General features: G+C 46.1%; 5 protein-coding genes and 2 pseudogenes across 8 annotated transcripts; 2 read left to right on the top strand and 5 right to left on the bottom strand.

Annotated features, from left to right (window-relative positions):
• The first annotated feature begins 4,233 nt into the window (after positions 1–4,233).
• LOC117834511 (uncharacterized) lies at positions 4,234–5,681 on the top strand (annotated as a pseudogene).
• A 5,792-nt stretch (positions 5,682–11,473) lies between these two features.
• On the top strand, positions 11,474–13,326 carry LOC117834510 (uncharacterized). Its single transcript, XM_034714069.2, has one exon. The coding sequence runs from the start codon at positions 11,633–11,635 to the stop codon at positions 13,016–13,018; it is 1,386 nt and encodes a 461-aa protein (XP_034569960.1). The 5' UTR covers positions 11,474–11,632; the 3' UTR covers positions 13,019–13,326.
• A 299-nt stretch (positions 13,327–13,625) lies between these two features.
• On the bottom strand, positions 13,626–33,766 carry LOC117866603 (uncharacterized). 4 transcript variants are annotated; one of them, XM_034750850.2, is made up of 11 exons: positions 33,617–33,766; positions 31,948–32,102; positions 31,585–31,846; positions 31,083–31,305; positions 30,866–30,986; positions 29,528–29,728; positions 18,223–18,275; positions 15,940–16,544; positions 15,228–15,835; positions 14,943–15,134; positions 13,626–14,855 (listed from the first exon to the last, which is right to left on the bottom strand). In XM_034750850.2, exons 2-11 carry the CDS (start codon positions 32,098–32,100, stop codon positions 13,974–13,976), a joined length of 3,300 nt encoding a protein of 1,099 aa, XP_034606741.1. In that variant the 5' UTR covers positions 32,101–32,102; positions 33,617–33,766; the 3' UTR covers positions 13,626–13,973. The 4 variants fall into 4 exon arrangements, with proteins under 4 accessions (XP_034606741.1, XP_034606744.1, XP_034606745.1 ...); XM_034750853.2 differs by lacking the exon at positions 31,948–32,102 and having other exon boundaries at positions 33,617–33,714; XM_034750854.2 differs by lacking the exon at positions 33,617–33,766 and having other exon boundaries at positions 31,917–32,056.
• Positions 33,767–37,986: 4,220 nt separating this feature from the next.
• LOC117866958 (hexose carrier protein HEX6-like) lies at positions 37,987–40,560 on the bottom strand (annotated as a pseudogene).
• Positions 40,561–41,608: 1,048 nt separating this feature from the next.
• Positions 41,609–43,531, bottom strand: LOC117866695 (hexose carrier protein HEX6). The gene has a single exon (XM_034750966.2). The coding sequence runs from the start codon at positions 43,277–43,279 to the stop codon at positions 41,723–41,725; it is 1,557 nt and encodes a 518-aa protein (XP_034606857.1). The 5' UTR covers positions 43,280–43,531; the 3' UTR covers positions 41,609–41,722.
• A 5,244-nt stretch (positions 43,532–48,775) lies between these two features.
• Positions 48,776–49,988, bottom strand: LOC117834509 (uncharacterized). The gene is made up of 3 exons (XM_034714068.1): positions 49,955–49,988; positions 49,290–49,803; positions 48,776–49,211 (listed from the first exon to the last, which is right to left on the bottom strand). Exons 1-3 carry the CDS (start codon positions 49,986–49,988, stop codon positions 48,776–48,778), a joined length of 984 nt encoding a protein of 327 aa, XP_034569959.1.
• Positions 49,989–51,813: 1,825 nt separating this feature from the next.
• LOC117833659 (uncharacterized) lies at positions 51,814–53,447 on the bottom strand. The gene has a single exon (XM_034713243.2). It carries the CDS (start codon positions 53,277–53,279, stop codon positions 51,936–51,938), a length of 1,344 nt encoding a protein of 447 aa, XP_034569134.1. The 5' UTR covers positions 53,280–53,447; the 3' UTR covers positions 51,814–51,935.
• Between the last annotated feature and the right edge of the window lie 17,825 nt (positions 53,448–71,272).

Below are 71,272 nucleotides of genomic sequence, written 5' to 3'. Positions count from 1 at the left end.
AACTTATGCATATATATCAATTTATCAATATTCAATTGATATTGTATATAAATATTCAAATTATATTAGACAAACATATCCATCAACACTTATGGTCATCCAGTCCCTAAAAATGGATCAATATCCATTTAGACCCTGGGATGATAAACTTAGTGCCAACAAAGTGCTTGTGTATTATACAAATTGCAATAGGCGTGATACTGCATTTGTAGATACCTTGCTATATCATAAATTAGTGCAACTCCAATAACACCATACTAGTAGGAGTGAAAAAAGGATATCCATAGATATCTAAATGGTACTTTATTATTTCGAGACATGACAAAGTAGGATATCAAGATACTAGTTAACTGATCCCCATATTGCCGGATCATAGATTGATATTGATAATAAAGTTTTCATGTTAGTCACTAAAATGGATTCTAATAAAAAAAATTAACTGTCATTCTGAAGCATCACATGTATACGTATGACTTCGGTGAATGATAAAATATGATTCCATCAAATCACTAAACATTATCCATAAATGATAATGCAACTTTTATTGCTTGGATGAAACCATATTACATATGAGCAATATCATTAATGGATTGCCCAAAATGTTTATCCTCATTTTTTACAAAGTGAGGGAATAAACATCTTGCAAAATATACTCACTAATGTATTTATCCACCACTACATCGGAGAATGGTGTTCATGGTAAGTGGTAAATGGCAACTTTAAATTTTGCAAGGCTCATGGGGAGACTCTCCTAAAATTCTAATCTATCCAAACATCCTATTCTACTCTTTTACCTATATGAGCTTTTCCTCACAATGGTTTCTCATCAAAGGTTTTAATGAGGCAATATCAATACAAGAATATATGTCATATCACCTATATTTCCCACTGGGATTTTTAAAGGTGGTATTCAAGGCATATTATATGTCATATCTTTTGTTTTCTCTACAAGAGTTTTTAAGGAGGTATAAAAGACATACAATTTCCTCTCATATTTTTCCATTAGATTTTGAGGACGGATATTCGAATATGATCCTCAGATCATGATATTATTGATCTCCAAACTTATGAGTTTTCTTTCAAAGGATTTTCTCATATGAGTTTACAATGAGATAATAATCTAAATATGCCATATCATTTTTCTCCTTATATTTTTTCACTGGGTTTTAAAGGAGTTTTAATGGCATATGGACATACAAGTCGATTTCTCCTCAATATTTTTCCCATAGGATTTTTGGAGGAGTTTTCCCATATGATAATCAAATTGAACAAGGATTACATGAAGCTTACAAGGAGCTAATTGATCAAGGGGGAGTGTTGTGAAATATTTTAATTAGTGATCGATTAATATTAGATAATTGTAGAGGACCTTTAATGAAAGGGTGTGGACCTTTTATGAAGGGACCATGGCCTGTTCGGCTGGACTTATAAGCCGGCTGAAAAGCTGAAACGGCTGATTTGTTGTGAGAAAATACTGTTTGGTGGCTGATAAGCTAAAGCGAACAGGCCAACTAAGGGACATGATGCCCTTTGAGCATGCCCTTTCCCCTTGTATAAATATGTAACCAGACTATTCATTTAATCAGTGAAGAAAATCCTCAGGTTCATTCTCTTAGTCTCTCTTTCTACTCTTAATAGGTTTAGCCTTCAAAACTTGTCCCACAAAGAGTATCCAACAACTTTGAGACATTCCAACAAAGAATGTGATAATACCTTCTGGTCAAGTTAATGAATCGATCATTTACTCCCACCATCAATGCTCGAGCCAGACTTGTTAAATAAGGAAGGCTAATAGGTTCAACAATTACTGCAAGCGTGCATGCATAATTAATTCTAGTCGGTAATCTATCCGATTAAGAAGAGTTATTAAGGGTACTTTGAACTTTTAGCGTTGCTAATATCTTGTCTTAAATTTCCTAAACGAACGGTCTTTGTGGGACGAAAGGAGTATGATTTTGAACTAAAAATAGAAAGGGTTGAGTTGGATTGTGAAGGAAGCATGAGGGCCATGATCCATTACCATCCCTACTTATAGCCAGTAATTATTTAGTTGATTTGGTTAGTTCGGTTGCCAAGGATTAATAAGGCCGGTTGACTATGCCGTCTTCCACCATAGCCTCCATGTCAGATACGTCTCAGTGTCCAGCCCTGTATTTAGGACTGTCCAAACCTTCTGGTGGACCCATAGATGTATGTACGACAGTTCGGGAGTTGATGGCGGCCCAATAAAGGGCCCCCACATGCTGACGTCGATAGTCTCGAAGTTTTGGGAGTTTATTATTGGGAATCTGCTGTGGGATGGTATGATTTTAAAGAAATAAATTTTTAGTAGAGTCCCTAATAGGTAGTTTTGGAGAAAAAAATTTAGAGACTCTTAGAGTTGCTCTTGTTGCGTTTGGAGTGGACGAACTTTGCATGATGGAGAAGTAACCAATGCGTGTTGATTTTCCCTCTCATGAGTGTGGCAACGTGTGATACCACGGAAAGGTCATCACAGGTTCTTGCCTCTAACGTATGAACTCCAAATAGATTTCACGCTGCTTTTCGGTCTATAAATTTTCCTATGGCCGAGCGTGAAATCTGCCAGCAAAATTGCATGAAAAATAGCAAGCATTTTTGCAAAGTAAGGTTACACAATACACACTTGACATGGTGGTGGAAACTGAAGAGCAAAGATCATTTGATCAGCTTCAATAGCTTGTGCAAAGCCAGGGCTCTGGCATCGTGAGTGCTCTGTCGTCGCGTCGATCAAATCACCACAAATATGGGAGCTTCTACAATTCCTATCCTTTCAACCTAGCTAGTAACATGAGCCAGCCACACACAAAATAAACCATGCGCCCTCTGTATCGCTTTCAAATTTCGTTTATGTCCTAAAATTTCATTCAATGTTAGTATGTGTTTCCATTTCATACAAAGAATTGTGTTCCAAACGGCCCAGTGCTCGCCATATGGTTGTATTTCCAAAAAAAATAATTTTCATCTCAAATCCACACGGCCCAGTAGAACTTACGGCCAACAAGGGACACACTCTGATCCCTTGAGGCGAGGAGCCCGGCGGCCGGCTCGATGGCACCAAGAAACCTCTGGCCGCCATGGATATCGGCATAGGAAGCTCAGGTGAGAGGCATCCACCTAAACCTTTTGCATCTCTCATGGGCATCCGCCATAAGTGTAATCGGTCATCGTCGTGCTGGCAAGCAGTTGGACGAAATGCCTCCATGCTCATCGAGAAATTTCGATATTTGGTACTCCACGCACGCTTCACTGGATTTGACATCCAAATCCAATCCGCATGCCTTTCAATATTTGACACTCCGCACGCGAATTGTTTCGATTCATGGGTTTCTCTCTTCCCTTTTCCCCATTTCCATCTTTTCTTTTATTTTCTCTTCTCAACCCTAGTGAATGGACAATAATGCCCCTGTTCTCAACGCTTTGCATGAAAATAAACGTAACTGCAGAAGTACGCTTCCACTGCTTCTTCTTCCCCCGGTTTCTTCTTCCGCAGCTTCACGAACTCACCCATGGAGCTCCGTCGCAGTGTGCACGCCGGACGCAGCCTCCGCCCGCCTGCGCTGCACGCCACAGGGCTGCCTCCATCTACCGCCTTCCCTGCCCGCGCCACGGACGCCTCCGGCCGCCGCTTGCGCCGTGCGCCACCTTCGCTTGCTGCCTGCGCCCGTGCGTCACCTCCGCTTGCTGCCTGCTCCCGCATGCCACCGGCGCAGGATCGCAAGGAGCGGCGGGGCGGCCGGAATGCGGCAAGGGTGCATGGATCTTTAGCGGCCTGACGGGGCTCGCACGGGGATGCGGCGGCGCAGCCTGCCTGCAGCTTTGGAGGGTGGAGCAGGGGGCACGCATGCCGCGTCGCATACGGCAGCGACCAGCAAGCTGCAGGGCGAGCAGGAACCGAGTTCATGGCACGTTGGGCTGTACGGCTTGTACATGCTTCTGTTGCTTTGGCCTACGGCCACGGGGAGATGTCCGAGCCGGCGGCGGCGGCGTGTTCTTTCACCGACAGAGACAAACCAGAGACGCACGGGATTGAAACCAATAAAGGTAGGGGCATTATTGTCCATTTACTAGGGCTGAAAAGAGAAATGAAAATGAAAAGATGAAATTTGAGGAAAAACCCTGAATCGAAACAATTCGCTTGTGGAGTGTCAAATATTGAAAGGTCTGCGAATTGGATATCAAATCCAGTGAAGCGTGCGTATTGAGTGTCAAATATCGAAATTTCTCTTGCTCGTCGGATCAAGAAGCACCGCGGCGCCGGTCCGTGGCGGTGATGGGTTCCGGCTGCGACAGATCCGGTGAGTTGCCTATCTCCTGTATCCTATTGCGTGTGATGTTTGCTGAGGAGCCTGACGCCCTGCCGGCCGGTGGCTCGTGCAGGTGTCATGTTCGACGGAATGCCGCAAACGAGATCAAGATCGGAGTTCGACGCGGGGGTGTCGCTGTGGGCGGGCCTCCAGCCGGACATCCTGGGCGTCGTGCTCCTCTTCCTCCCCTGCCTTGCCGACCGTGCCAGGGTGCGGTCGGTATGTCGCCACTGGCGAGCCGGCGCGCACGGCCACGTCCTGCCACCGCCGCTGCCCATACTGGTGCTTCCTGGGTTCAAGTTCTCGAGCCTATCAGACAGGGGGGAGTTGATGCCCGTGCGGCGTGTCCCGGTGCCTAAGGAGATGGCAGCTGATGATCTCCGTTGTGTAGGCTCTTTTGATGGATGGCTTTTGGGTGTGACTCCCAGCAAGAAACGCAGCGATGAGTATTATAGAGATGCAGATGGTGATGGCTTCCTGGTGAATATTTTCTCTCGCAAGGTTATTCGCCTACCGCAGCTATCCAGTATGCATTAAAATTCTTTTTGCTTAAGAAAGACCCTCCCATCATCAATGGCTGTTGTTCGGTCCATTTTGGCGCCAATGATATATACAGACTGTCACTCTGCCAAGTGGTACTATCTGCTTCACCTGATTCAGGATCGAAGTACATTGTGGCTGCTTCCTCTAACCACAATGGTACATGAGTGGTTGCTCTCTGGCAGCCTGGGATGATGTTATGGCATGTTTGCTCTGGAGTTGACATTGATAGCCCAAAAGATCTGGCTTTCTACAATTCTACCAGGGGAAGCTGTATGTGCTCCTGTGGCACAGGACACACCTCTTCACTTGCGAACTAGAAGAGGATGATCGTGGGTTCATGGTGTCTCGTATTGAGCTTGCCTGACTGAGTTGCCTCAGGATCATGATCATCCCTACCAGGGAGGTGGTGCTATAAGTTGCAATATGGTTGTGTGGCGTGGAGAGCTGTTATTAATCATCAGACACTACACTGAAGATTTCGGTACCAGACGAGTTCTTAGAGTTGAAGTGTTTGCACTGGATGTCAACACAAACCCTTATGGACTCACTGAGATTCACAGCTTTAGTGGTGACTGTATATTTGTTGGCTCAGCTGGTGGTTGCAAGTCCTTTCCTGCCAGTTTGCATGATGGAGTTGAAGGTGACCTTATCTACTTTGTTCCTGATGATTGGAAGCCTCATGATACATTTCTGTACAGCATGAGAGATGGTACAATGAGGCCCTTTGCTGCCGAATTACTAGCTTGCTACTTTGACGTGCCAGAGGAGAACCTCGATTTCCCAGTGTGGTTATTGCCTTTGCAACGATGGTGAAGAGCAAATGTCATCTAACTGGGTGTTTGGTGCTGCTGCTTGCTCTATGTTTAGGACAATTGTGTGTGTTACCTGTTGTGTTCATATCGCAACTCTCGAATTATCTGTATTGTTACAATGTTTAGGACAATGGTGTGTATTATCTGCTAGTTTATATCGCAACTCCCGAATTATCTTGTATTATCTGCTATGTTTAGGACGGCAATATACGTGCACCTTTTACTAGTGTAAGGACTTACGATTATATGAAGTTTGTCTGCAATATCCTGTTGTTGGTTGTGGCACGCTTCCTTTTTTTTCGAGAGTTTTACCTGTGTGCCATTATGAAAGTTGGATCTAACCTCTATACCCTAAAAAGTTCGTCGACACCTGTATGCCCAAGTGCAACTTGGTTTGTCCCTCCATGCCATTCCGTCCCTATTTTCTGCTAATGGTGGTTAACTGCGCTGAGAATGGACTCAAATGCCCTTAGGCAAAGGAGGTCTATTGAACTTAGTTGTTTGCCTCGGTGCCACTCAGAGGTCTGTTATTTTGGCGCCAAAGGAGGCAGTGGTGTTGGCGCCAAACCCTCTGTGCTCCTCTATATATACATCTTGAGCCATATCTGTTGGATCTCGTCCTCTCCTCTGCTCTCTCCTTCATTCTCACTCTCATCCACTCCTAGCGCACCCCATGTCTGAAGCTTCGAGCAGCTATGGGGGGAGGGTCAAGCGGGTCCTTTGCCCGAACTGTCACGTGCTCGCCAACCGATTCATCTCCACGACAACAAAGAACCCAAACCGTGCATTTCACAAGTGCCCCTATTTTGCAGTTTGTGTTCTCTGCTCATTCTTGGTTGCCCTTTTTTTTGTTTTCCAAGTGCTAATGCTTCAGTTTCTTTGGCTTACAGTTTGGTGGTTGTCAATACTACCAGTGGGAGGATGAAATGATGGACAGTGGCATGCAGTCACCTACAGCGCCAGATCCCCTACAGGCAGTTTCCCTGCAAGCAGTGGCACCACCTGATCCACTGTCCATGTACCAGCATGGTTCCAATGGTGCTGGAGTGGTAGGCAATGCAGTAGTGGAAAATAGGGGAGACAATAGGGTTATGCAACAGCTTAGGTGGCTAGAAAAGATGGTATATGTATGCATTTTCCTTGCTTTGTATGCTATTATGAAGAAGTAGGGTTATGCAGCAGCTTGTGTTTGTATGAATTGACAAGATGTATGGATGGATGCATGAATGAATGAATGAATCAGCTAAGGTTTTATCACATTTCATCATGTCTTCAACATTAATGACACAAAAGATAGTACATGACATCCAGGTTTAATCACATTTCAGGCAAGGTTCAAATAGTACATGACATGCTATCACTGAGTAATAGTATCAGTTCCATCCACCAAAATATCCAGTTTTCATCACATCCAAAGTTCTGGACATGGCATCACAGAGCAAAATAAACAAAGAAGGGCTGGATGGGGTACCTTTCACTGCAGGTGCAGTTTCTTCTTGCTCCTTGTATTAGAAGAAGGGCTGGATGGGGTAGCTTGGCTGGCTGCTGCAACTTGAAGCCTCTTTGGTGTCAGCTTCTTCTTAACTGTTGTCTTCTTCCTTAGTGTAGCAGCCTTGATAAGGAGAGTGTCCACTGGGTCAGTCTGTACTGTGCCAACTGAGGTCTCATGATAAGGAGCTAGGAAAACAGTCTGCAATGGTATTGGGTCATTGGAACCAGTTCCAGACCTTGTGACAAATATGACAGGTTAGATGATAACAAATGGTGCATGAAAATAACAAGAGAATTGCTCATAAGCTCACCTGGTTGATGTACTTGTAGTTGTAGCTGAAGAAGAAGAAGGTCGCTTCCTACTTCTTTTCTTGGCACCAGAAGAAGAAGGTGGCTTCCTACTCCTTTTCTTAGCTGCTGCTATGTCTACAGCCTCAATTATTGGGAATTGCATCACTGATAGAGTAGCAACCACAATGCTTGTCTCTGTGTTACAGCTTGCTACTTTTTTCAGTCTCTTCTTTGGGAGACCCCTGCATAGGACAACTCAATATAAGTTTCAAAACAATGTGAATGTACACTGATTTCAGTTAAGTTATTGTACCTTTGAGCCTCCATTGCAGCTATGTCTTCAGGATTGCCATTCTTGCAAGTATACCAATGGTGCCTTTTTTCATGGCATATTGGGCACTCATGTTTCCTTGAGCTTCCCTTCTGACTGCTGCTGCCACCTTCAAGTGCTGATTTCATCCTATTCTTTCTTCTTCCTCCAGCTGTTGCCCTAAGTAATGGAGTGTGCATGAAGAAGCCATGGGTGCTGTTGGGCCATATACTCTTGTCAGGAATGCAAGGGATGGAACCTTCATATGCAATTTTGAATTTGTCGACAGAATAGTAATCATGCACATAGTCTTCTAGTTTAGCACCAGGGATTGAAGTGATGTAGGCAATAGCATGTTTGCAAGGGATTCCTAACCCTTGCCAAACCCTACAGGTGCAGGTTCTCTCAGGTAAATTGACCACAAATCTATATACACTGCCACCCTTAGCACAAATCTCTGCCACACCATCAAGGGAATCAGTGATGACTTCAATGTCAATATTGTAACTGTCTTCCCTCAGTTTCTTCTCAATGTGAGGCAAAATCTTCCCTGTGAATTTTATGGCAACTCTCTTCCTATGATTCCATTTAATCAAGAGCTTCTGTGTTATAGTGTCCAGTAAATCATCAATATTCTTCCCCTTTCCAGGCTTTATCCAATTGTTGAATGATTCAGCTAGATTGTTGGTGACATAGTCCACCTTTGATCCTGTCTTGTACTGGCTCCTTGTCCAAAGCTTCTTGTGGTTTTCATGTAGATAGACCATTGCCTCAGGTTTGGCTTGAGTCATAGCTGTATAATGCTTGTTGAACAAATATGGGCTCCATGAATATGAGGCAGCCCATAAGTGGTCATCAAAAACCTTGCCACTGAATCTTTTCTTGAAATTTTATACTAAGTGGTACATACACTCCCTATGTTTAGCTTCAGGGAAAACTTCAGTGACCCCATTCATCACTGCCTAGCCACAGTCTGTACAGAAGGTCAGTCCATCTGGGGATCCAATTACCTCTTTTAACCTCTCCATGAACCACACCCAATTCTCATTAGTCTCTGAATCAATTACACCAATAGCTACTAGGTACATCCAGTTATGTCCATCTACTGCACAAGCTACACACAACTGTCCTCTGAACCTTCCATTTAAAAAAGTGCTATCTACTGCAAGATATGGTCTACAGCCTCTAAGGAATCCATCTACACATGCTTTCAATGCAAAGAATAGCCTATTAAACCTTATCTTATTGTTGATTGTGTGATGATCAATGATAACAAATGATCCAGGACTAGATTCCTCTATCTGGGCCTTAAACCTAAACAAATTGTCAAAACTTTTATCCCAAGGCCCATAAATCTGATCCATGGCAAGGATTTTACCTTTGTATACTCTCCTGTATGGCACATTAACTTTGTACTCATTCTTCAATCTTCTAATCAATTCTGTTATCCGAATGTTGCCATCTTCCTTCAACCAGTCTACCACTTTACTGCAGACCCAGTCCTGTGTGATCCCTACACACACACCAACCCTCTTAGCACTCTGACAATCATGAGGATGTGGGTTCCTTTTCACCTGCAAAACAGTCAACACAAATACTTATTAACAACTGATGATTCATTGCAAAACAACTGGAATTTACAAAAAGTAATGCAACTCATGTACCTTAACTGTCACACCATCCTTCAGAGTTGAAGCATGAATCCTCCATTGGCAATCAAGCTCCTCCTTGAATTTGTAGTGCACCCTATACCTCCCTGGATCACTCTTCTCAACTAAGTAATGGTACTCGTGCTTAGCAGAATGAGAAGCTAAAGCAATCTTAAATGCTTTCATGTTTGAATACAAAGTGCCTACATCCATAGGTGGGTTCTTCTTGTCATAATTGACATCAGGCATAGGTTCAGGGCCTCTATCTGTAACCATCTCATCATCAGACTCATCATCAGAACTCTCATCTGACTCAGAGCAGATTTCATCCTCAGAACTCGCAGCTTCCCTTCCTTTATTGCCAGCTTTAGGATTTGGGGGAGGTGGAGGGTAGTTGGGACCAAGGTCAAGATATAGCCCTTCATCGTCAACGCCCACATGCTCATACATTGGGTTTGGGTTAGCTAAGATTTCAGGTTCATCATATTGTGTGTGTGTACTGTTGCTTGCTTCACCTAGGATTAGGGATGCAATAGAAGGGGTCACTGGGGGATCAACAGATTTGTCACTGCTACCAAACTCCCAAAGTTGAATGATAGGAGGATCAACACTTGGCTTATGATATGCAAAAGTGAGGAAGCAACATTTCGAAACCTTATGTTTTTCAAACATTGCAAGCAAATCTTGGTCAGTACAGACTTGGATGTTGACCTTAGTGTCCATGCAGTAATAAAAAACTTTAACTACGTCTCCATAGCCATGAGGATTCTTGTCAACAACTTCAGCAACCAGGGATCTGAAGTTAGTTCGGTCAGCATCAACAACTTTGCTCAGCTCGTACCACCGAGTCCAACAATTGTGAGCAACAATCCGGATTTCTAAGTTGTAGCTACTGTTGGGGTCCATCCTACAGATGAACAAGGAGCAGGGAATCAACACTACAAGCATGGTGACGGTGCACAGGCGCAGGGCTAAGGGACCTAAGACCACGCAAGCGAGAGTACTCCGCAAGCCAAGGGGGGAAGCAACCATTTGACTTACCCGTCTGGAAGCCAATCCGGTCGATCCCCGACGCCGTTGTTCCCCGCCATGAGAAGCCATGTCAATCCACTAATCCATGCACGAGGGCTTCGTCTTCTTCTCCAGAACGCCTTCTTCTCTCCCCGCCCCACCCGTCAACGCCGCCACTGACTAGGGTTCCACCGCCGCCGCTACGATTTCGCCGCCGCCGCTAGGGTTCGGCAACGGATAGAGTGGGAGGAGAGTGAGAGATGCCGGTCAAAATTGGTCAACACAGCCTCCGCGCATATGCCTTAGAGACTAAGGGTACACTGGACATTTTCGCTGCCTGGGCCCGCTTGTAAGAGCTCTCAAACGGCCAAAACCGAACGGAATAGGGACGGAATGGCATGGAGAGACAAACCAAGTTGCACTTGGGCATACAGGTGTCGAGGAGGTTAGACCCAACTTTCATAATGGCACACAGGTAAAACACTCTCCTTTTTCAGCATGATCTTTTATGATGTTTATGTAATACTAGTATCTGAAGGAACTTTCTTACAGATTAATTGGAGAACAATGCTTTCTGTTAATGAAGCATGGAGTTTCCATGATTCTGCTACTCTGAATTAGTAGTTTGCCATAGGGTTGATTTGGGTATTTGACACCATGCTTTAACTAATTTTTTGAATGATGTTTGTAGTTGGCACTCTGGAAACAACATGACGAAATAATATTTCTAAAAACCATAACGAGATCATTTTGTTGTGAAATTTTCAATACAGAAATAGACTGCTGCATTGGTTCGAAACAACTATAATTTTTTTTAAAAATTCATGATATGAACCACATGACATGATTGTTGTAGCATGGGGCTTAGATAAGTTTCAAATTTTCCTTTTGAAAATATGAATATAGAAGGTAGTAATTATTCTAAAAAAGAAAGGACCAATCACTGGAGCAAATGATATAATTTTCCTTTGCAATAAGATACCCGGCCCACAACACAGACGCAGTCAGGGCCCCACGTGTCAGTCCAACAGGCAGCGCTGCATCTGCATCCTTTTTCACCTCGTTTTGGAAGCGCCAGCAACTCTAGCACCCGTCAATCATTGCTCGAGGAAGCCGAGGCACCCAGCGGCCGGCCGGCGCAAGGGGCTCATCTCCCCCAGGGCGCGAGGATCCCTGCCGCCACAGCACCCTCCGGCAGTCATGGGTCCGGGTAGAGGAGGCCCAGGACGGAGTCGAGACCCACCTCTACACGCCCGCACCCCTCGCGGGCGGCGGCATTCGCCGTCGTGGCCGTCGGTTGCGTGGGTGCAGTCAAGGCGTTCGACGGAATGCCCCACGGCTCCTGAGCTGCCAGGGCCCGGCGCGGTCCCCGTGCTGCAGCACGCGTCGTGGGCGGACCTCCCGGCGGACATCCTCGGCCTTGTGGTCGGCCGCATACCCCGCGCCGACGACCGCGCCAGGCTGCGCTCCGCCTGCCGCGCGTGGCGGGCCGCGGCGCGTGCCCACGGGCGGCCGCCGCCACCGCTCCCGCTGCTCGTGCTCTCTGACTTCGCCTTCTCCAGCTTCTGCGCTGACGGGGCCATGACGGGCGCGCGGCGCATCCCGCTGCCGTCACGGGAGATGGCGGTTGACGTCCGCTGCGTCGGAGCTTTCCAAGGGTGGCTCGCCGGCGTGCAGCTCAATAAAGGTCGCTACTTTGGTGACGGCCGGTGCTTCCTGATGGACGCGTTCTCCCGGGACGTCATCCGTCTCCCGCCGCCTTCTGTAGCCACACATTTCATTGATGCCTACAGCAGATCTCTCCCCATCGCCAATGGCTCCGGCGCAGTGCATTGCACGGTTAATGGTGCGCAGTATGTGATGTCGTTCTGCAAGGTGGTCTTGTCCTCTTCACCTGACCCTGGCTCCAAGTGCGTTGTGGCTGCCATCTCTGTGCACAGGAGTGCTGCTAAGCTTGCTCTGTGGCGGCCTGGGATGACGTCGTGGTGCGTGTGCCATGGAGGCTGCATCAGTAAGTTCAGTGACATCGCCTTGTACCAGGGGAAGGTCTACATGTTCAGCAAGCTCACCACAAACCTCTTCGTCTTTGACATCTCGGAAGACGACAGTGGCCTGATGGTTTCTCGTGTCGAGCGCTGCGTGACCGAACTGCCTGAGGTCAAGGATAGCTATGGACAGAGGTGGAACATAGTTGAGTGGCATGGGAAACTTTTGCTGGTTGTGACATACCTAGGCGGTGCAGAAGGCTGGCACAACATTTGTAAGATTGGGGTATTTGAGGTGGACTTGAGCACAAACCCTTTCAAATTCACTGAGATCAACAGCTTGGATGGCGACTGCATTTTTATCAGCCCGTGCAGCAGCAACTCATTCCATGCGTGTCAGTACGACGGAGTCGAAGATGACCTTATCTACTTCATTGATGGTGGCCTCTACCCTGCTAAAAATGCACCTCCTTTTGATAGATTTGTGTACAGCATGAAGGATGGTACAATGGCGCCATTTGCTGCAGAAATACCAGAGGGCAGCCTCCGGGCACATGATGGCAGTCCGATGAATCCGACATGGCTTTTTCCTTCTGAATGAACTGGTGCAGATCAAATCTTGTCCTAATGAGCACGAATGGATTGGAAGCGCTGATGCTGCTTGGTTTGAGGCGCCAAGCTGTTTTGTTTGTGACTGAGAACAAGTGTATGCTGTTGTTTTGTGTATGATTTCTGCCATGCTTGTCTGAATTTGATGGCTTCTAGTATTTAACTTATGTGTACTTCCTTTTGAAGCTCCTTTGTAGATGGCTAGTCGCTATGTACTGTTGTGTTTGAACGTGAATGTGGTGATGACATCTTGTGCCCAGGAACTGAATCTATGTTCTTTAGCCTGAATTTGAGCTGTGCGATGTACCTGGTTAATCCAGTTCCAGTTTCCGTTACATGTCTGAGTCGTCTGCCATATATTCTGCGTGTCCCCATGAATGAAGCGATTGAACAGCTATGTGCATTTTTAATTTCTGGAAGGTAAAGTTTTGTAGTTCTTACCTGTGATGATGCATTATGATATCTCTGTCAACCTTGGGCTCGTGGCGGGCATTACGTTTATCCAGTTTCAAGACTACAAATGTTCAGCAGGTTCTTGTAACTAGCTGGAAAACTCATGCAGCTCCTTAGGACCAAAAAAACACTCTGCTTGTCAGATAGGAGACATTATATTGTGCTTCATTTTAATAAAAGTGCTGCGCAAGAAACAATAAAACTTATACACAGTAATGTACGTAGTTGAGTTTCTCAATCGAAAACATGATATTTTTGCAATATAACGTGACATATTTATTGGGAAGGAAGAAAACCCTCATCAAAGGATTTTGTGAGTATGCATATCTTCAGAAGTAGGGTAGTCGCAAACAAAAGGAAATGGGATATGGATCGGATGACCAGTAGCAGCATCTCCTTGGAACGATTAGGTGCCCAGTCATTTGCGGATGTGCCAGCTCTCGTCCGTCAGCTTGCACTTACAAGGGGCACCCCCCGTGGAGAAGGCGGTGGCTCTAGATCGAAGCAGCGGCGTTCAGCAGCATGTACCACTGGGCTTCGGGATCGTCGGTCCACTTGGTCCAGGCGCACGTGGAGTACTCGTATCGGCTGTGCGTGACGCGGTGGACCCTGTCGATGTCCTTGTTCCTGCAGATGTCGTTGGGGTCGATGTTGACGGAGAAGATATCGCCGTACGGCCTGACCGAGGCCATGACCTTGGCCATGGGCATGGAGATGGGCTCAGCGGAGACCGCGGCGATGTCGGACGTGAAAGCGATGCTCCTGCCGTCCGGGCTGAACGCCGGGTTGTTGACGTGCCCGGCGATGCTGCTCGCACCGGGTCCGGGGTCACCACTCGTGACCACCCTCACGACCACCGTGGGATCGGCCGCGTTCACCAGGTAGATGGCAAAGTGGCCGGGGTCAAGTTCGTTGTAGTTCTCCGGTGCGGCGGCCGGCTTGTCGCGTGTGGAAGAGAAGACGATCCAGTTCCCCCTGGGTGACCACTGGCACTGGGTGTCGGTCCACGGTCCACTCGTGAGCCGCGTCACAGACCCCTTCCCGAGCTCCCCCATCTGGGCGTCCTCCATGATATACAGGTTCTTGTACGTGTAAGACGATCTTTTTCTTGAGTCGCCACGATCGTCCCTCGTCGACTGGAAGACGATCTTGGTCCCTTCAGGGTTAGTGGATGGGTAGGCATTGAAGTAAAATTTTGTGAGGCGACGAACAACGACCATATGGGAATCGGAGCTCGACACATTGGAGACGGCATAGATAACCATGTAGTTGTCATTTGCGCTGAAGAAAGAGGGGGCGGCGCAGGCATAGAGTGTGTCCATATCTGGGTTCTGGTTCCACACTAGAGAGAATATGTAGTTTGATGATATCCTCCCCTGCAAATGTCATGAACCAAATACTATATAATGAGGAACTCCTGCATTATTTCAAAGGTTGTTGAAGAGAATGGCATCACATCAGACCTGCTTATGCACCTCGCGCTGGCCTTGCTTGTCGGCGAGCCAAATGCTCTTGAAGTCGTTTCCTACGAACGCGAGCTTTGAGCCGTCGGCAGAGAATGAGGGAACAAGGCCCGAAACCCTGAACAACTTCACGTCGACGTGGGGAGACTGCATATTGTCGAAAATCCTCGGCACGTTGCTGTTTCCATTATCCTGGGTGCAATCAAAAGATTATTGTAGCATACCTTCGGATGAGTGTGTGAGTTTAAGTTATATTAATATGCTGTATAGAGGAATTGAAGCTACCTTCTGGATCATTGTGTTCCTTCCGACACGGTGGTAGCCTATGCAGCTGCCGCCGTCAAGCACGAAGGGGCTGTAGTAGTCGGCTTTGGTGAATATGTTCTGGGTGATCTTCACTGGCGGTTGGTCCGGCGAGCTGACATCAAAGATCTCGATGTGGCGGTATTGAGCCTCCACTCGGCAGCCAATCCTCATGTCGTCGTCGGTCGTCCTCAATCGTATGGTTGCCACGGCCACCTTGGTCTCACTGATTGCCGCCGGAGTCATCGCGTCCATGCCCGTCGGCGTGACCCGGTCGATCTGCATAGTGGTGAGGTCACACCGGAACACGCCCCAGCTTGTTGCCGTCCTGCTCCTGCCGCTGGCAGGGTCCTCCAACTCGTCGACCCCTCGATGGAAGAAGATGATGTTGTCGCTGCCCCAGGAAGGCCACCCGCCGTCGTTTATGATGGGCTTGCGGTCCAGGCTCCCACCGCTCGCGTACCTGTCCACGTTCATCAGGACGATGTCGGTCTTGAGGTGCTCGATCTCGCCGGTCCACCCGGACCGGAAGCTGGCCACCGCCACCCTCGTCCCCGACGGTGAGACAGCGGGGCTCAGATCAGACTGCCCTGCATGCAGTACACCGGATCATGATCACCATGTTAGTTATCCCAAAGCAATTATTTAATAATGATCCAAAAATGAATATTAATAATTCCATTCAGCTTCCTACCGTCTGGAGTGAGTCGCTTGGTCTCGCCGGTCCTGAGGTTGGTCCGGTACACCGCCGTCCAAGGGGTTCGGCGAACCCCAACCCTCGTCTTTGTTGAGACGTAGATGATGGAGGGGTCGGCGTAGTGACCCACGAAGCTGGTGCCGAAACCGCCAGTGTCCTCCATGCGCACGCCACCAAAGTTGTCGGCGCCGTAGATGTCGGCCAGGCTCAGCACCTTCACCTTGCCGTTGCAGCGCAGGGCCACATGAAGTGTCTCCAGCCCGCCGTCCCTCTCCGAGACGAACACCAGGCCGGTGGCGCGGCCGTTATCCACGTCATCTGCAGTGGCGCCGCACTCCGAGGCCAGCTCCGGTTTCTTGGCAATGAGTGCCTTGAGCGCCACCGCCGGGATGGATCGGCAGTTGTGGTTGTATGAGACACCATCAGTGAGGCTTATCTCGTTGTTGTCGCCATCGGATGAGGACGGGGGGATCGGGCACGAGAAGATGTCCAGTGGCACCACCGGCCTGTATGTGGCTACGGCGGCGATGCTGCCACGGCTCACTCCGTCCGCGATCCTGCTACGGCTCGATGTCTCTCCGTCCGACAGAAGCCCGGAATCCCTGCATATAGCTTGTTAAATTGACTGATTTGGCGAAATTAAAACTTGATTATTATGCTCATCATCAGCAACATGAGAGGTAGTACTATTTTGCTTTGGTGTCTGGTCTATAGCACGCAATGGAGTTTCCAACCTAAAACTTTAACCTATGGTCTGAAAGGACGGGAAACACAGGCCTCCGCATTGCTCGAAGGCGATGCCGAGGGCGACTCCACTCCCGGCCAAAACACACACACACTGCCTTGCCTTTCCTCGCCGCCCCTGGTAGTGGCCAGACAGCCCTTCAAGCAGGACTCCTCGTCCTCCCACCATCCCTTCACATCTCTCCTGCTTAGCTTCTCCAAGCCCTCAACTGCATGCACAGGTATGAAGATTTATCCCTTAGTATCGGTAGGCAAATGCAACCATATTCCACTTTAGAGCTTCTGATCACCAAATCTATCTCGGCTAAAAGAATGAACTCGCCACAAGGCTCCTGCCAAGCTGGGTGTGATGTTTACCACAAAGGCAAGACTAACCACTCCATCCTTTTCCGATCACCTGATGCGACCGTCGTCGCCGCTCTAAGTCGGAGGGTTGAAGACTTACTAACGAACCATCAAGGTCCCAAGATACCAGCACACTAAGTGTATAAAGTTGGTTCACTCTAAGAATGTAGCACAAGGCATAAACTACCTAGCTCTATCTACCTAGGATACTCTAACACTAATGAATCTCTAGATTTGTTCTAATTGTCTTGGATGATCACTCTAGAACTTTGGTAACATGGATGTGTTTTTGAGGTATCTTGCGCTCAAATGGATTTCAGCACACTCCAGTAACACCAAATGGGTAAGTAACACATGATTGGATGGTCACTTTTTAAAAAAGGATTTAATGGTCACTTTTGGATAGGCAACGGTACCCCTTTTCCAACGTAGCTGTTGTACCGCCTGAAAAAGTTACTCCATCTCATTCATACATGGATACCTTGGTGCTGAGTACCACTACTTCTATCATCAACAACAATTTTCATTTAACTTGTAGATTTATATATTTTTATAAGTATTTGTAGAAAAGATAAATTGTCAAACAAATGAAAAAAATCAATGCTATCATATATTTAGCTGAAGTTCGTGGACTTTCCTAGTGCAATTATACCATGAATATATTTTACTTTATGATTTTGCAAAACCTTTTGCACATAAAAATGCAGAAAATAGTTTAAAAGAATGACCATAAGACTATATTTTCAAGGATCACCTTTTGAAACTAAAATTTTCACCGACAATCACTACCACAAAACTACACTTCTAAGAATTGTCGTTGCAAATATACACTGGTTATACTGAATAAAAAACTACACGTCTGTTTAGCAAAATTACACTTTTGTAGAATGTTAAGAATGATATTTGTTTGTTGTGCTGACTGGTAAAATTATCAAAAAAATTTCGGGAAATGTAGTTTTGTTAATTGTTTTATCAATTGTGAAGTGCAAGTACTGTTGATGAAGTATTAAAGAAACTTTGGAGCCACTTTGGTAAAATAAAATAATATAACAATTACCAGATAGTAGATATCAAATATAAATAAAATAAATTAGAAAACATTATATATGGTTACTATTTTATTGTATAGAATTAAATAAAAAAAACCACCGAGCTGAATCAATTGTTAAAAAATGTATGTGTACGGTGTACCTGGAATGTTTGCGAGGAGTTTGTGCTGACAATTTGTGGAATCTTTGCAGAATCTGTAATATTATTCAAAACATAAAAGATAATTACTTTATACATTTTTAATGATAATTGTCTTGAATTACAAGAAAAGAAACCCAAGTAAAAGTAAAGTTTCTCTCGCTCCCAATCAACAGAGATTTATGTTTTTCTCGGTCATTTCTTTTTTGTCCAAAAGACCTTGTCTCTGCAGCAGCAAAATCCTAGTATTGTATTTCCTATCACAGAACAAGAGCGGAAAATATGGTGTGTGTTTTTTCTGGTCGCAGAACCGTGTGTCAAAAAATAAATCCAGTGTAGTTTTTCCAATCATTGACCTGTGACCCCAAGAAGAAATCAAATTTCCAGTTGCAGGGACAAAATTTTCAGGGCAAAAAGCAACTTATAGAATCGAAAATTAATCTCAGCCCCCTGACAAGTAGAAAATCTCATAAAAAATGTTATGTTCCTTCTTAGTAGCAGTATACTATCGGATTTTAGTTATACTACTAGCTAAATATTCATCTGTATCAGCTGTGATCTTTTCCTTTATATGTAGAGCCAGCACGAAAAAGTCATCTGTGACGGCTGGTATTAGCAGCTACCGAAGTGTCACCCACCCATACACATACCTCATACTCGATAACCATCCATATCGGTTCTTGATAGGCGCCAGCACATGTGAAAAGTATCCATGCCAGCTCTTGTTACCAGCTGGCAAAATTCAGCTTGTACTAAAAATTTATAAATTATTCATAGTTGGAGACAAACTTTTTATGAAAATTATATGTTTCCTTCTAGTTCAGATATTTCAAATTGTTCAAATGTCCAAACAGTTGACAAAAATATTTAGAAAAAAAGAGTAAACTTCATGTTACATCAACAAATGAAATATAGCTCGGGGTGGTCTTTGGGTGTTTTTCTTTTCTGCTATTTGCTTTTGCTAACTTTTTGTCCAACTATCTATGTCGAGCCAGCATGAATCTCACCCTTCTCCAACTATGCAGCTGGCATTCTTCCTACTCTAGTTAGTGGTTTCAAAGCCTAGAAAACCACATGTGCACTTATTTTGCATGAAAAACATGACTTATGAGCTTTGTGGTGGTCTATGGGTATACTTCCACCTTTTTAAATTGTAGATCATTTTAAATTACATGTGTCGGTGCTTACTACCGTGGACTAGTGACTTGTGTCGCGTGATCCTAACTCTCGATGGCTACCACTCGAACTCGAGGGATTATACTAGTTCAGCCGATTGCCCTACATCTAGTCGGGTCACATAATCGGGTTCCTCGAGCCTGAGAGCTCACTGCTTACAACGGAGGTACTTGCAAACATGGAGAAGATGAGTGTGGGGTGTGAGTACAAGTGTCCAGAGAGAGAGAGAGAGAGAGAGCTCCCCTTATATATGTTTCGGGTCTGGTTACAAGGGAAAAGAAGAAAGGAAGGGGCCTCACTGCCCGAGTCGGAGCGGGCCTTGCAGCGGTCATGTCACGCGATCTCCTCCCACTCAGATCCCATGCAACATCGTGGGGTGCCTCCTGTTGCAGTTGTGCTGACGTCATGGGGGGCCTCCTGTTGCAGATGTGCTGATGTCGGGGCAGTGGTGATTACGACGAGGCTAGCTGGCACAATGGAGCACATGTCCTTCATAGTTCCAGGCATGGCTCATGTGAGGCCCCATGACGCACATGGTTGGGCATGGCTTGATCATGGGCGTCATGTCGTGGGGTACAGGCGATGACTGAGAGTCATGGGCGTCGCACCCCGGGTATCCGACCTACCGATTGTGGGACCCCCTTCCCCGACTACCTCTACGGGGTCGGGGCACTTGCGGGGTCTACACTAGGAGAGTCACGATGGGTCCCACGATCCCCTGACCATCTCGAGGAGGTTGGGAGCGGGTCTTGCCCTCGGGCTGGGCCCGTCCCTTCGGTCAGGGTTGGGGAGCCCCAGGTGACGTCCCTCCCGGGTTAGGGACGCTTTTCGAGATAGATGCCATGATAGATGCTAACGCGTAAACCTGGTTTTGGTTTTCTTGCCGGCATTGACCCGGGTTCGTATGTCCAGATACATACTAAAAATCATTATCTAGTAAATTTAAAATGATCTTCAATTTGGAACGGAGGGAATAGATCTTACCAACTTTTTTTATCCGCCTTCCCAGCCAGCAATCCTATTTCATTTTTCTTGCTTTGAAATATGGACTAGTTCATTTCGATGAGTTTGGATTGACGTAATAACGAGAAAAAACAGAGAGAGTTCGCACTAGACACCTACACTGCTGCTGCACGAGCCACAAGCCCACAACCAAACGCCCGTGCTTGGACCTTGGAGAAGAAAGGTCCCATGCTTTGAATTTTTGAAGAGAGTATTAGGTATCTAGTGGGCTATTGCTGACTATTGCAGGCGGTAGTATTAGCCTTTCTAGACATAAAGGATTTATTGAGGGATATCTAAGCGCAAGCACTCTGCCATAAATCCTTCATGTAACATCGTAATAGAGAAAAATTGCTCTAGAGTAAAATGCACCAGAGGTCCATCAACTTGTAATGAGGTGTCATTTAGGTCCACGAACTCCGAAAGTACATTTTTAGGTCCATAAACTTGTTAAGTCGTTCACCGCAGATCCATAGCTCTCCACATGGTCATCTAGTGCTGACATGAGAGGCTGACAGGGCATCTTCTCTCTCATCCATTGCATCTTCCGTCTCTCCCTCTGGCATTTCATCGAACATGACGGCAGCGGTGGCAAGGAGCTCTTCATCTGCTTCACTTCATACCCCTCCGCTGCATCCATTGCCATCAGCGCTCCAAACATTAGCTCCTACGATGGCCAATCGCTCTACTTGCAGTCTCGGTCAGTGGGGCCGGCGAGTCGAGGGTGCTTTCCGTCGACGCACATGGTGGCAAGAAGTGGTGCCAGCATGTGCTACCTGGGGCAGTTGGCTGTGCGGCGCTACTATGGCGAGGTGGCTCTGGCGATCTAGGAGGAGGACAATGACGCCGGCAAGCGAGCCTTCATTGTGCCAGCTAAGGAGATGATGGCATTGGAGGGAGGACAGAGCGCCGGTAACGGATGAAGAGCTCCATGCCGCCACTGCCGTCAACATGTTCGATGAAATGTTAGAGGGAGACAGAGGAAGATAGCAGGGATGAGAGAGAACATACCCAGCCACCATGCCATGTCAGCGCTAGATACCTATGTGGACGGTTATGGACATGCGTGAATGACTTAACAAGTTTATAGACCCAGAAATGCACTTTCAAAGTTCATGGATCTAAGTGAATGACTTAACAAGTTTATAGACCCAGAAATGCACTTTCAGAGTTCATGGATCTAAGTGACACCTCCTTACAAGTTAATTGACCTCCGGTGCATTTCACTCATTGCTCCGGTACTCTTTTTTTTCTCAAAATTAGCACGAAGCATAAAGCAGTCAGGCTATTGCAGGCTTATCTAGGCACAAGCATAAATCCTTTATGTAACATCGTAACAGAGAAATTTTGAAGAGAGTATTGAGTATCTACTGGCTATTGCTGACTATAGCAGACGTGATTAAATAAAATAGAGTCAAATACACCAGCGGCCCTTGAACTTGTACTGATCTGCCACTTAGGTCCACGAACTCTCAAAATCAAAATCTAGCACCTTGAGCTTGTTAAGTGATTCACCGGAGGTCCATATCGCTTTGTCAGGCTGTCTTTGCTGATGTGGCACCCTTGTGTGGCAGCCACTTTTACACTATCCCCCTTGCCCTCTCTCTCCTCTCCTAAATTGACCTCTCTTATGTTATTGCTCCCTTCTCTCTGTGTGTGCTGGTGGTGGAGACCACTTCAAGACAAGAGGCGAAAAAGTTCATCGAAGTCCTGTGGTAGGGTGATGGCGGGTTGACCGATGCTCCAAGCTTGGGTGGGCGGGGTGACATAAGGTTCCTATGATAGTTGGATGGAACGACACAGCATGGCATGATGATGTGGCAAACTACAGCCGTCCGGCATGGATGGGGCGGCGCGAAGCTCACAGTGGAGATGGACCGGCGTGATAGGGCCCTAGATTAGCCCCTCCAACTCCAACTTGGGGTTCCAAATGGCAGCCACATCGAGCTCCCCCTTGTCCATCTCCTTCTCTTGCTCAATTTTGCTCTCGGGCATGAGCAGCTAGGCTAGGGTGCCACTTCTACCCTCTCTCTCCTTGCATAGTCGAATGTCCACTAGCCATGCGTGAGACCAGCAGCCCCATCTTAATCGAACCTCCACCGATCTTAGCCGAGCCGAGCCTCCTCACACCCACTGTCACCAACGGTGCTTGTTCCCATGCCACTCTCCCCCGCCGCAGCCAGGAGATGGTGAGCACGCTGAGGATGCTCGCGCCGGTGAACTTGGATGCCTCAGCGGTGCTGTGGCTGTTCTCATCGGCCATCTCACACATGTCATTTAGCAGAGGCTCCTTGGTAGCAGAGTTGCCTCCCTCTCTCCCACCTAAGAGCCTAGGAGCAGAACCGCAGCCATGACCACCGAGACGGCGTCAAGGGCCCATGAGTGCGCGGGCACGGGGAACCTGTCGACGCTCGTCGCCACATGGGTGATGGCAGCAAGTGTTGTATAAGGACTACTGCAGGTGATAGATATGAGAGGAACTTCACAAATATATAGATCAGCACAAAACAAGCTTCTAGGTCAATATAAACTAAAGGAACACAACAAGCACACAAGACAAAACATTTGTTTATCGAAGTTGACTTCCACAAATGAAACTATGTCTCCATTGAGGAGCTCACATAGAACTAGGTCCTCACTAACCCTTTACCTCTCTCAATTGACCACAAAGAAGGATTGAGTTACTTACTATGAATCCACAAAGGATGGGGTGATACAAACATTCCCGGGCGCACCACACAAAGATGGCGTTCAAACGGGTGACGCCTAACCATCTAGAAGCAAGCTTCAAGAGTAACAAATGCGAATCAAAGGCCGAAGATGCTTCAAGTGCTCTTGAGGTGAACTTGTTGAACCTTACACTCAAAGCCTCAAGTCTCACACCTCCAATCTTGCTCTCACCCAATCCCTAGCTCAAACTTTTAAGGATTTAGCTCAAAGAGGGAGTGGGAGGAGTATTGAATGCTCTATGGGTTGTGTTGCTCGAGTTAGGTCAGCAGCAATGAAGGAGGGGGCTAAGGAGGTATTTATACCCAAGTCCCAAAATCTAGCCGTTACAGTGCTGTTATGTGCTTGTCGGAACTTCCGACACAGTTAAACTAAAGCGACTAGGAACCCCTCTTTAGAAGTTTTTAGAAACTTCCGGTGCTTATTTTTGGAACTTCCGACATAGTGTCAGAACTTCCAATATGTTAATTTAAATCCCCTGAGCACCCCCGTCCGGAAGTTTCTGAAAACTTTTGGCTGATATCGAAACTTCCGACCCCCTATTGGAACTTCCGATACTAATAGAAACTGTGAGAAAATGATCGTGCAAGTGCATGATTGATGTCTCTCAAGGGTTGTTAGCATCTCAAACGAGCACTTTGACATCTTAAAGCTATCCATCCGCATCCCCCTTAATAGTATGGTGTTCCTTTACTCAATTTCAAAAATAGAAATTATAAAAGAGTCACCTTTTAAGCTCAACATCATTCTTCAATGAAATTTGGGGTTCGTTTCTTACACCTTTGCACTTCTTAGAATTTAAACCTATCAATTACTTGATAAATTTATTAGTCCCTTAATCATGCATGTCATCAACACCAAAACCCACTTAGGGGACCAAATGCACTTTCACATTGTAGCATTGGAACCAGCCCCCTGTCACAGGAGGTGCCTTCGCAGGCTCACCCGACCTTGGTGATAGTGTAGAGGCAGGAGTGCAGCCATGCTACGATGGCAAGCATGAGGATAGCGTGGGCCGTGACAGCTTTGTGGTCACGTCGCCGGTCCACCAGGGAGGGGAGAAGATGAAAAGGATAGAGATGGGGGTGGAGTCTAAGAGATGATGGAAATTAGAGGGTTCCTTGCATATTATTGCTAGCATGGTGCCTAACTGACACGTTGATGGTCATTAAGTACCAAATATGACCATCAATATTCTCAAGAATAAAGGAGGATTGGCATTTCTTACATGCATATTTGATTTAGAATAGTGTAGTTCCACATGTCCTTGGAGAATATTTGGGTAGAGGTGAAGAAGCACAAAAGAGAGGAGAAAACACACTCCAAGGAGCAAGAAACACAACTCCAACCAGTAGGAGGCTGCCGCATGTGCAACCCATGGATTGAAGGGCCCACAAATGACCACAACCACCTCAATTCACCAGGAAGCGCACACAACCGCCATTGGGACCCATCAGGCAATCACCCAGGTGAAGGCGATTGTGAGTGGGGCCCATAGGGGATCGGCTGAACTAGGGGTTCAGCCGAACCGCCCTTGCCTCCCCTCGTCTCCAGGCAATGCTTGGTGATGGTGGATGGGGCCCCTATGTTGGTTATAGGATATTCCCTAAAGATTCCCTAGTAGAACCGCCTCCAAGCTCCTATAAATAGAGTAGCTCTCCATCCATTCCAACACACACCACAAGTTGAATCACTCTCTCCCTCATAATTTCCAAGTTAGTGGAGTTAGACTAGAGTAGCTCTACTCAAGGTTCCAAGTCTTCTTGTGAGTTCAGGGTATGGCTCTTGTTTTATTCCTAGATTGATTTTATGCTATTCAAGTTACTTATCTTCTTCATATAGTGTTATGCTTGGATCTTATATGCATGAGTTAATCTTGTACCCTTGCTATGTTGATATGCTAAGCTTATATGCTTGTATGTTCGTCATATACCCTTGCTATCATAGTATAGGCTTATATGATCTCATGTATGTCTCTAGATCATGCTACAATATATACTTTGTGTGCATGTATACCATGCATAGGCTATTTGATCTATGCCACGGCATCGGTTTAATGGCTATGTCTATGGTGGCTTTAGCCCTGGTCACAATAGCTCAGGACGGCTGGAGTGTTGTTAATAATACAAGCATGATGCTTGGATTACTTAGCTTCGTTGGATATGAGTTTGCCCCATGGGTTCCTAGGGGTAGGCGGCAGGTGGTGAAAGCCCTGTTCGTCCTTCGTAATCCATCACATTCGAGTATGCTGTAGGAGTTCATAAATAAGCAGTAACTACGCTGGTAGACCGGTAGGGATACTATCTCCCCATAGTACCTGGGTGCATAGAACTAAGTCCTATACAATGTGTATGTATGTTATGCTTGTATGATCTGTGCAGTATATAAGAAGTACATATGAACCTCGAGCTAACTCTTACACCTTTCTCCCTAGCTTAGTTATCTTAAGATGATTCTTCTGTGTGTGTCACACTACCAATCTTATTACCTTACACCTGTCTTGTGTAGTGCATCTACTCATCTTATGATTACTCATATGCATAGTAAACTCTTTTGACCTACCTGGCTTGGGAAATACAATACCCTCGGGAATACTTTTGGGTGAAATCCTACAACGTTATATCCATGTGCTTGCAGATTTATTCATGATTGTTAAATATACCAACACACGCCACCTCAGATCTAAACAGCCTAGCAAAGAGGTATGGACCTCCAGTGAGCCACTTAGAAAATTTAGGATGCCAAATTTCAATTTTGAGAGTTTGTGGACCTAAATGATACCACAGGATAAGTTCAAGGGCCACTGGTGTATTTAACTCAATAAAATAATTAACGACTCGAGGGGGAGTGTTGAGATATAAGTAAATTGTCCACCTTTTCCATATCAACTTGGGGTGTGTTTGGTTCAGGGACAATATGTGATGGGATTGTCCTATCCCTATTTTTCAGGTTGGGATCGTCCCATTTCATGTTTGGTTGAGAAGATGGGTTCATCCCATTTCTTTGTTTGGTACTAGGGATGGTGAGGATGGGATGGATAGCCATTTTAACACCATTAGACACATCAATCATCGAACCCCACTTGTCATCTTCTATGCTTATTTTCATTTATTTTGGAGAGCCTTATCTTCTTCCCCATGGTGCCCCACCTTCTCCTCTACCTCCCCCTCCATCTCCAGCTCACTAAAGCTGCTGGCCGCAGAGCTCAAGCTCGTGTGCGCCAGTCGCCGCAACGCTAGCCCACGCTTGCTCCGAAGTCCGAGCTGCAGGTCGCATGCGGCGGAGCTGGCCCACACCAGCCACAGCGAGCTCGCAGACGCCAGCCATGGTGGAGCAAGCCCGCGCCGGCCACGGTGGAGCTGGCTCGCACCTGCCACGGATCTATAGGCTACATGCGCCGGCCACAAAGCTCCAGCTCGCGCGCTGGCCACGGTGGAGCTAGCCGGTGGCCGTGGAGCTTGCCCACTCCCACAGGCCCATGGCCTCCTCCGCCTTTCAAGGTCACCACCGCTGCCAACTCACTCCGCAGGCACCGAGATCCAAGCTTGGCTTGGACGTCCATGGTGCCTCCAATTCGATCTCCCAACCAGAGCTCGCGCCATTGGACCTCACCACCTCGGCACCTGCTCCCGCTCCTGCATGCCTGTATGGTCACACACGAGACGGAGTGCGATGTTGTCCAAGTGAGACAGGTCTGTCCACCCGATTTTGCTGGACGGGGCGTTCTGCATCTTAGACGAATATTCCCCCTTAGCGACGGACCCGTCCCACTTGTCTCAGAACAAAACACCCTAAAAAAAGGGATCAACCCATCCCATCCCTCATGGTCCTTGAAACCAAACACACCCTTAATTTTTTTGGGTTTGAACTGGTTGGTGCTTTCAACTCAATACTATTTTAGTGCTCATATGTCGATATCGTCATATCGACTTATCAAGGGCCTGCTACTTCTCTTCTCCAGTGACTTGTCAGACCTTTGTTTCTTCCTCTAGGGGAATGATGTCACAAGAGCAACTCCAACTAGCCCTCTAAACAGTCCCCTATCCCAAATTTAGAGAGTCAAACAAAAAAAATGCACTCCAGCAAGTCCTCTACAAGGCTCCCCATTTTGGAAGGCCTCAAAATCCCTCCCTCCACCTAACATTCCGAGGGGGTCTCTAGGGAGCCTCTATATGTGGATCCCACCCACCCACCTATTCCAAAGTTGAGTAACTAATGAATGGGTCCCACGTGTTATGATGAAATAGAGGGTTAGAATTAAGGGCTATTGTTAGAATTGGAGAAAATTTTAGGAAGTGAGCCTAGCTCAACTAGTTAGGGTGGGAGGTGTAGTCATGTACTCTAACCACTCAGGTTCGAGTCCCCTCTAGCTCGAATTTGGGTGCCTATTTCTTCTTCTTAATGAAAAATGACCTAGATCCTCCTAGGTTGATCTATTTTTTTAGAATTGGAGAAAATTTTGAAGTCCTTAAAAAATACAGGAATTGGTTGATGTTGGATTTGCGCTTAGGAAGTCATGGCAATGCAATTGAGGCATACCTTGAGTGGTAATGTCAAACCCTATAATGAAAACATATAATTAACCAGCTTGTTCATTCTTGTTGAATCAACAGCCGCCCCTTGTAGCATTGGCAAGTGTTGACGCTTGTTAATAACACTATTTATTATTATTTTAGTAAAATTACTGGACTAATTTTTATATAACCCATCACTTGGCACCTGAAATACCCCCATATTCACATATATGATATATTTTGAATTGTATTGTACAAGGCAGGAAATACGACATAAATAGGCAGTTTTTGCATGAGCTTGTTTTTGGCTATATTTCATATGATGCAAGGAGCCCACCCGAGAAACAAGAGCACCAAAGGGTCCAAGAACCCATGTGCCGATTGACCCAAGTACCCTAGCTCGATCAGCCTAGGCCCTTTTCGTGCCCAATGGTGTTTGGGTTCAACGTATATTCGTTCCAGAAGATTTTTGGGATAAGTACTCGAAGATTTGGCAAGTTGATCTCGGGATAATGATGAATTAAGTTTGTAAGGTGATTAAGGTCCATTCGAATTTCAAAGAAATCAATGAGGTAGACCCACGTGCAAGTCAAGATGGGGCTTATAAAGATCAGATAAGACTTGGGGACAGAGTAGAGCGCAAACAGCCAAAGGAAAGGGCTAAGCCGATTGGTGTAGGGCTTTACTTCACATGTTGCCTTCCCCTTTGCACTATGGCATCCTTGGGTAAAAATATAATGCCCCCATTCTCCATCGGCATGCACATCCATTCGCCAGAACTCAATGAAACAGAAGGGCACGCATAATAGGGAGCTGAGAACCGTTGCAAGTCCTCGAGGTTGCCTACGAGATTGCTTAAGATAGACCCTAGCTGCCATGGTTGTCCCTGCATGGCGAAGCCATGACTGAGTTTTGGAGCCAAGCCTTGTATTCATCAAGGCATGTTTACCCTCAATGCCGATATCAGTCTATTCTTGTCTTCACTTTCATCTACTATTGTTCATGCTTATTCATATGTGTACCTACCATATGCTTTCAGTATGAATAGATGTCATAGTGGTGATTAGTCTATGTTTTACGGATACATCATAGTAACACGCAAGAAGTCGGTGGTTGATTAATCTTGTATGTTAATAGCATGCGGGAGGAAAGCCCAAAGAATTGCATAATGTTGAGTATGATCGATGGCGAGTATCTTAGGAATCATTGCAACAGCTATTAGGAGGAGGGGCTTCGAGTAAGAGCGCTTAGTAGTTGTTTGAGGTAAAGTTTTGAGTAATCTTAGGTATTAATGCGTACCTCGTGCCATGATCATGGGAGAGTAGGTAGCTTGCAAGCTGCCTTTTGAGGTATCACACTTTATCAATATAATGTGCTAGATGGATTGATTATTGCTTTGGCTAGAACTACAACTAGACAACGTTAGGCTCATGCTACTTTTGGTTATGCCACCTCTTTACATATGGATGTGATCTATTTACCCTTGTTCATAACCTCTCCATCATAATTAAGTTTACCTTTATATGCAATTCATGCTTCATGATAGGGTTAGACAGTTATGTTTGATAGGGAACCTTAACTAGTTTGCTGCCAATCCACACTTGAAGAAAAAATTTACAACTAATTTGTGCGCCTGCGGTTCACACTTTGTGTTTTTAAGTGGCATCAACAACAAGACGTGGTCGTAGCTGTCAGATGGAGAAAGGGCCATCGACTTGCTTAGATGAGAGATCGATAGATCGTTTGTTTAGTATAGATGACATGTTTTCTAGCGTCAGTTGATCTCGTTATGCCCCCGATGAAACGAGCAGCCGTGAGAAAGGAGTATTGGAGCTGTTCTCATAAATAGAAAAGAAAAAAAATTCCTTATTTGGCTTGAATGATCATACCTTGAACAGTGAAGATTGTGGGTCCTTGCTCGGCTCATATACTTCTCTAACCTTTTGAAACATTATTTCTGTCTTGTTAAGCTGATGAAGTATCTCACCGATTGTAGGTCTGCTGTTTGGGTCCCGTTTGGTACAACTCCGTGCTATTTCAACGCACATTTTCATTTGTGGGCAGTCTTCATCATCTAATGATTGGTGCCACTGCAAAGTACAAACATATAGGACCGTCAAGAATAAATTTTGCTTGTTCAGTATATTTTGTCGGAATATTTTAGTAAATGATGTAAGAGCAGAGCCACTTCTGTTCTACAAAGTGTCACATTATAATGTGTTCAGCCACATCGTATACTTGACAAATATATTATCTTCAGAAAATCATGCAGCAGCTTTCTAGATCAAGCCACAGAGGAGACTATTGATTAGCCTTCAAGAGCGTAATGCGTCCTATTGCAGGCCACAAATAAATTCATGTGGAAATAAAGCCCTCGTTTCTGGTTTGTGTACTACACAAATTTCTGTAACAATGTTTGCACTTGCACCCCATATCACACGACCTCACACAACGTAGAGGCATGTAGAGCCCCTGCACTGCTGGCGGCTTTCCGGAAAGGTGCAGGGTAATGTTGGCCGGCGTAACAAATGATGCACAACAGGGGCAAGGCTTTGACCAGACTACTCCCCGTCCCCAAAAATAGTCATGCTTGGATTCAAAATTTATCCGGAAAAGGAAGTCAACTTTACCTCATTTGGTATGTATGCATGTGGCAGTCAATTAGCACTACATATATATGTAACTTTTTTTCTTGGGACGGGATATAATATTGTTAGGTTATTAACAAAGGCAAGCTCTGGAATGGACCGTTGTTTCCTGGAATAGACCAGTGGACTCTGTTGCCACTATGCAGACATTGAGCTGCTTATGTATAGCAAGGTTTCCAACTTTTGACTCCTGTTTTTTTACACGTCACATTTGCTTTGTTCTAAGTCAAACAAACTTGTCCAACTTTCACCTAATTTATAGAAAAATATAACAACAACTATACTACCAAACATATGCACTGTTTAAATATATTTCATGTTGGATCCAATGAAACAAATTTCGTATCGTAGATGCTGTTATATTTTTTTCTATAAACTTGGTCAAAGTCGAACGAGTTTGACTTCACATAAAGCAAATGTGACATGTATAAATAAACTGAGGGAATATTTGGAAGGATTTAATGAAATAAGCATTTCCATGTGAATTATAGATGCCAAAACATATCCAATTTAAACGACAGTTGGCAAAGGTAAAATTTTAAATCGGACAGATACTAGAAAGGTTAGGTTTCTCCTTACATTTTGGGTTAATGGCTCGTTGCTCTGCAAGAGTAATTTTGCAAGTGTAACACCGAAACTAAATATATCTGCCTTGAATGATATTTGTTGGTTGTCTATCAATTCTGGTGCCATATATCCCCTGTAAGTAATAACATGGTTGGGAGAATTATGCAATAATAAAACTTGTTTCACAGATATGAGTTCAATAAATAAATATTGAGGTCTCACAGCTTACATTGTTCCCAGTATGTTACTAGTGATTATTGTGGACTTTTGCCCAACAAAGCACCTGGACAAACCAAAATCTGTAATTTTTGGCTCCATTTGAGCACCAAGCAACACATTCTCTGGTTTCAGATCCAAATGGTAAATGCGTTCTTGATGAAGGTATTGCAAACCCTGACATATTCCCTTAATTATTTGATAACGCATACTCCATTCAAACCCATAAGACTTTTCTGTAAATGTGAACATAATAGAACTCAATGATTAATGCATTCATCATTACTCACAGAAATGGAATCTTTTCATTGTGAAAGGAACTTTCTAATTCACAAATGTTTCTCAGAACTATATGCTCATTCATTCTGAAAACTATGCTTGAGTTATTTTATGGTAGTTCAAATTGCATGACGTGGCAACTTTATACTAGTTACATCATACTTTTATCAGGTGAAAGGATAGCTGATGATGTACGTTCGTTTATAGATGGGTCAATAATGTAGCAAACTTTATACCTTTAATATAGTGGCCGAGGTTTCCATTAGGGACATGCTCAAAGCAGAGTAGCCTCTGTTGTTCCTCAACAATTATTATTTTTCCTTGCACATCCATCACTTCCCCATGTGCATCTGCACAATACCCTAGAAATCTTACAATATTTTTGTGATTTAACCTTCTTAGAACATCAACTTCGGCCAAAAATTGCTTATAAGAAACATCTTCTCTCTGTGAGGAAAGCTTCTTCACAGCAATGATACCACCATTTTGAAGTTTGCCCTGTTAAAACGCACTGTTAGCAATGACATGAACATTGTGCAGAACTCATGCTATTAGTACAAAACTTTACCACTTGGCAGACAATCAGTAACTAAGCATACCAAATAAACCGATCCAAAGCCACCAGAACCAATAACTACAGCAAAATTTTGGGTAATGAGTCTTAGAGCTCCATATGATATCCTGGATGGCTGTGCGCTTGCTTCATTAAAAACACGCTCCAGGTGTTCAATATCACTTTCTCGATCACCCATTTCTGTAAGTAACAAAAAATTATCCAATAAGGCTAATTGCTGAAAGGGTAAACCCATATATGTCCGGTAAGAATGCATGGGTCTCAATAGAGTCTCCAGTAATCAACCACCAGTGAATCTGGTAGCAATTATTTGTATGTGACCAATCTGAATTAGTTTGTACATATTTAGCAAAGAATCAAGAAAGGAAGTTGTACTAATCAAACTATAAAATGTCACATGTTTCTGACTGGAGGAAGATTCTATCACACCGTAATCAACATGGTATTAACATTGAAGGGTTTAAAGTGAACATTAGCAGCAGCGAAGGGCTCTCAGACATGTTAGTTATAACGTTTATTAAAAGTTTATTCATAAAAGTATTTGTATTTTTCTTACAAAAGTACATTGGCCATCCCTGCAAAACAATCTCGCTCAGGTGCTTTTTGGAAATATATATGATGCCCTACTAAACCATGCATATATAGAGGATTCTCCAAAAGGGATAATTAGTTCTATAGAACCTAAAGACTGAAAGATTGCCGATGTATAAAATACCACCGAAAGAGGTGACCCGTTCCGAAAAATACCATCCCATTACTTTTTGCACGAAAAAGATTTCTTCCTCCCTATTGGGCAATGTGGATTGTCGATTTTATCCTCATCTTCTTCCTTGTCCTTTTCTCTCTCACTACAGCAGCAAGCAATGCCATCCCCACTTCAGCCTGGCCTGACGCGGCTGCAGGATGTCGGTGCTGCTCGCCTGGCGTGGCGCCCCACTACGCAGCTACACGAACCCCTCATCTGCTGTTTGCCATGCTTGCTTATCTGCTGCTGTTCGCGAGGAAGGGGAGGAACAGAGCACGTGGATGGCATGGGGAGGAATCGAGGAAAAGGGAGATGGCGGCTCTCCTGTGTTTCGATTGGGGAAAGGAGAAGCTGGTTGCTATGGATCTGCTCTGGTGAGTTTTAATTGGAGCTACGGCTGCTGGATTTTGTGGTGCTGCCAGAATCGATGGAGATATAGCAAGCTGCTACCAGTGTATCTGCAACTCGGCTCATGGAGAAGAAGAAAGGAGGTGAACCGCAGCTGCTGCTGCTTGGTAATTTTTTTATTGCTCTGATGGATGGAAGCAGCTGAGATGAGTAGGCTTGAGCTGTTGATGCCATGAAGAAGATAAGGGTGAAAATGACAATTCCTTTTGCACATTAGAGAGGAAAACATCATCTTAACTGCAAAAGCAACATAATGGTATTTTCTGGAACGGATTTTCACTTTCGGTGGTATTTTACGTAACGACGATCTTTCAATGATATTTACAGAAGTAACAATCTAACTTTCTCTTAATGATTTTCCCTCAAACCCAAACTCAATGCCCGGAAGCCCGATCGAAAAATAAACTGCTTATATTATCTTACAATAAAAATAAGAGTCTGCAGATCTAGTGTTAAGATAGAATTCGCAGAAGCAGAAGAAAGAGCAATCAATCCAAAAGTAATCGACAGAGAACTGGAGCTTCTAAAACCGGCCACTAACCTGGAAGAAGACCTGGAGGTATATGCTAGGTGTTTACTCCTAATCCAACCAAGTAGATGCATGCCTGGCTCCGCGCAGCAGCTGCACATAAATGAACATACCCAACTACTATCATGACTCGATCCAGATCTCCAGGTAATTAAAAAAGTTCAATAAATAATTGTGTTATACTGATACACCTAATTTTTTTTATTTTCAACCAAGGATGATGAGCTGACAAAAATAAATGGCGTGGATAGATGGAGTGGACTATGGATGGACCGAGCAATAAATAAATATAGTCTATAGATTAATTGATACTTAGACAAGGAACTGCTAGGCAAGAGGAGACTGGCTCTGGATAGCAGGTGAACATAGACAATTTTCACGTTGACTGGACTCGGATCTAGAGGTAATTAACAATATCAGATGGCTTCTTGAAACCTGCAAATCAAGTAATTGTCTTTGTAAATTTCGTCAAAAAAAATTGCTTTCGTAAAAGAGAAAAACTTGAATCATTGGTAGGTATATGGGATTGCATACCAAAATCGGAGCTGCCTTCCAGAAGGTTCTCATGGAGCCCCATGGCATCAAAACTTTCACATACTTCATTGTACGGAGTAAAGAGTTCTTCACTCTCACTTTCAACTTGCACTACTGCAAAAAAAGATTTATAAACGTGCCCCGATTTTTTAGGGGCGACTCAAGAGGTCATCGTGCGTATTACTGGCGACTCAAGAGGTCATCGTGCGCATTACCGTAATTAAAGCAGAACGGGAGGGGAGCCCCACGGGATTAAAGACGGGCAGACGGCCAGGTAAATGCGGGGAAGAAAATTCGATGCATCCGCTATGCAAACCAGATCGTGTGCATACATACTCCCGCAAAGCGACGCGTGGACGCCGCGGGCATCCGACGGATCGTGACGAGGACGTGTGCCTACAAGCCAAATGTGTAGCAGCTCGGCTCCTAGCGCTTTTTCGCCCGTCGCCCGCTCTCGGCAGTCGGCTCGGTTCGGCTCGGCTCCAATTCAACGCGCGCTGCTGCCACGGGAGCGTCGGGGCTGCCAGCGTCGACGGCGGCTCGGCGGGCATCGGGGGAAGCTACCTGGACGTGGAAGCGGCGTCGCTGCTGGCGTGCGTGACGGCCACGCTGCTGGTGAGTATGAGCAGGACCAGGATGGCGAAGATGGCGACGGGCACGAGCAGAAGAGCGGCAGCGGCGACGGGAGCTGGGGTAGCAGCAGCATCACCAGTAGCGTGGCCGTCACGCACACCAGCAGCGCCACCACCGCCGCGCCCAGGTAGCTTCCCTCGATGATGCCCGCTGGGCCGCCGTCGACGGGTGGCCCCAACACTCCCGCGGCAACGGCGCACGTTGAATGGGAGCTGAGCCGACTGCCGAGAGCGTGCGGCGCGCGAGATAGTGCTGGGAGCCGAGCTGCTGCACCTTTGGCTTGTGGGCACATGCATCCGTCGGATGGCCACGGTGTCCACGAGTCGCTTTGCGGGAGCAGGAATGCACACGATCTGTTTTGCATACCATATAATTTGCGCGACTCATCTAGGTTGGTGCAGTCCGCGGATATCTATATTACACTGTACTATACCCGCACGGAATACTGTTCCGTACCCGAGCCAGCCACCGAGCACCTCGTGCATCCCGCCCTCACGCTCGCACGGCGCGGTTTTTTTTTTTCCTGGGTATGAGCCACCAAATTAAAACACAAAACTATTTAATTAATTAATGAAAGTCATGGCAGAAAATCGTGCAGAAAATTGGCAGTTTAAGCTTCTGCCATTCGGCACCCTCCCTCGTCCCTCTCCCCTCGGCGACCTGCATCGACGAGATCCGAGCGGCGCGGCTGGAAGCCGGCTGGCGCCCCCCACCCCTCCTCGGCTTGCATCCACATGTGATACGGCCGTAGATCGACGCGTGCTGCTGCGTTGGAGGCCAGGAGCGAGGCTGTCATGTGTGACCCCACCGCCACACCGCTCGTCGGCAGCAGTGCTCCCTCCTCTCCACCGGCGGCGCTGGGCCTGTATAGTGCGAGAGGCGGCCTGGCGTGTATATGTCCGTGTTCTATCATAGGTACTTCCTGCTGCGTGTATATAATTCTTGCCATAATTGGTTCAAATCACGGTAGATATTTGTTTTGTGTCAGATGAATGGGGTTGCATATAAATTGCCATTTTTTTTGCATAAAAATCAAAGCTTATGGATTCAATGTTTTTATGCAACAAGTGAATGGATCTATTTGTGTGAAAATGTGACAACCAATTTATGCATGTTTGACCAGTGATGGGAGATTTTTATGCCTTGTTTGCATGTGCCGCCCATGGTTAGGCCTGATGCTTGGGATTTCGGATTTGTGACTATGATTTATGAGTATGCATAGACACCAATGTTTTTGGAATAAACGTGGGATCTTGCTGTTTTTCTGTGATTTCGAGATCTTTCTATGCCATTAATTTTAATTGGATAAAAAAATCTGTGAATTTCTATAATTTATTACTGGAGTTTTAATCCTCCATTATCCCATATGCGGGATAATGGAGTTTTAATCATTAATGTGTGCGTGGATCAGGAATCCCATATGCGGGATAATGCAGGTTGTCTCCAATTCAATATTTCTTCGTAATCCAAATACATGCTCCACCCCCTAGTACCCATGGTGTGGTGGCGTCAAGCATGTAGCAACATTTGGTCTGGTGCCACCAGCTACCGAGCCACGCGTGGAAGCAGAAGGATAGGCAGTGTCATCGCGGGGTGATTGTTTCATCGTGCTGGTTTATATCTTTCCAAGACCACCCATCCATTAGGTGTTTTACAAATTGTGAATATGCTCATGATATGAGGGACTAGTATAGGGTTTTTCTTATTTATATGAATAGGGTGATGTTTTCGAGCAGACCCAAAAATCGTGCCGACTACAGGCCTATGTGGTGGCCCAGGCACTGACGAGCCAGCCCAGGCACTATTGACTGCAGGTCGGGCCAAGTTTGTGCCGGGCCTTGGGCGGCCCAGCGAGCCTAGCTCAGGCACTATTGACTGCAGGTCGGGCCAGGTTAGTGCCCAGCCTCTACCGGCCCAGAGGGCCTGGCCCATGTGGCCATCTACAGGCGCTTCCAACTCGAGGTGAGAAAGGATGATGTGATGACACGTGGGGCCCTGACTTCCTTTTGGTGACTGTGCTGCCTGTTGGACTGACACGTGGGGCCCTGACTTCCTTTCCATGTCTGTCTTGTGGGTAGGCTATCTTATTACAGAGTGGCTATCTTGTTATGGAGGAAAATTGCATATCGTTTTGACTTTCTTTTTAAATAATTCCTTCCGTTTAAAATTTAGATCGTTTTGACTTAGGTTCATAGATATTTATATGTATTTAGATATAATGTGCATACAAAATGTATCTGAAAAACCAAAACGACCTACAATTTGGGACAGAGCAAGCAGTAGAGATGCACGTGCATATGCACGTGTTTTCAAAAAAAATAATAAAGAAGAATTTTAGATTAATAAAATCTATTAAATAATAACATTATATTTGTTGTAAATAAACAAATATTGAACGTCTTCATTTAATAGCAAGGAACTTGCAACTCTCCATATATTTCACCAATTGATTAGGAGTTTTGTATTCAACTGGACCAAGCATTTTTTTAAATCATTTGATGATATGATTTTACACACTAATACGATAAACAGCACAAACTACACTGGAATACAAGAGAAGAATTATTTTTTTGTCACCCGTTACTATGGTATATCATGTAACCAGAGGAATGATCTTATAGAAACTGGCACGATTATTTTAATATTGTCCACATGCTAAACTATCTAAAATTTAGACCTTAACGTCATTTGGAATGAATGTTCTGGTAGTCCCTCCTGCCAAATTGAAAAACTTCTGCCAGTCTCCCATGAGTAGTAGAAAAGCATCGTAAATGTAGCTCACAATTGCATCTCATTCCCTTGGCAGCACGATTTCTCGAACTAATAATATTGCAAACCAGGAAACATGCCGATGGAACATACCTGTTAGTTGGAGACCGGATAGTATGGACGTGAAATCTCTACAACCTGCAAAATTTTCATTGACAGTAGTTGCACGAATTTTATTGAAAGTTATTTCCCAAAGAGAAATGGTCCCATGTTTTTGTTTATCACCTAGTCAGTTCGTCACAAAATTTGTAAAATTAGATAAATATAAGCTTTGAAGGCAATCAATAATTAACTGGACATGCCCCCAAGGCTCAACACTAAAAAAACAAAGAAAAAGAATGGGAGGAATGACAACCTTCTGAATGTATAAGCTGGACATCATAGCCTCTCAGGTTCATTAAATTTATAAACTAATACGACTCGTGTTTCTATCAACAATCCAGCAATCGGTAAATAATTCTGCTCTGTTTGAATGTAGAATACTCAACAACAGTACCAGATTACAGGCCAGGTCACTGAATTGCATATTAAGTTCAACTACAATGAGTCAATGACACAAACAGTTTCTTTAGACTGACATAAATCTGATCAGTATAATCTTGGATGGACACGTTCTTTCTGATTAATCCACCATAACAAGACTGTAGTTTTAGGCTAGATAAGTGTGAGTATAATCGGAGAATGATCCATGGCAGAATAGAGCAGTAGAGAATCAGAGATCCATTCTCCAATCTGCATCAGAAAAATTGACACTAGATGATGCTATAGAGGTCCATATGTTGAACAGCTGTCAATATAAAGAGCTAGTTACTTGTGACATAACAGGAGAGCATCAACTTCCAACTGTTTATTAGCAAAGACCCTGCAGGAGACAAATAAAACAGATTTAGTATTCAATTTCTCAAGGGAAACAATATCATACAGAAAAATTTTGGAAACACAACCGTCCATGATTCATAAATCTTTACAAACCAGTAATCCCCTGCTAATAAAAATCTGCATAATCAAAAAGACGAATGAGCCATCACATTCGAGGATGGGCATTGCTGCGAATCCAAAAGGATATTTCTAATTCATATGGAGAGCAAACCATACAAGGAATGGAATCAATTTCTAAATTCTAACCATGCTAAGCAGCCATCACCCATCATCAGTGGCTTTTGTTAGATAGGTGGTCCCTTCCATATAAATCGTAGTGAATGAAGACGGTGAGCTCGAACCCCTGCGCGATGAAGGCGGTGAGCACGAAGCCGGACGCCCCCGTCACGCTCTGCCGCGCCGAGCGGACCTCCAGCGGGAACACCTCCGCGGGTACCAGCCACGTCACGGGGCCCCACGACCAGCTGTACCCGACCACGTACACGCCGATGAGGACGAACAGCCCCGGCCGCCCAGCCCGCCCTCGTCGCCGAGCCCCGCCGCCAGGACGGCGCCGATCAGGAGCTCGGAGGCCAGCATCTGGAGGCTGCCGGCGATGAGCAGCGTCCGCCGGTCGATGACGAACATGAACACGACCGTCAACGCCGTGTAGATCACCACCGTGATGATCGTCGAGAGCAGCGCCAGGCTCTCGCCCATGCCGACGGTGCGGAGCAGCACCGGCGCGTAGAACCCGACGGCGTTGATCCCGTTGAGCTGCGTGAACGCCGGCATCAGCACGGCGACGGCGAGCTGCGGCCGGTACCTTGGCTGTGAGAGGATCAGCTGCAGGCCATTGCCGTCACCGCCGCCGGCGTTCGCCGCGACGATGTCGTCCAGCTCCTCGTCGACGGCGTCCGTGCCCCTGATCTTATGCAGCAACGCTCTCACCTAGCCACGGTCCTCGCCCTGCTGCACGAGGCTGTTCGGCGTCTCCGGCAGGAAGACGGCGCCGAGCGTAAAGAACGAGGCGAGGACGCCGGCCAGGCCCAGCGACAGCCTCCAGCGCCAGCCGCCGGCGTCCCGGCGATCTGGTCGGCGCCGTAGTTGGTGACGTTCGCGGCGAGGGAACCCAGACAGAGGGTGAGCTGGAAGCCGTTGCTGAATGCTCCTCGGTACCGTGCAGGGGCCATTTCAGACAGGTGCAAAAGCACTGCCTTCGGAATTTGTTTCAAAAATCAAAATTGTTTATTTCTCCAAATTGTTAGATAATGACATCGACATGTATGGTCGATTTGCATTCAAATTGTTTTTGTTCTTTCCACGGAATTTTGGTGTAAAGTTTTAGAAACAATGTTTGGCAAATAGTAGTAAGCAGCTTATTCTGACCTGATTGTCGAACCCAAGACCGACGCCGAGCAGCGCCCTGCCGAGGATGGCCATGTAGACGTTGACAGCGCCGCCGCTGACGGCCGCGCAGGCGAGGAACGCCACCCCGCCGACGATCATGGACGGGCGGCGCCCGCGCCTGGCCGTGAACCACGACGAGAGGAGCATGCCGGTGAGCAGATCGGCGATGTAGAGCGAGGAGGTGAAGAGCGTCAGCAGCTGGCTGTCGAACTTGCAGTAGTTGCTGACGCGCACGCGCCCTCCATCCGCCGGTGTGCAAAAGCAAAACCCTTCACAATCAGTCACTCCAAACAAAAAAAAAGTGGTACCTGAGGTTCCGAGGTCGTAGCCGAAGATGGCGCCGCCCATGGCCGCCGTGACGCAGGGAGAGGGCCACGAACGTGGTGATGCTCCCGCCGTATTGCCGATCATCGCCGCCGCCGCCGGCATCAACGAGTCCGACGGGCATGGTCGACAGCTGTGTGGTGGTGAGCTCGGACAGTGAGGCTTCCAGTTCCAGCACTGCAGAGGCTCTTTGCGTTGTGTTGACTAGCTAGCAGCTATCTGATGTGGCTGCTGTTGACATCTGGTCAAGCTTGATGCGCCCTTGCTTGGAACTTCGCATGTGCCGGCCGTCGGCAAGCTGTTTGTTTATGCGTTTTTGTACGAATTTTCCAAGGCGGCCCTTGACTTATTTGTTGCAAGAGTTTACATCATAATCATGTTCATATCTTGGTAGTGCACTTCAAAAATATCTGAAAAATGAGAAGTTCTTGTCCACTACTTCATTTATATATTATTCAAATTTGTGTCACTTTTATCCTACTGATGCTTTTGAACATGACATGATATCCAATGTGTATCTTTGACCACCAGTTCGTTTAAACATACATGTACGAATATTGTGATCGCTCTCAGAGGTGGGTCTCCAGACCGTCAGGAGGAGATAGCAGAATGTGATCGCTCATGAACTCGTGCAATTGGTGAAACATACAGCACACTAGGTCCCAATGCGTGAATATGAAGTACTGACCTGATTCATGAGTAAGCAATATAATTCTATGCTTTCTCACAAAAAAAAATAAACATGTGTGAAATCCAGCAGATTTATGATATCATGAAAAAGTTTCTACGGCGAATGTCCAAATATGTTTTCATGTTTTTAGACTAAATATATTACTCATTCCAATACAAACATAAGTCTACAAGGACATCGATATGATCTAAATATAATACTTGGAACCAAAAAAAAAATATGCTATTTCAAATAATAGTCAAATATCTTCAAAGTAATTGTTTCTAACGAAACTGGCATATATGCTGTCAATTTGTATGAATTATTTAAACTATGGACGGTTAAAGCTAGGAAAGGTTTAACTTCTAATTAAAAATGTAAAAATATATTTATATTTAGGATGAGGTATCAAAAGTTACTGATACTCAAAATTTCAAAAGTTTGACTTCACTAGTTATTGTCTCAAATATCTGAGAAATGGAAACTTCATATTGTCGACTACTTATTCACCATCTTTCACATTCTTGGTACTGTAAATAATCTGGCAAGATATTCTATCACTACAAAGATAAATAAATTGTTAACCTAGTACTGTACCTGTTAATGTGATGTTTTTATCAATAATCACTGTAAGAAAATATTCCAATAAACTTATGATATTGCGGAACAATTTTGTAAGGAAACAAATAACACATGATTTTTCATGGTTGAAAATTGATTGTCAAAATTTCAAAAGTTTGTTAAGCATTGGTGATGGGGAGTAGGCTGATATAATTTAATTCAGTCAACACAAATAACAGTTTAAATGCACCCAGAAATGTACTGTACTTCCATTGCTGAAAATCTTCCAAAGTTCCAAAGAATCTAACACTGAATATTCTTTTTCTGAAAGTGCACACGGACGAAACCGGAACTCTGTTCTACAGCTTCTCAGTTGCCTGTGCTTCATCCTCCCCAATAACCCTTCTCCAGAACCAGTGCTCCGCCCACACCTTGTCGATCTGCTCGATGGGTATCCCCTTGGTCTCCGGCAAGAACCAGTACACGAACGCCGTCATCGCGGCGATCCACCCGGCGAAGAAGAAGAAGAGCCACGCCCTCATCCGGCACAGCATGGCCAGGAAGTACTGCGCGACGAGGATGGTGAACACGAACCCCGACGCCACGGTGACGCTCTGCCCGGCCGACCGGACCTCCAGTGGGAAGATCTCGCTGGGCACGAGCCAGCTTAGCGGGCCCCACGACCAGCCAAAGCCCGTGGAGTAGACGCCGATGAGCACGAGGAGGGCCAGCGAGTAGGCCCTGCTCAGCCCGCCCTCGTCGCCGAGCTTGGCGGCCATGACGGCGCCGATGAGCACCTCGGAAGCGAGCATCTGCGCGCCGCCGGCGAGGAGCAGCGTCCGCCTGCCAAAGCGGTCGGCGGCGAACATGGAGGCGAACGTCGAGGCGGAGGAGATGATGACGAGGACGATGGTGGAGAGCAGCGACGCGCCCTCGCCCATGCCGATGCTGCGCAGCAGCACCGGCGCGTAGAACCCGATGGCGTTGATCCCGGTGAGCTGCGTGAATGACGGGATCAGCACGGCCATGGCCAGCTGCGGCCGGTACCGCCGCCGCGTCAGGATCAGCCGCAGGCCGCTGCCGCCGCCGCCCTGCTTCGCGACGGCGTTGTTGGCCGCGACGATGTCGTCGAGCTCGGCGTCGACGGCGTCGGTGCCTCGGATCTTCCGCAGCAGCTCCCTCACCTCGCCGCGGTCTCTCCCCTGCTGAACGAGGCTGTTGGGTGTCTCCGGCAGGAAGACGGCGCCGACGGTGAGCAGCGCGGCGGGGACGGCGGCTAGGCCAAGCGAGAGCCTCCATCCCCAACCCGCCGTGATCTTCTCGGCGCCGTAGTTGACGACGGTCGCGAGGAGAGCTCCCAGGCAGAGGCTGAACTGGAACCCGTTGCTGAACATCCCCCGGTACCGCGCCGGCGCCATCTCGGACAGGTACAGCGGCACGGCCTGGTTGGCGAACCCGAGGCCGACGCCGAGGAGCGCCCGGCCGAGGATGGCCATGGAGACGTTCACGGCGCCGCCGCTGACGGCCGCGCCGGCGAGGTACGCGACGCCGCCGAGGATCATGGACGGGCGTCGCCCGCGGCGCGCCGTGACCCGCGACGCGAGGAGCACGGCGGTGAGCAGGCCGGCGATGTAGAGGGACGAGGTGAAGAGCGTCAGCAGCTGGCTGTCGAACTTGCAGTAGTTGCTGACGCGCCCCGTGCCGCCCTTCATGCGGCGGTACACGTCCGGGAAGAAGCCCCGCAGGAACGGGTCCATGGACGAGACGCCGCCCGCGGTGCCGATGTCGTAGCCGAAGATGGCGCCGCCCATGGCCGCCGTGGCGCACGACAGCGCCACGAACGCCGTCACCCCGCCGCCGTACCGACGGCCCGCGTCCTCCTCGGCGCCGGCGACCGCGAAAGCACCGACGGCCATGGTCGCGCAGGAAGGTAGCTGAACTTTGGTTGCCCGCGGTCGCGGTGAGCGCGCGCACTGCGAGTGCCCAAGCGCGGCTGAACTCTCTCGCGTGCTGACTTGCTGCTAGCTCTTATAGGCTAGCTTATGCTTATCGTTCCAAGATGCTCGTCGGCCGCCGCCGCGCGGTCAAGCTTGATGCGACACGCCTTGCTCGGAGCGTTGATCGGAGGGGGATTTGTCTGCGCGTGCGCCGCCGTGCAAATCTTCCAGCGAAGTGGGTGACTTGAGTTGCAGCTGGTGTGGTGTGTACACGATGATGGAGACAGTGTTCCACTTAGTAACTGTGATGTTCTATCACTGACACATGAACCCGGCAGGGTTCTGGGCCCATATTCCAGCGACAGAGGGTCACGTTTCCACGATGATTGGGGACATGACGATGCGCTTTCAAACTTGGAAAGATCATGCTCTTGGCTAGAGAAATGATCCTCTACAGTCTACACCGTACGTGGCAATTGGGTCACCGGAGGTCATGGCTTTGTTTTTTTGAGAACAAGGACGTTAGAGTACAGATCAGATGTCACCACACATGCATGTCATGTACACCATGCATGAACACACATTCTAATTCTAAATTTAGAATAAAATGCAAGAGGTATACGCCATGCGTAAAGTAATTTTAATGATAAAATCAAATCACAACAAAAATGATACTTCAATAGTTTGTTTTTTTTAAAAAAAAATAAGGCGAATGGTCAACACTCTATGTCCAAGGGTCAATGATGGTGCATCAAGTTGCACGTGTGTGTTACTGTCACACTGTCGTTTTCGTATTCTGCTTCAGCTTGAACCCTGAATTGTTTGTGTATGGAGTTCAACGATGCCGTTCAAGCTTGGGAGAGCTGTCGCTCGCTCGCTGCCGCTGCAAGAAAGCTTCCTCTGCTGCTTAGCTTTTGCAGCGTCCAGACGTCAGACGGGACTGAGTTGGCGAGACAGGTGCGATCTTTTTTCCAGTTCCAAATTCCAAATTTCAGTTCACAAAATAAGCACTCGGCTGTCCGCGTGCCAAATATTGCACATTTCTGCTACTCGAAACATGGATGGCATTTCATATTCATGGCGTGGTGCGCTTTGAAGATGTGGATCTGTTGAAGAAAGAGATGATGATTTGACGAATTGGGAGTGGTGAATCAGTGGATATTTGGAATGATCCATGTGTGCCAAGGGGGCACACAGTGGGCATAACTTGACCAGTAGAGTAAGTGATCTGATTGATCCAGCCCACCAGATAATGGGACAGTGAGCTGGTGAAACAAACTTTCCACCCAGATGATGTGGATTTTATCCTATCCATCCCTCTCTGTGATAACATGGAGGACATTGTTCTTGCTTGGCATTTTGACCCAAAGAGGATGTTCAGTGTGAAGTCGGCCTATAATAAAGTATGCATAGATGATGGGAGCACACGACGTGGCACTACCACTGTTCATTGTCCGACAACAGGAACCTCTTTCCCATGGAGGAAGATCCGGAAGTTCGGCAGTCGGGCACCCGGCGCACCTTCCGTCCCGCTACGGGGACAACGAATGGTTCCGCGACCCATGTCTGGAACTCTGGATCAGAGCGCGACACCGTTGATCTGCAGCTCCACAAGGTTGAGCTCCATGGACAGTGGGTGGAGCTGATCAAGAGCTTCCCAGACTCTGCATTTTTCTTGGGTTCAATGGCTCCATGTGCCTTCCAAAGTCGAGGATTTCCCAGGCCGAAGTTCAATCGTGCTTACATGACTGGCGACTCCAGTCAGTGCAAAAGTCTGCAAGTATAACCCGGCCACAAGTTGTCTCGTGTGGAGCATAGCTGGTGTGTGGAGCATAGTTGATTGATATTCATTACGCAAAAGTGATTGATGTTCAGATATCATATTACACGTATCAGATTATTCCTTTTTAGTTTTCTGCATTTCAGCATCTATGTTAGCATTCCATAATTCGACTAGCTTGCTAAACAAACTCACTTTGAATTGTCGTGTATCAACAGAAATTATTGAAGTTATCAGGTGTTGTCCAAAGATTGTAATCCTGCTCTACCTTAAAAAAAAATCTCCTGTGCTGTTTCCCTCAAAAAAAAAATCTCTCCACGAACTGGTACAAGTCAAGATAAATGCAAATTAGTGCTGCAAAACAGGATTCTAACGCAGATAACCTGAACTAGAGGGTTGGGCAACCTCATGAAGACATTATCCAAATTGCAGGTACGAGGTACGTAGGAGGATGGCAGAAAACAACATTTAATGGTGGATTGCAAACTTAGAAGTTCCACCATTAAAGTTTGCCTCTCCTGGCTGAACGAGCAATCATAGCTAGTCAGGCGTTGTCTGCACTGGCAAGGTTTTGCCTAGCGAATTTCCCTAGCCTGCCTCAGCAAGATTTGGCTTGCCCGAGCTGGCAGTGCGAGGAAAAGCTGACTCAGGAGGTATCCTAACTCACAAAAGTGAGAACAAATCACCAACACCAATTCATAAAATCAGTTTCGCCTTCATGCATAGCAGTGCTCAACTTCCCAGAAGATTAGATGCAATGGATTATCCTTCTGCAAAGGTTCATAGAGGAAGAGGATCGGTGATCAAACCAATTAGAGAGCTGTATCATAGCTGAGAGGAACCGGAATTTGTTGATTCTTGAACCCAAGGATGCTTATGTTTAAAGCGAAACTGTTGAATTAAACAAGAAGCCAATCATTAAACATCCAGCAGGCATACATAGATACTACTTCAACCCATCCCTGCTCTACTGTAGGCCTTGTTGTGTCTTGAGTACTGAAATTATGTGATTCTGGCCTTCTAGGACGTACCAGGGATGATGACATTGAGCATCGAATTGTTTCAACTATCCAATTCTCCAAATTAAAATCCAAATACACCACTGAGCAACCATTTCTTGTGATTACTGGTTAAAATTTGTTTAGCACTACCAATCAAGTCAAGAACTGATATAAGCTACCCAAAACCCTGAGGCTACCAAAAGCATAAAAACAAAGTATAGAATTTAATAAAATTTTTGACAGTTTCCCTGTAAACTAGGCATCCGAAACATGCAAACCACAAGAAAATCATAGGAATAACATATAGGCAATAATTGAACATCACAGCCCATCCCAACGAGAATCAAAATAAGAGACATAACCATCTACAAAACCATTTCAGCCCCAGCCAACAGGAAAAGACTCATAATTAACTGTTTACTGTTCTATTGAATGAATGAGGATTAACTAAACATGAGAAATATTAAAAGTGTGTGCTCTGGATGAAAGCTACTCCCACTTCCCATGCATGCTCGCGATCACTTGGTACCTAAAACCAAATAAACACAAGGGTGAGTAAAAATACTCAGCAAGTACAATTAAAACCGGAAAAATATAATTTTATCCAGAAATGACGAACGGGGTGAATACCCATGAAATAGTAGTTTCTGTCTGAAACGTACACAACCTAAAACATCCTTAGCATTTACCGGTAAAATCGAGCAAGTGGGACCACACTTACTCACAGAAACATGAATATAAGAACCAAACTGCACATCCGGATCTACCGGAACATGAATAGAATGTAAAGAAATAAGTTGAAACTTGAATCATGAACTTTGAATAGCATGAACATGAACATGGAACAACATAGTCGAAAGGCACAAGAAAACATCCAATAAGCAAGTTTATCATTAGACACGTTCATCATGCATTTGCCTTAACCTTGACGAGAACTCGGCGCCTCTCACTCGGCTCTAGAACTCTCCAAACCTTTAGAGCAAAATCGTACTTAGGGACTAAGTCTATACTGATCGCAAATCTAAATACTCGAAGAGATCGCTTGCCCAAACCCCAAATGGGTGCTTCTCACAAATTCTGAAAATTTGACTAAATTACTGTATATTGCTCACTGTTTAGATCATATCTTTTGATCCGCTTAACCAAAGGCAGAAAACAAATACATCCTGGATATCTACACAGAATTTCCAACAACTTTTCTATAGACAAGCTGGACGAATTCTGACTATAACTAAGTCGAAAACTCATGAACAGATCTCTGGGCGAAACATCACAAGTGAGACAGCAGCAGTGTTTTGGGCATAACTCTTAGATGGCTAATCAGATTCGAGTGAAACCAGCGCCATTGGAAAGATAATAATAAAACCTAAAACTTTTGTTATTAGACCAGGTTGAGATTCCTCACCAATTGGTTGCAGAAATTCACAGAAGAAATCAGCCTAATTCATACGACATAACTCGAATAGCCAGTAAATTGAATCTTACAAAATCTCTTTTAGCTACGTACTGATCGGAAATTAATACCTTGGCTGAATCTCAGCAATTTACCAAGGGTTAAGATGAGATTGGGGAAATCTTAACCTTTCAGCGCTATCCTACACCTTGATTCTCCCTCCCAACGTGCAAGCAGCTGAAGCAGGTCAGCACATCAGCACGCACGCAAACAACATTTGGAGCTGATGCCACAGCAAGCACGCACAGCAGCGGGAGACATCAACCGCAGTGGTTGGAAGCAGAGGGAAAAGGAAATCGACCAAGACGACTTGCAGCAGCCCCACAGCTGGACGCAGCAGCGAGCTCGCCGGGAACGGCCGTGGGAGATCAGGACACCAGCCGCACGGGGAAGGGAAGACCAGAGGTGGCGGCAGAAAAAGATGGGGACGACGACAAATTGATCTGCTTGCCACAAATTCACCCAATACCCAAACATGACATGTGAGTAGTCAAACAGATTCGTTTCGACGAGCCCGACGCATCAACGGTTTCCGATCGTTCATCCGAGTTATGATTTTAAAAGTCAACCTTTGGTCATATGTGGTCAACATTCTAGATTTTATTTAATTTTGGGATGTTACAGCTACAGCAAAATTTGCTTTGCAGCTCTACTGAGAATGTTTAAGTAGAACTCCACTGGCAGATTGGGTTAACTGCTGTCTACCAGTACTGGGCAGCATCCAAATGCATAGATCTTCCTATCGAGGCTGAACCTGATTGAGCTTTATTGTCCAAAGTTCAAGATATTATCATCCATAAAAGAACAGTTCAAGAATTTGATACTGTCAAATCACAACCCTATCTTGAAGATCCAACAGGAAAGGTATGAAAAGGACATTCAAGCATCTCAAAGGACTGGGTCTGTAGATACATTCTCTAGACCCCAAAACAACCATCAGTTTTAGCTGTAACAAGTAATGCTATATAACTATTTGGTAAAGCAAAATAAATCGATTTTATCAGATTTTCCATCAAAGGCACTTAGAAAAAAAATACTTCTTACATCATTGACCACAACTGTTTGAATAGAAAAGCCAATAATAACACTATTCAGAACAAAAGGATTACAATACTTTTGCCAACAACCTCCAGTACCTAGACAAAGGAGGGTCTTATCCAGATAGGAGATGGCCAATTCAGCCAAGGATAAATAACTGGTGAGACATCAACAAGCTTCTACATGCTTTGCTCTGCCATACTCTAAATACCAACTTGTCGCCGGTTATTCTTCCTACAATTCACATACTCCATCAAGTCATTGGTTATGTAAACACAATTTGGCTTTAACCCGGGGAAATCCTTAACTGGTAGGCACATCGAGCCATTGAAATCAAGAAACAATGCATAATCTGGCAAGCTCTTGATCAACTCCACCCTCAGTCCATGGAGGTCAACCTTGTAGACCTGCAGATGAAAGGTGTTCAGCTCCAGACACGGGTCCAGGTCCCCTTCGTCCTCCATGTATTCCGGTGGAATGTCCGCCGGTGTTAGCGAGTCGACATAATCCCTCAACCTCCAAACTTGCAAGATGTCTCCTGCCGGTGTCTGGACAAGGTTGTACTTGGTCGGGGTGCCCGATTTTGGCACATCGTTGATGATCTTGCAGGCCACCGGCGAGGACCCGTTAAGGTCCAAGCTGCACAAGGAGGCATCACATCCGAGCAGGTAGAACAAGCCATCGGCGGCACTGTACATGGCGTCGCGGTAGCCCTACCTCCATTGGAGGCCCGTGCCCTCGCCCCGCGCGACCAACGTCCACCGGTCGTCGCCGAGCCTGGCGAAGGAGACCTCGCCATGCAGCATGTGCAGGAGCAGCACGATGCAGGCGCGCCCGGCGGAGGGGCTCGCCGAGAGCACCACCCGGTGGTACATGAACTCGTGCGCCCAGTCAATCTCCAGGATGGTCGGCTCATAGTCGACCTCGAACTTACCCTTGCGATAGTTGAACTCCGGCAGGTTCTCGTAGACGTTGTAGGCTGGGTCCCCCTGCTCGTCCGTGCCCATCTTGACGTGGTGGAGCGCGGTGATGGGCGGGAGCGCGACGTGGGCGCCGGTGACGGGGTTGAGGAGGTGCAGGTCGGAGGCCTCGTCGGCGTTGACCAGCCAGCCGTGGCCGGAGCCGAGCAGGGGCCGGCGGGCGAGCGGGGACGGCAGCGGGATTGGGGAGTGCAGAGTGCTCTGTTCCTCCCACTGCGTGACTCTGTTTTTACGACTTGGAGGCGCCGCCTCTGCTGTGTAGTCGGTTTACTCTTTTGTTAGATGCCACGGTTTTCTCCAACAAAAGTGTGGCGGGCTCTTTTGGTTTTGGCGCCACAGCACCCACGGCGCGCCAAAGCTGAAAAAAAAAACTTCCTATCTATGATATAACACACCCTTGACCGTGGTTCACCTGTCTCTCCCACCTTAGCTCCATGGCTCCTCCGCTTCACGCCACGGTTTTCTCCAACAGCACCCACGGCCCTCGTGTGTTACAGATCTGAGCAATATACTGGCCCGTAGAAGCAGCTACATTTGCGGAAGCGCGAGGAAGCAAAAGAAGCGGACTAAAGGCAGCAGGGGAAGCGGATGAGCGGAGCCGTAGTCCATGTGCATCGATCTGGATCCCCACGGTCGGAGAGAAGGTATTTTTGTTCTTGTTTGGCCTTGCCATCTATTTCTTTTAGAATGTGCAGATCCTTCACATGTTGTCATCGATTCTTATCATATGTTTGGTTCCAGGGATGAAGTGGGACGAGAAGGTCAATCCTATTTTCTGAAGAGTTTGGTCGAGGGACATATGGGATGGGGCTATCCCTAAAGACCAGATGTGGGATGATCTCATCCCACCAAAATAAGCGGACGGGACATCCCACTGCGGGGCCATCTCGCTCCGTCCCATCTTCGTCTTCACCTGAAACTGGCGTGCGTGGAGGTCGATTGTGCAGGCAAGTTCACGAGGCTACCGCGAGCAGGACGACGAGCTCCATCACAGCCCGGGCACGAGGACGGTGGGGGCGGGTTCTCGGGCGGCGTAGCGTGGGTCCGAGGCCAGCGGAGGCAAGGTTTCTTGGCGGCACGACAAGGGGCCGGAGCTTCGCCAACGGCGCAACTAGTGCCCAGGGGGGCGAGCTCCCCTGGTGGCGTGGCCAGGGTCCGGAGGTGGCAGGGGTGAGGGTAGCTACCACCATCAAACTGAGGAAGAAGATGTGCTCATTACAATGAGAGGTGGAGCCCGCTAACGGTGGCTAACAGAAGCAGAAAACGGTGCTCATCCCATCTACTGTAGCACTTCTAACTAAACAAAAAATCGGAGCGAACCCATCCTTCGTAACCAAACACGAGTCGAAAAGATTCCATCCAAAAAATTGGGATGGGACCAATCCATCCCATCCCATCTCGAAAGCAAACACATGCAGATCGATTGACCTACTATTTGTTGGAGCACCATTGCTTGACGGAATATGCTGTACTTTTCTTGTTTCGTTTGGCAGCATTGCAAGATTAATTTGGGGGCCATTTTGATAAGATGTTCACAATAAAATATGGAGAATATTAGCCATCGATTTTGGTCAGGTAATAGATTTATTTCTTGACTCCTGTGTGCCGAACTGTGAGAATATTTTTTAACATTGCAGATGTACTCTTCTATTTGTAGTGCAACCAGTTGTTACTGATTCCATCTTATTTCTAAAAACATGTTTAGAGTATTTTAGATGGTTCAAAGGAAATTATGTTCAAAGTCGGAGCGTCAATTTCGTTGTCGTGGACTATAATCATTCCAGCCATCAAACTTTTCCCCACAGCTCAATTTCATACTTTGTCCTATGTGAATTTGTGATGAGAGTATTCTATTTTTTATTGATATTAAACAAAATTTGTTTTTTTACATATTGAAATGGTAACTTGAAGAACGTAGAGAGGGGGTGGTGGTCAGGACTGGTGTGAGATGCCACCATTGCTTGTACCTGATCTTGTATTGCAGTTAGTCGAGGTCGGTGGGAGATTAAAGACTGATGGCGATTAAATGCAGTCCCAGCAAGGGAGTCTGCAGCACTCTGCAACAGATCAACCCATCTCTGCTCCACTCCAAGCCTGCCTTCTCGTATGCTGTTATGTGTATAAAGATTGTTCTACCAGGACACCACATGATCAGGATAAATTGGTATCCTTAAGAAAGCCTGCCATCAGATGCATTGCAACCTGTCAGGCTAACATGGTTACCAAGCCAAGAACTTACATACCTATGTAGAAATCGAAACTACTTAGAAATTAGAATACTTTCCTTATTAGATTAATGACCACTGTTTGAATACAATGGTCAATAATGTCACTTATTCAGATACAAAAGAAGTACAACAGTTTTGGCAGCATCCACCACTAGCTATAGAAAGGAGGGTTTTATCCAAATAGGTGATGGCCAATTTAGCCAAGGATAAATAACTGGCGAGACATCAACAAGTCTTGACAAGCTTTTGTCAGCCATGCTCCAAATGCCAATTTCTCGCCGATTATACTTCAAGACATTGACATACTCCACGAAATCATCGGTAACGTAAGCACAATCGGGCTTTAAACCAGGGAAATCCCTAGCCGGAAGGCACATCGAGCCATTGAACCCAAGAAACAATGCATAGTCCGGCAAGCTCCTAATCGTCTCCAACCTCTGGCCACGGAGATCAACCTTGTAGAGCTCCAAGTCAGTCGTCTTCACCTCAGCAAACGGGTCCTGCACCTCATCCTCATCAACGAAGTCCGGTGGAAGGTCCACCGGTGTTAGGGAGTCCTCGTACGTCCTCCACCTCCAGACCTGCAAGATGTCACCGGCCGGTGTCTGGACGAGGTACGCCGACTTGGCCGATTTGGGCACGCCGCTCAGGATCTTCCTAGCCACCGGCGAAGGCCCGTTAAAGTCCAAACTGCACATGGAGGCATCCTGTCGGAGCAGATAGAACAAGCCGTCGACGTCGCTGTACATGGCGTCGCAGTAGAAGTCCCTCCACGGGAGGCCCCTGCTGTCACCCGGCGCGACCCAGGTCCAGCTGTCGTCGCCGAGCCTGGCGAAGGAGACCTCGCCAAGCGGCATGTGCAGGAGCAGCACGACGCAGGCGCGCCCGGCGGACGGGCTCGCCGAGAGCGCCACCCGGTCGTACATGAACTCGTGCGCCCGGTCGATATCCAGGATGGTCGGCTCATAGTTGACCTCGAACTTACCCTTGCGATAGTTGAACTCCCGCAGGTTCTGGTAGACGTTGTACGCTGGGTCCCCCTGCTCGTCCGTGCCGGCCTTGACGTGGTGGAGAGCGGTGATGGGCGGGAGCGCGACGTGGGCGCCGGTGACGGGGTTGATGAGGTGCAGGTCGGAGGCCTCGTCGGCGGTGACCAGCCAGCCGTGGCCGGAGCCGAGAAAGGGCCGGTGGGTCAGCGGCGCCAGGGGGAAGGGGATCTGAAGCGTGGCGCCGGTGGCCGGGCAGTGGAGCGCGGCGGCGCCGGGGGCGAGGGCGTCGCTGGCGTAGAGCAGGCACGGGGGCTGCCTCGGCGACGGGAAGCGGAGCCGGCGGAACGCGGCGTACGCCGCGTGCCACGAGGTGCAGACGGCGCCCGAGCGGGCGGCGTCGGCGACCTGCAGCGCTCCGAGGACGCTGATCAGCAGGTCCTCCGGCAAGCTGGACCAATCGCGGCCGGCGACAAGGCCGGAGCCGCATCCGTCGTCCCTTGCCGGTTCCATAGCGACGTCGGCGGCGGCGGCGGAGGGGGGAAAATTGAAATTTTGTAACCCTAGGCTCCCCGCGGAATTGGTGAGCTTTCCCCTTCCTCTGTTCCTCACAGTGGGACTCTGTTTTCTGCAGGCACCGCACCCGCCTCCTCTGCTTCGGATGACGCACACACGGCACACCGATGGTTCGATTTATAGCGGGCAGGCTGCCACGGCCGATTCGGAAACGGAAGTCTTTTACGAACGGGAAAAGCAAAACTGTACGGCCCTCGATTTTTGGCATCCCGTGGGTTTTCTCTGTTTCCGGAGGAGGCTACGAGTCGGCATTGAGTTGGAAAGATTTCAAAATTTGATCTCAATTCGCACGTCTTTCATAATTTGGCATTGTTATCACAATAACATGTGGGGTCACTTTAAATTATTGACATGTGGGTCAGGATGTCAAATTCTAAAAAGCTTGCAAATTGAGATCCAAATCTTGATCCTCTAAAAAAATAGTATGCTAGCAGTAGTGTATGGTTTTTATGTGCTATATTAATAACAGATGTACTCCTGCGAATGTCATATGTTTATATTATTATCACAATATAATGCTTAAGTGTGATTTTATGAAAGTGTAGCACATAATGTAATCTCGTATTATATGCATTTTTTATGATGTTTTATGAACAATGAAAAGAGAAATAATTGAATTTAATTATATGAGAATATTATATAGGTAAATGGAAGAGGCGATCAAATAGATCGAGATATGCATCTACTATATCTATGGGCGTAGAGGATCCAACAGTATTTTATCCCCATTCAGATACAAAAGAAGTACAACAGTTTTGGCAGCATCCACCACTAGCTATAGAAAGTAGGGTTTTATCCAAATAGGTGATGGCCAATTTAGCCAAGGATAAATAACTGGCGAGACATCAACAAGTCTTGACAAGCTTTTGTCAGCCATGCTCCAAATGCCAATTTCTCGCCGATTATACTTCAAGACATTGACATACTCCACGAAATCATCGGTAACATAAGCACAATCGGGCTTTAAACCAGGGAAATTATTGTGATATCGGAAAATCTTGCAGGTAAACTATTATTTCTATTATACATTGTTTTCATATAATATGTCATGTTTTGGAAAAAATTTCAAACTTACTATTTGTTAAATCTTGCAGGCAAGCTATTTCTTTTTTTAGTCTCATCCAACATATATACACATTGTTTGCAAAATCTACTAAAAGGTGGAAGATTTTAGTGGACAATGTTCCAGGATTGACAGTTAAGTCATGGTCTAATACATGCCGGGAAAGTCGAATAAAAAGTGTTCAAGCTATCAGATTCCAAACTCCTCAAATAAGATCAACTTTAATAGCGCTAGAGAAGGCTTCAACTGATGATCCAATGGCAGTTAGTGAATGTCAATCTTTGGTGAGTGCACTAGAGAATTTTGGATTTTTAGTTGGTTTGGTTATTTGGCACGATATTTTATTCTCTATAAATAAGGTAAGCAAGAAGTTGCAGTCTAAAATTGTGAGTATAGATGATACTCTCAAACATATTGAAGGTGTCGTATCATATTTTAAGAAGTATAGAGATGAAGGTTTCACTTCTAGTATGGATACAACAAAAAACATTGCATCTGAAATGGATATAGAGCCAAAATTTCGTACAAAACGTCAAGGAAAGCGAAAGAAGCAATTTGATGAATAAGATGACCAAGATGAGGAAATACAACGATCTGCTGTGGACTCATTTAGAGTAGTGTACTTCAATGTTATGATTGATGCTGCAATTGCTTCATTGACTAGTAGATTTGAGCAGATGAAAAAATTTGATAACATTTTTGGGTTCTTGTTCAACTCAAAAAATTTGAAATCTTTGGATGAAGCTGATCTTTGGCTGCATTGCAAGAATTTTGTGGAAACATTTTCTCAGGATAACTCATCCGATGTTGAGATCAATGATTTTTTTCAGAATTAAAGGTGCTACAAGTGACTTTGCCAGATTCTTTGATGTCAGCGTTTGAGATTCTGGAGTTTGTTATAGCTGCAGATTGGTATCCAAATGTTTCAATTGCCTATCGAATCCTCTTAACTGTACCTGTGACTGTAGCTTCGGCAGAAAGAAGTTTCTTAAAATTGAAGTTGTTGAAGAACTATTTGAGATCAACTATGTCACAAGAAAGGTTAAATGGATTGGCTATGTGCACCATCGAGAGGGATATCTTGGACACTATTGATCTCAATACCGTCCTTGATGATTTTGCATCAAGAAATGCCCGAAGAACTATCTTTTCATGAGAAGCAATGTATATTATGGAGTTCTATTCTTCCTTAAGGTTATCATATTAGTTTTAGTCTATATTATTCCTCGATAATTATCAAGCATGTTAAATTAAAAATATATTATTGGGTTTGGTTTGGTTTTGTAAGAAAAATTAGCACTTATATGTATTATAAGATTTATATATAGTTTAGAGGGGCCCTCGCGATGAGTTCGCCAGAGGGCCCTCAAAAGCTTAGGACCGGCACTGACTATGGCATGGGCCCATGGCCCGTGGACCTGGAGCTCTCGGAGTCTACAGTTCACGTGGACTGGGTGCGTGCGATTGAAGAGCGGGAGGGGTGGATGGCGGCTGACGGCGTCAGGCGGGGTGGCCCCATCTGTCTGGTTAAAGAAGAGAAGGGAGGTGATGGAGGGAGATGGGAGGGGTACGGTGCACCGCTTTGTTCACCGGAGGCGGGTGATACCACCGTCCTGCCATGCATGGCCGCCATCGCGAGGCAGATGGAGTGTCACTGGAATCATTCCGGCCACCTTTAGCCTCACGGTCGGTAGAAGGAGAGAGCAGGGCGCAAGAGAAACCCAACTGGGGGGGGAAGAAGAGAGGGGGAGGGGAGGTGCGGGTTTTGGGAGAGGACGTGGGTGGTATTTATAGGAGGGGAGAGATGGGATGGTGCCACCACATTATCGTGCGGATGAGGGTGAAGGCTGCTTTGGTGATGAAGGAAGGTAGAGGGGAGGTGCACGGTGGCCGGCTTGCTTAGGGGCGAAGGTAGTGGGGAGGGGCGCTGGCGTGGCGCCACCTAGAGTGGCGGGGGCTAGTACGGGATAGGGACAGGTTGGTTGGGGAGATAAGGTGGGGCGTTAATGCTGTGGTAGAGGGAAGGAAGATATGGCATCGGTAGGGGAAAGAGGGGGATGCACCTGGGGCGGCATCGGACATCGTGGTGGCAGCGCGACGTCGCATGCATGGGGGCGCGGTGATCGTGCTTTGGCACGGATGCCCACGGGTGTCGTGGCACGATGCCGTGGTGGGGCGCGCAGCGATGGTGTTGGTGGGGAGGCGAAAGCGAGCAAGGGTGGTGTGGTGCTTGGTGTCTTTGGTGGCGTGGGGTGGCCGCCATGCGGTGTGAGGGAAGAAGGAAGAAAGGGAAGGAGGGGGATGACCTTGGGGTGGGCTAGGCCGTAGGCAAAACTAGGCTGTGGTGCACTGGGTCAGGCGAAGCGGAGGTCGGGAGGATGCAGCTGGGCTGGAAGAAGGAGGTCGGGTTGGGGCCAGGGTGCGGTGCGTGGTCATGGGCTGGGCTGAAAGAGAAGGTTGAAAGGTGTTTGGCATTTGTTTAAATGTTTGTATAAGGATTTGAAATGGATTTCGAATAAATTGGGAGTTTGGAGTGTAGGTTTCAACAAGGATTGAAGATAGGGCTTTTGGAAGGATCTTAGGTCTAAGGATATTGGACTTGGATTGAGTGAAAGCCTTGTAGGGTTTGGTGTAATTAATATTCAAATGAAATTTGAATATTAATCCTAGGATCTAGAAAAGGAAAGCTTTGGAAATTCGATTTCTATGATTCAGAGAGTTTGATGTAGAAGGGGGTTTCTAGAGTGAGCAATCAAGTGCAACACATGTGTTGGTTTTAATGCAAAGTTTATTTGTGGGATTAGTTTTGAATATTTGGGAAGAGGAAAATGGATTTAATTTAAAGAAAATTTTTAAAAATCCATATTTTTAAATATTCTAAAAAGTGAGATGTTAAAGTTGCACTGTTTGCGGTTCCCGCTGCTGCCTCCTTAAAAAAACATCTAGAACCCTTCGCTCCTCTCCTCACTCGTTCAATGCGCACCTGCCTACGCCACCAGGTGCCCCAACGCACGGGTCCACCAGCGCAGGCCGCCTCAAGAGTTGTTAGGTCCCATGCGCGGTACCTTTTTTCCCAAAGTGCTATATCTAACGATTGTTGCTTTTTCCACCCTACAATCAATAGTCAATAATACTGTGATATTATAACTTCTACTATCATCAACATGGTTCTTGATAGTTTTTTACAATCTATCTTATACTATGATTTGAAGCTATCTTTTCAATTTTGTTTTTTCAAATAAAATTCTAGTTTACGCTTCTTAGATTTATTTTTCGATGCGTTGTTATATAGTGATGTTGTATGATGAGGATATCCTAGCAAATGTGCCAAGCCATGGACCAGCTGAAACAAGTCAAGCACCAATTACACCAATACAAGGACCCATCACATGGAGTCGTGCAAGAAAACTGCAACAAGAGGTCAACTCTCTCCTTACTAAATTTGTTTACCATACAAATGAGAATTTTATACTATCTAAATGTTCTACTTTTGTATTGCTAAGGTTTACGCATATTGGAGCTACTGCTGGACCAAAGGAGACAAGTTACACCGACAAGGAGACGAGTTACGCAGAAGCTGAACCATCACATTGACTCCTGACATCAGAACCATGTTCCAAGAGACACACGCAGAAACTGGTCAAGATTCACCATGCATAATGCACATGGACAAAAAAATAATCAAGTCTAATTTCACCTCCAACAAATGGCTCATCTTTTCGACTTTCCATTAAGGAGTAACGACCAATTAAGTGAAGACCACCGGGGAGGATGAAGATCACGCAAGGGTTCTCAGGAACCCCTGTTTTCACCTCTTCATCTCCCTTTATTTTTGTGAAAACTTATAGAACTTTCACATCTAGCTAGGAGGGGTATTCCTAGTATAACTACCTACTGTATCTAAGCCAAAGGGAGCACGATTATGAATTAAGAAAAATCCACCAGATGGTGTTCCAGCCAAGAGCTGTTGACTGACTTACCCCAAATTTCTTGTGAGTTCTTCATCGACTTGTGAGAGGCTGATTCACCGGTATATATGTGAAGGTTCCTCTGGGACCCCCTAATCTGTGCTCTATGGTTTTTAGTTAGGCTGCACCGTTTTGTGTGGATTAGTCCCGGTTTGTAGTTCTGCGGTCGTTCGGAGATCGAGTCGAAGTCCATCAAGGTTTTGGTGCCTCTCTCCCCATCGCTTGGTCGCAACCAACCTTTTTTTAGGTATAAAGCTAGTTATCCCTGTTGGAGGTATGCCCTAGAGGCAATCATAGAGATGATGATATTCCATTTGTATCCATGATTTGTATGTTGTGTTCATTGAATATCCATTGAAGGCTACTTGAATTGATTTGCAATTATGTGAATTGTATGTGAAACTCTTTACTTGTATGGTTATTCTGAATTTGTCCCTAGTCGGAGTTCATGTGAGGACACACATGAATATTAGACTAGCACATGTATTAGTTGATGACTATGTTTCACAAGTCATGGACATGGAGATGTTGACCTAATAATGTGGACACATGTGGAGACATGTGCTAGGACTGACCCAACACGAGAAGTAGTTCTCTCTTTAAACAACATATACGCTTTGTCCTTAGACCTGAGATTGTCACATGTATTCTAGATGTGGATCGACCTACTTAGGGCTATCAAACGCTACGCCGTAACAGGGTAGTTATAAAGGTAGCTTTCGGGTTTGTCAAGAAGTATGCTATGAGACATGGTCAATCAAGATGGGATTTGCCCGTCTCTGATTGAGAGTGATATCTCTGGGCCCCTCGAGTGATCGGATCCGAAAATGCATGGCCATGCTACGTACGGTTAAGAGTTAACCTACAAAGGGATTCCGAATCACAGGATCGAGAAAGAGCGGTCGGCTTGAAGCTAGACCAAATATCGTGAGGCAAAGGGAATAGCATGTATATTATGTTGTGATGGTTCGTCTGATATGATCTTCGTATGCGTATAGGAGTTGGCACGTCTTGCTAGAGGCCACTACCGACTATTGGGCCGAGTAGGAGTACTCGGGCCATGTCTATACGTATCCGAACCCATAGGGTCACACACTTAAGGGGTTGGAAGCCCAATTCGGATCTGATCCGAGTTGGATTAGGTTTAGAAGTACTAATGGGCCTCGGATCCAGAGGCCCGTCAGGAACCTCTATAAATAGAGGGGTGGGGGCGCCCTAGGGTTCACACCTTTTGGCGAAACACACCTGCCGCGCCTCCCACGCCCTCGCCTGTTGCAACTCGCGGATCTAGCAGTCCGGCTTGCGACGCTTCCTCCCTGCACGTGTGGATACCTTGGAGGTGTTGCGCCTGCAGCACTTGGACGAGCCATCGACGAGCCACCGACGAGCCACGACGAGCCGACGACGAGCCACGACGAGCCGCAGCACCGGAGGCGATCTTGCTGCACGTGGAGGAGCTGCTGGACGTGACGTGATCGACTACGTACGACTACGTGATCATCTTCACTACATTGACGCATATCTACATCTTCCGCACCAGTAGTGCGTCGAGTGGTAATCCCGTGATCCTTATACGGCAGTTCTTCCTGGTTATACGCGGTAGAAATTTTGATTTGCGCTAGTGTAGCCTACCTCGTATCCCTACAGTGGTATCAAGAGCCGTAGCTGCTTAGTTTTGGATTCGGGATGTGTGCATATGGAGATATGCGAGTTTTCCGTTTGATCTATGTCCTGTTTTCGTGCCCTTGCTGCAATGGTAGTGTAACGACATACACCTACCGGTCGGTTTCCGCCATCGGAGTTAAGTGATACACGTAAATCCAGTTGCAGTGAGGGAAGATCAATATGATTGGTCAAATCGAAATCCGAGGTCATACGCCAGGCACATTAGATGTGCAATAGTAGATGGGATCTACTGCCGGGGTCGGGATTTTTGCCGTATGCGTATGCTTCGGTAAATCAGCCGTAACTTTTCGGTACGATCTCAGAATGGGGCAAATTTTATATGAAAATTGATCTACAGAAAAAGTTACACATGAAATTCAACGGCTTTGCTGTTTTTGGCGAAATTAGATCTCCCAAATTCGGCTTGGAAGATGGAGTTTCGGGCCTCCAAAGTTTGGAACGTTAGGACGCCTAACTCTATTTTGCAGGATGTATGTATGTATCTTGTGATCAGTATGGCCCCCTTGTGTATGTGATGCATGTGTGTAACTCATTCGTGACCTGTGTGTCGCGTGTACGGCAACACGGCAGGAGCCATATGTGTTGTCACTTTATTGTATTTAATGGTCTGCGTACCAATCTGTGATGATCCAAGCAACTATGTAATCTTCATTACTAGATTCTTTACTAGCTATTAGGCGCAATAGCATGCTCTAGTTCTTGGAGGACTCATCACCAGGAGGATGGCGCACATGGAACATGGAGATGGAGATCACCATGGTGAACAGGTTCTATGGAGATGGAGATCACCATATGAAAACGGGCCATACTGTGTCACAAGCTGTGTGAATGCTATTCTGTTTTACTTTCTGCATGCTGTGATGTTAGAAGTAGAACGATCCCTCACAAAGTTTAAGTTAGTATGCCCTCCTAACTAAAACTTGCACCGTCCCATGTCTTGTACAATTAGTGGTGGGTCTATGAAATTAGGGTGCCACTAGTTTTCCTTGACTAGACGGGTTTGTGTCAGACACTTACACGCATAAGGGTTGGTTTGCTTAACAAGGTTATCTTAACGGTTAAGGACCTTGGGGCATAAAGGTTGGGCGCCGAGACATCGAGATGTCACCCAACAACAGGAGTCATATGTGATATGATTAGCAAAAATTGCTTACCGATCTACCTCGTTTGATAGCGGTGATGCTAAAGCTCACTAGTACACTTGTTAGTTGTGGATCCTGAATCACTAAGTTTCAATAGAGGGATATTGATTTTAGTGGGAGTAGATTCTGTTAAAATAGTTTAATGTAATTTGCTCTATCATGGATACGTTTGTCTTAGTGTATTTTGCATTACTTTTGTTGTAGATTAAATGGCACCTAGCAACACCACCACATCGTTTGCTTTGCGTTCGGTCCTTGAGAAGGACAAGTTGAATGGAACAAACTACTCGGATTGGATCCGTAACCTGAGAATTGTTCTCAGGGCTGAGAAAAAGGAAGATGTTCTAGACAACCCACTACCAGAAGAACCTGCTAATGATGCACCCGCTGCTGCTAAGAATGCTTACAAGAAAGCATGTGATGCTAACCTCGAAGTAAGCTGCCTTATGCTTGCTTGCATGGAACCCGAGCTGCAGATGCAGTTCGAAACAAACCATGAGGCGCACGATATGATCGTGGCGCTTAGAGACATGTTCCAAACACAGGCCAGGACTGAAAGGTTCAATGTGTCTAAGGCCTTTGTTGAGAGCAAACTAGCAGAAGGCGCAGCAGTAGGACCACACGTAATCAAGATGGTTGGTTACACTCAACGGTTGGAGAAGCTAGGCTTCCCACTGGGCCAAGAGTTGGCCACTGATTTCATTCTTTCATCTCTTCTGCCTAGCTATGGGAACTTCATCTCGAACTACCATATGCATGAGACGGAGAAGGGTTTGAATGAACTGTGTGGTATGCTCAAGACAGCAGAGGCTGACATCAAGAAAAGCGCTAGTACCAGCCATGTGATGGCGATACAGAACAAGCCCAGCTTTAAGAAGAAGGACAATTCTTGGAAGAAGAAAGGCAAGGCTGGAACGTCCAAGCCAAACCCACCGCCCAAGGTTAAAGCTGGACCTGGACCTGCTCCAGACAAAGAGTGCTTTTACTGTCATGAACTTGGTCACTGGAAGAGAAATTGCAAGCAGTACCTAGCTTCCTTGAAGAATGGCGGAAGTAAGAGTACTTCTACCTCAGGTACGCTTGTTGTTAATGTTATAGACAACATATTTCTCGCTGATACAATTATTAATTCTTGGGTATTTGATACCGGATCGGTTGCTCATATTTGCAATTCGATGCAGGGAATGATAAGAAGTAGAAGCGTGGAAAGAGGAGAAGTCGATTTCCGCGTGGGCAATAATGCAAGAGTTGCTGCTTTGACCGTCGGGACGATGCAACTCCACCTCCCGTCAGGATTTATTATGGAGTTGAATAATTGTTATTTTGTTCCTAGTTTAAGTCGAAACATTTTATCTCCTTCATGCTTGATGAAGGATGGTTATTCATTTGCGAGTGAAAAAAATGGTTGTGTGATCTCTAAGAATAATATGTTTATGGCTTTTGCACCCATTGTGAATGGATTATTTGTTTTAAATCTTGATGGTTCACCTGTCTGTAATGTAAGTGCTAAAAGGCCTCGGCCTAATGATTTGAGTCCTACCTACTTGTGGCATTGTCGTTTGGGTCATATAAATGAAAAGCGCATGAAGAAGCTCCATTCTGATGGACTTCTAACTTCGTTTGATTTTGAATCATACGAGACATGTGAGGCTTGCTTGCTAGGCAAGATGACCAAGACGCCTTTCACAGGATTTCCTGAGAGAGCAGTAGATTTGTTGGAACTCGTACATAGTGATGTATGCGGACCAATGAGCACGACAGCTAGAGGAGGATTCCAATACTTCATAACTTTCACTGACGATTTTAGTAGATATGGCTATGTCTACTTGATGAGGCACAAGTCTGAAACCTTTGAAAAGTTCAAGGAATTTCAGAATGAAGTTGAAAATCAGCGTGGCAAGAAAATTAAGGCCTTACGATCTGATCGTGGAGGCGAGTATTTGAGCCACGAGTTTAGCAATCATCTAAAGAGTTGCGGAATTGTTCCACAACTTACGCCGCCTGGAACACCTCAGAGAAACGGTGTGTCCGAGCGACTTAATTGAACTTTGTTAGACATGGTTCGATCAATGATGAGCCAGTCGGACCTACCGTTGTCATTTTGGGGATACGCTCTAGAAACAGCTGCTTTCACACTTAATAGGGTATCATCTAAAGTCGTAGTTAAGACACCATATGAGATATGGACTGAAAAGGTTCCTAGTTTGTCTTTTCTAAAGATTTGGGGATGTGAAGTGTTTGTCAAGCGACTTCAGTCGGACAAGATCACACCCAAGTTGGATAAGTGTATTTTCATGGGATATCCAAAGGAAACTTTGGGATATTATTTCTACAACCGATCAGAAGGCAAAGTGTTTGTCGCTCGGAACGGGGTTTTCCTAGAGAAAGAGTTTCTCAAAGGAGAAAAGAGTGGAAAGACAGTGCATCTTGAAGAAGTTCAAGATGAGCCGATCGGGCAAGAATCAATGAGTGATGCTAACGTAGCAGAACAAGTTGAGATACCCATGGCAAGAGAAGCACCGCCACAACCACGAAGGTCGGCAAGGCTCCGCGAAATGCGGGAAATATTATTGTTGGACAATGATGAGCCTGCGACATATGCAGAAGCAATGATGGACCTAGACTCCGAAAAATGGCAGAATGCCATGCAATCCGAAATAGAGTCCATGGGAGACAATCAAGTTTGGAACTTGGTTGACCCGCCTGATGGTGTTAAAGCCATAGAGTGCAAGTGGATCTATAAGAAGAAAAAGGACATGGATGGAAATGTTCACATCTATAAAGCACGACTTGTCGCAAAAGGTTTTCGACAAGTTCAAGGAGTTGACTACGACGAGACCTTCTCGCCCGTAGTGATGCTTAAGTCCATTCGGATTATTCTAGCTATAGCTGCATATTTCAATTATGAGATATGGCAGATGGATGTCAAGACAGCTTTCCTGAATGGAAACCTAACTGAGGACGTGTATATGATACAGCCCGAGGGTTTTGTCGATTCGAAAAATGCTGGAAAGGTATGCAAGCTTCAGAGATCCATTTATGGATTGAAGCAAGCATCTAGGAGTTGGAACATTCGTTTTGATGAAGTGGTCAAAGGGTTTGACTTCACCAAGAACGAAGAAGAGTCTTGTGTTTACAAGAAGGTTAGTGGGAGCTCTGTAGTATTTCTAATCTTATATGTGGATGACATATTACTGATTGGAAATAACATTCCTATGCTTGAGTCCGTAAAGACTTCACTGAAAAATAGTTTTTCGATGAAGGATTTAGGGGAAGCGGCATATATTCTGGGCATTAAGATCTATAGAGATAGATCGAGAAGGCTTATAGGTTTAAGCCAAGATACTTACATTGACAAAGTGTTGAAGCGGTTCAGCATGGAAGAGGCAAAGAAAGGGTTCTTGCCTATGTCACATGGCATACATCTCAGCAAGACTTAGTGTCCTTCGACTGCTGATGAGCGGGATCGCATGAGTAGAGTGCCATATGCCTCGGCTATTGGATCTATCATGTATGCAATGATAAGTACTCGCCCAGATGTTTCATATGCGCTAAGTATGACAAGCAGACACCAATCTGATCCAGGTGAGAGTCACTGGACAGCGGTGAAAAACATTCTTAAGTACTTGAGCAGGACTAAAGATATGTTCCTCGTCTATGGAGGTGAGGAGGAGCTCATTGTAACAGGTTACACCGATGCTAGTTTCCAAACCGACAGAGATGATTCAAAGTCACAATCAGGATTTGTGTTCACGCTGAATGGTGGTGCTGTTAGTTGGAAGAGTTCCAAGCAGGAGACGGTGGCCGATTCTATGACAGAAGCCGAGTACATCGCGGCTTCGGAAGCCGCGAAGGAAGGTGTTTGGATAAGGAATTTCCTCATTGAGCTTGGTGTGTTCCCGAATGCGTCCAGCCCATTGAATCTCTACTGTGATAACAATGGGGCAATTGCGCAAGCAAAGGAGCCAAGGAACCACCAGAAGAACAAACACGTAATGTGGCGATTTCATCTCATTCGAAACTTCGTTAACCGGGGTGAGGTCAAGATATGCAAAATACACACGGATCTGAACATTTCTGATCCGTTGACAAAACCACTCCCGCAGGCTAAGCATGATGCGCATGTAAGAGCTATGGGTATTAGGTACCTTCTAGATTGACTCTAGTGCAAGTGGGAGACTGTTGGAGGTATGCCCTAGAGGCAATCATAGAGATGATGATATTCCATTTGTATCCATGATTTGTATGTTGTGTTCATTGAATATCCATTGAAGGCTACTTGAATTGATTTGCAATTATGTGAATTGTATGTGAGACTCTTTACTTGTATGGTTATTCTAAAGTTGTCCCTAGTCGGAGTTCATGTGAGGACACACATGAATATTAGACTAGCACATGTATTAGTTGATGACTATGTTTCACAAGTCATGGACATGGAGATGTTGAACTAATAATGTGGACACATGTGGAGACATGTGCTAGGACTGACCCAACACGAGAAGTAGTTCTCTCTTTAAACAACATATACGCTTTGTCCTTAGACCTGAGATTGTCACATGTATTCTAGATGTGGATCGACCTACTTAGGGGCTATCAAACGCTACGCCGTAACAGGGTAGTTATAAAGGTAGCTTTCGGGTTTGTCAAGAAGCATGCTATGAGACATGGTCAATCAAGATGGGATTTGCCCATCTCTGATTGAGAGTGATATCTCTGGGCCCCTCGAGGGATCGGATCCGAAAATGCATGGCCATGCTACGTACGGTTAAGAGTTAACCTACAAAGGGATTTCGAATCACAGGATCGAGAAAGAGCGGTCGGCTTGAAGCTAGACCAAATATCGTGAGGCAAAGGGAATAGCATGTATATTATGTTGTGATGGTTCGTCTGATATGATCTTCGTGTGCGTATAGGAGTTGGCACGTCTTGCTAGAGGCCGCTACCGACTATTGGGCCGAGTAGGAGTACTCGGGCCATGTCTATACGTATCCGAACCCATAGGGTCACACACTTAAGGGGTTGGAAGCCCAATTCGGATCTGATCTGAGTTGGATTAGGTTTAGAAGTACTAATGGGCCTCGGATCCAGAGGCCCGTCAGGAACCTCTATAAATAGAGGGGTGGGGGCGCCCTAGGGTTCACACCTTTTGGCGAAACACACCTGCCGCGCCTCCCACGCCCTCGCCTGTTGCAACTCGCGGATCTAGCAGTCCGGCTTGCGACGCTTCCTCCCTGCACGTGTGGATACCTTGGAGGTGTTGCGCCTGCAGCACTTGGACGAGCCATCGACGAGCCGCCGACGAGCCACGACGAGCCGACGACGAGCCACGACGAGCCGCAGCACCGGAGGCGATCTTGCTGCACGTGGAGGAGCTGCTGGACGTGACGTGATCGACTACGTACGACTACGTTGATCGACTACGTACGACTACGTGATCGTCTTCACTGCATCGACGCATATCTACATCTTCCGCACCAGTAGTGCGTCAAGTGATAATCCCGTGATCCTTATACGGCAGTTCTTCCTAGTTATACGCGGTAGAAATTTTGATTTGCGCTAGTGTAGCCTACCTCGTATCCCTACAATCCCACTACATTTTTCAGCAAGTGATCTCTTGTCGTACCTACTGCCATGAAGATCAGGCCAACCCACGAGTTTTCCCCTATCATTTGGTATTAGTTTTCAGGTTACCACGGTAGGTACCATCCCCATATCATCCATTAGTTTATCACCTTTTACTATTCCCCATCTTGTGTCATTTATGTCTTTTTGTTGTTGGTCACCATCTCCGTTTACATATTGTTATGTATTTCTGCACCCTAGTGTTGTGTTAAAAAAAGAAAGAAAAAATAAAAAAATAATATCAAAAAAAGAGAGAAAAGAAAACAAGAGGAACATCAAGAAGGGTTGCATACTTGTTCTTAGCATTGCAAATTTTAGATTGGTGCTAGCAACATTTACACATCTTTTGTGTGGTTTACGACACTAGATTTTCAGTGCTACAAGCCTTCCTTGTTCAGCCATCCAAGCTCCATCATATACCGTAACCAGACCTCTCGACTCGTAAACCGTTCAACCGCTTAATCACAAGCGGTGGTACTGCTGCACTAGCACACTCATAGTCTTTGAGAACGATAAGAACTTTGGTGAGTAAGAGGTGAGGTTCCACAATATTACCTATTCCACTATATCTTGTATTGCTCTAACATGGCAGGCTCCCCTTCAAGTGTTCGCGGTGGTAATATTGGAGGAGAAGAAGAACCCCTAGTTGCACGGGCTGAGTTACGTCAACTTGTAACCTTGCTATTGGAGACCATGGAGAGGATGTTCAATGAACGTCTCCCTCTAGCGGGTGGAAGGGTGCCACAACATAGCCTTTCCAGTTCTCATGGTGAGGTTGATGATGAAAATTCAGTGGGAAGAGCTAAAGACTACTACTTTGGCCGTCGCAGAGGTCCTTGTGGTCACTTTGGCCATAATGGACAGCATGGAAGAGGTGCTTACGGGCGTGGTTTTCGCCCACGTGTGCACTTTGATGATGAAGATTTTCACAATAATTTTGATCATGAGATGGAATATGATGACAATGGGAACCCATTTACTAACCGTGGGATGTTTAGACAACACCATGACCATCGTCGAGGTGCTGCTTATGGTGGTTGTGAATTGCCTCATAATCGTCATAGAGCTAAACTGGACAATCTTGCTCAAATCAAGTTGAGTGTTCCCAAGTTTACAGGACAAGAAGACCCTGATGCATACCTTCAATGGGAGGAACAATGTGATCAAATTTTCAGGGTGCATGATCTCTCTGATCGGAGGTGTGTAAACCTTGCTTCCATCGAGTTTTCAGGATATGCACTCACTTGGTGGAATCAAATTCAAGAGAATCAGCTTGTATTGGGGCGTGCTCATATTGATACTTAGGCTGAGATGAAGCAAGTGATGAGAAGACGCTTTGTGCCATCAAGTTATCAACGTGATCTTCGCATTAGGTTGTAGAATTTGAGGCAAGGAACCAAATCGGTGGATGAGTATTATAAAGAAATGGAATTACTCTTGGTGCACTCTAGAATTAGAGAGGATGCTGAATAAAAAATGGCATGATTTTTTCATGGTCTTAATGCTGAAATTTCAGGTTTTGTGGAAATGTTTCCTTACAACACTCTCCAAAACCTTGTTGACCAAGCTATGCGCATGGAGAGGAAGATTCAGCAAGAAGGACGTGGGCGCTCATTCTCTACTGTACCATGGCATCGTCAACAACCCAGCACCTCATTTGTCGGTGGATGCTCTCAAGATGCTGCAGCTTGGAGTTCTCCCTCTAATCCAATTACAAAAGCTGCACCATCTTCGGCTTCTTCACCTGCCCCACGCAATGAGAACAAGCATCCAGCTGCAACTACTAGGGCAACATCTGCTGCATCCACATCTCACAATCAAGATATTAAGTGCCACAAGTGCCAAGGGCATGGACATGTTGCCGCTGAATGTCCTAGTCGAAGGACCATGATTGTGAATGAGAATAATGAATAGGAATCTGCAAGCGAACCTGAATATGATGAGTATCCTGAAGAAGCACTGAATAGTGATAAGAATGAGATCCAAGCTGATGTAGATGACAATACTTGCTTCATTTCTCGTTGATTGCTTAGTGTGAATGTTGGCAAAGAGGAAAATGGGCAGCGACACAACCTTTTCCACACTCAAGGTATAATCAAAGACAAGTTATGTTGAATCATTGTTGATAATGGCAGCTGCAACAACATTGCAAGTCAAGACTTGGTTGAAAGAATGGGATTAAAATAGAGGCGTCACCCTTCTCCATACAAAATGCAATGGCTTACCGACTGTGGTGCTATGCGTGTAAGCAATATGGTGACCGTCCAATTCTCTATTGGGAAGTATCATGATCAATTAGACTGCAATGTGGTTCCAATGCAAGCATACCAATTGCTTTTGGGAAGACCTTGGTTGTATGATCGTGATGCTCAAATCTGTGATCATTCCAATAAGGTTGTTTTCATGTATAAATAGGAGCGCATCTCTTTGCTTCTTTTGACTCCGAAGGAAATAATGCATGATGATCTCAAAAGGAAACAGTGACGGAGTGAGAAACACTTGAGTGAATCCAACAAAGCAAGTGAGAAAGAGAGTCCAAAGCTAAATAAAACTCCACAGCCAAAAAGATCCAAAATAATGGGAAAAGAGGGATTAGTGATGATGGCTGGGAAGGGGGATCTGAAAATTTTGAGAGAACCTCATGCCATGTTCTTTGTGCTCTTGTGCAAGGACAATCTTTTGACAACTAATGATTTACCATCTACTTTGTCTATTGTTGTTTTTGATATTTTGCAAGAGTACGAAGATGTATTTCCTGATGAAGTACCACCTGGACTGCCACCAAAAAGAGACATTGAACATCAAATTGATCTTTTACTAGGAGCTCCACTCCCGAACCGGCCACCATACCGAACAAATCCTGAGGAGACAAAGGAAATTCAGCGCCAAGTGCAAGAACTCCTTGACAAAGGGTATGTAAAAGAAAGTCTCTCACCTTGTGCTGTTCCGGTTCTTTTAGTTCCAAAGAAAGATGGTTCATAGTGTATGTGTGTTGATTGTCGAGCTATTAACAACATAACCGTGAGGTATAGACATCCAATACCCCATCTTAATGACATGCTTGATGAGCTTAGTGGTGCTATTATTTTCACAAACAAAGCAACATTTGTAAACAGATATCCCGAATATGACACCTACATAGGTAATATCCACAAACCACGTTTCTACTATATATATGCTTTTATTCATAATGGTAAAATTGGATTATGGGTATTATGGGATCTTCTTCACTGTCTGCGAGATATTCAGATGGGCAAGTAACCGGCTGATGGAGCTCGTCCAGCATCGAAGAAACTACGGGGACTCCCAATCTCACAGAAAGGTTAAGGTATTTGCATGGCATTTTTTATTCATGGGGTCTGACTACAAGCAAAAATAAATTTGATCAAGCTAGGAGCCCAGTTGTTTTTTGTGAGGTACGTGGAAGAGAAAAGGAGGGTGAATACCATACGTCCATACCATGCTGTTATAAGATGTAACCTGGCTATCAGCTTTCGTCAGGCTATGCGTGCTAGTATATGGCAGATTGGCAAAGTTGCCAGGGGATGGAAACCCTCACATGCTTGAACGGTTACTATATATAAACGGAAACGCTGTAACACAGGCATCCGGACCGTAAAAAATATCGGACGGACGACGGATCCGAAACTCCTTTTCAATACAATTAATTGCAAGTTCACGTCCATTCATTCTTATCTTCTTCCTCAGCTTCATATCTTCTTCTCCCTCATCCTCTGGCCGTTCCCCATCGCGCCGCTGATTTCTTCCTCCTCCGACTATCCAGCGTGGGCCGGCAGCGAGAGATCTGAGGTAGGGAATGCCTCCTCTTCGTGTGAATCTCGGGAGCCGGCCTCGTCTCTGGCGCCGGCCAGATCCTCGCCGCCATGCTCGGGCGGCGAGCCCTTCGCTTCTGTCTCCGATGGGAAGCACACGGCGGGACCTTGCCTCTGTCTCCGCCTCCCCTGCCGCCGAGGGGGTGGCTCGCCAGCCTCGTCTCTAGCGCCGGCCGGATCCTCGCCGCCGTGCTCGGGCCCGAGCCATCCGCTTCCGTCTCTGGCTCCATCGCCTCCGACAACATGTTGGACGGGGGCTTGCCATCGGCATCGTGCTCCCCAGCCTCGTGCCGGCTTCTAGACCCTTGCAGCGAGGGGCACAATGGCAGCCGCGGCACCGGTACATGCTCGGCTGTGATCCGTGTCTGGATGTCTGGTTCTGGAAGCTGGATTTTTCAATGTTGCAACATATGATTTTTGATGTTTCAGATATTGATTTGTCATGTTGCTCTATTTTCTAAATGTAACCATACAAGAATTGAGATGCTACAAAAGAATGTTTGAGATGTTGCAAAGGACAAATTTTGATGTTGCAACGGGTGATTCATGTTAATTTTTTACTTTTCCTTTTGATGATGTACTTGTTGTTTTGAAGATGTTGCACTTTTGATTTATG

The sequence above is a fragment of the Setaria viridis genome, chromosome 8 (assembly GCF_005286985.2).
Source record: "Setaria viridis chromosome 8, Setaria_viridis_v4.0, whole genome shotgun sequence".
Taxonomy (NCBI): Eukaryota; Viridiplantae; Streptophyta; class Magnoliopsida; order Poales; family Poaceae; genus Setaria; species Setaria viridis.
This window is presented reverse-complemented; position numbering and strand designations above follow the sequence as displayed.

Coding starts and splice junctions, on each gene's coding strand:
- LOC117866695 (XM_034750966.2), bottom strand. CDS start 43,279: ATGGCCGTCGGTGCTTTCGCGGTCGCCGGCGCCGAGGAGGACGCGGGC.
- LOC117866603 (XM_034750850.2), bottom strand. CDS start 32,100: ATGGGTGATCGAGAAAGTGATATTGAACACCTGGAGCGTGTTTTTAAT. Junction 31,306..31,584: donor CCTCGGCCACTATATTAAAG/GTATAAAGTTTG, acceptor TCACATTTACAG/AAAAGTCTTATGGGTTTGAA. Junction 30,987..31,082: donor AGTAACATACTGGGAACAAT/GTAAGCTGTGAG, acceptor TATTACTTACAG/GGGATATATGGCACCAGAAT.
- LOC117834510 (XM_034714069.2), top strand. CDS start 11,633: ATGGGTCCGGGTAGAGGAGGCCCAGGACGGAGTCGAGACCCACCTCTA.
- LOC117833659 (XM_034713243.2), bottom strand. CDS start 53,279: ATGGAACCGGCAAGGGACGACGGATGCGGCTCCGGCCTTGTCGCCGGC.
- LOC117834509 (XM_034714068.1), bottom strand. CDS start 49,988: ATGGAGCTAAGGTGGGAGAGACAGGTGAACCACG. Junction 49,804..49,954: donor GGAGAGACAGGTGAACCACG/GTCAAGGGTGTG, acceptor ACTACACAGCAG/AGGCGGCGCCTCCAAGTCGT. Junction 49,212..49,289: donor GGCACGGGCCTCCAATGGAG/GTAGGGCTACCG, acceptor CTCCTTGTGCAG/CTTGGACCTTAACGGGTCCT.